This window comes from Amborella trichopoda, chromosome 9 (genome assembly GCF_054954075.1).
Source record: "Amborella trichopoda isolate Santa Cruz 75 chromosome 9, AtrichopodaSantaCruz75HAP2 v2.0, whole genome shotgun sequence".
Lineage (NCBI taxonomy): Eukaryota > Viridiplantae > Streptophyta > Magnoliopsida > Amborellales > Amborellaceae > Amborella > Amborella trichopoda.
The window spans coordinates 49,332,380-49,404,468 of record NC_142344.1 but is presented as its reverse complement, the minus strand read 5'-3'; the positions used below and the strand labels follow the sequence as shown (position 1 = coordinate 49,404,468).

General features: G+C 36.1%; 1 protein-coding gene and 1 pseudogene across 1 annotated transcript; both read left to right on the top strand.

Moving 5' to 3' along the window:
- Nucleotides 1-3,976: 3,976 nt before the first annotated feature.
- On the top strand, nt 3,977-25,917 carry LOC18441715 (putative amidase At4g34880; annotated as a pseudogene).
- A 3,602-nt stretch (nt 25,918-29,519) lies between these two features.
- LOC110007882 (putative amidase At4g34880) lies at nt 29,520-70,185 on the top strand. The gene is made up of 6 exons (XM_020671779.1): nt 29,520-29,750; nt 48,034-48,312; nt 66,451-66,665; nt 67,116-67,358; nt 68,209-68,395; nt 69,811-70,185. The coding sequence occupies exons 1-6, from the start codon at nt 29,520-29,522 to the stop codon at nt 70,183-70,185; spliced, it is 1,530 nt and encodes a 509-aa protein (XP_020527438.1).
- The last annotated feature ends 1,904 nt before the right edge of the window (nt 70,186-72,089 follow it).

Below are 72,089 nucleotides of genomic sequence, written 5' to 3'. Positions count from 1 at the left end.
CCACTAGTTAGGGTCTTAAGGCTATAAGTACATTGAGTCTCAATGTAAATAATTACAATGAGTCCCAATGTAAATACAAATATTCGAAAGAGAGAGAGTTGTTAGTGCATTAACAAATATTCGAAAGAGAGAGATAGAGAGTGAGTTGTTAGTGCACTGCAGTAAATGAGGAAGATAGGAAGTTACCAGAAGCCCAGTATCTCGAGTTATATAGGCAAGAAGGCTATAAATACATTGAGTCTAATGTAAATACAAATATTCGAAAGAGAGAGTTGTTAGTGCATTAGGAAGTTACCAGAAGCCCAGTATCTCGAGTTATAGAGAGAGTTGTTAGATAGGAAGTTACCAGAAGGCCAGTAGGGAAAAGCAAATGAGTGTAGAAAGACTCAGCATGCTAGCAAAACTTATCAACCAATGAACAATCACATAACTCTGACTGTTGTTGAAACTCAAGGTTAACGGCCATCTCTTTATATAGAGGATTAGGTACCATTATTATGAAATTTGTTTCCTATATTGTATAGAATCGAGGATCCAGATACTAATTATCGGTATTATTATGTTCTCTTTGTATGGAAAGGAATCTCTAACAATCCTGTGTTGTTTTCAAAACAAATACGAATATTTTCATTAAATCCATATTTCCTAAACCAAAATAGCAGGTTGAAAATTCCTATTTTGTTTATGGGTACATGTAATATATTCCTTCAAGGGCATTGTATATATTTATTCCCTTGGTTAGAAGAAGACCTACTTTCGAGGATTTTTTCAATTTGAAATTATGGGAACTATCTAATAATCACTAGATGATTACTCTAAAAAAAAATAAAAAAAATAAAAAAAAGAATAAATTGGGCTTTTTAACACACGATCTCACCCTCTAAAAACTGGACGGTCTCTATTAAATCTTGAGACATTATTTTTTTCAATTACGTAGAAGATGCAATCAGCAATTTTTTTTATTGAGGTTAATCTATCAGTTGAAGAAGTTACATGCTAAAATTTGGGATCTTTAAATTCATCCTAGTATAGATTTTATAAATCTATGAAAACTTGAAAATCTTGAAAATTGACGGTCTAAAAATGTTTTACAATATACACTATTTTCAAAACTTGAAATCCATTTTTTTTACATATCCATGCTTCTTGATGTTGAGATGATCAATTTAAAGATATTTCGACATCAAAACAACCTCTTCTAGTAAAATTTTTGAGGTAGGCTCAAATTTGATGGTTTAAAGCATCGACTCTATATAAACTTTTCCCATTATATATTCCCTAAAAATTAAATCAAATTACATTTTAAAAATAAATTATTAAGGGGCCCGCATTTCTATATATGAGTCCGTGGACTCGTAGAAACCGTGTCCTTGTTGAAAGTTTCAGACTCGTGAGTTGGTAGAACGTAACCATTCTCACACATCAGCTCCTGTTTCTTGTTATGCAGAGTTTCGTGAGGTTCCACAAGACCATAAGATAAATTTAGTCGGGCATGAAAAACACCTAGGTAGGGGCATCTTTATGACTTGAAACTTTTCAAATGGTCTTCGATTCCAATTTCTGAATAAAATTTAAAGAGTCAAAGTTTGAATATCTAATGAACGGCCACGAGTCAAAGAGAGAATGACTCCCAGCGTTTTTAATGCCCAAAATATATATCTTACAAAACTAACTTTGAAAAGAAAAAGGTTTATTTGAAGTTGACACTTTAAAATATAGAATTAAGGTGCACAACTAAAATCCTAATAAAAAAAAAAAATTTTGTTTTGATGTTAGAAGGGTGCGGTTTGTATAGAGCCCAGGCTCTCAACAATCAAATTAGAGCCTACCTTTAAATAATATCGAGAAATGCTATTTCAATACTGAAATTCTTTGTGATAGCCTTAGCATATAGTTTCATCTTAATTTATAAACTTTAAAGCTTAAAAAATGGTGTAGACTGACAGAACTATGAAAACTTGAAAATCTTGAAAATGATGGTCCAAAAAAGAATTTCAAAATACATTATTTCCAAAACTTGAAGTCCATGTTTTTCTCATGTCCATGCATCTTGATGTCCATATGATCAATTTGAGGATATTTGGGCATCAAAACAACCTCTTCTAGTGAATTTTTTGAAGTCGGGGCCAATTTGATTTTTTAGAACCTCGGCTCAATATAAACTTTTTCCATGTTAGAAAAGCATCTAATTGGTCATATGGACATTGAGATATATAGAAATGGAGGAAAAAAAAAAGGATTGCAAATCATAAAAATACTACATCTTAGTATATTATTGAAAAAGAACTTCAAGTTATAAAAATAGTGTACCTTAAAACACATTATTTCGACCATCCATTTTCAAGATTTTCATTTGTTTATAGATCTACTTGATTTGAGCTATTTTTGGAATTTAAGATTTTATAGTTAGAGGTAAATATTGTTGGGAAGCAATGCTCTTTCCTTCTATGTATGAATTAAAGGTAAAACATCCCACAATGTATGTTTGTGCAAATACCGAAAAAATGACAATTTGCTAAGGGCCAAGAAAATAGAAATCACAAATCGCAAAAAGGAAAGTTCCACCAAGCACAAACACGAGCACAATCACAACATAAGGTTTAACGTGGAAAGCCCTTCAATGTGAAGGGAAAACCACGGGGCAAATCCGAGAGAGGAATCCACTAAAATCAAAGGAGGGTTATAATATAGTTTATTCTCAAGTTTTTGCCCAAAACTTGAAGTTTACAATCAAATGAGAGAACAACAATAACTTGGAGAAAAGACAAAGTTGCCTCACAAGCACCAACAAGAACATCTCTTTCCCATTTCAAAAAAGCTCCAAAAACATGGTCTTCCAATAGCTTGGAGATACAACCGGAGAGCGCACCAGCGGTTCCGATTTTCTACCTAAGTGTTGAGCGTGAGAGATAGCATAAATGGCCTCTGGAATGGCCTAAAATGGTGTTGGAAAGCTTGCTACAAACTTGCACTTTCTTCTCTTCCAGAGCCTTCAAATAACCCTATCTTTGCTTGCAAATGGTGTCTCTAAAACACAACCCTTTTTGTTTTGTCTTTTAAAACACCATCTATATTCTCTCTCTAAAAACCTCTCTCTCTCTCTAACCTTTTTCTTATTTTGTTGGGTCCCCCTTTTTTTTTTTCACTCCACAAGGTAATCACCCAACAAATATAGCCTTACTTCAATTATTTAAGGTTGCAACTTTTTAAAAATAAATAGAAGATGAATGAGTGGGATGTGATTTTCTTTGAATTAAATAGATCCCATACCATGGTACTTTGGATCATTGCTAGAAAAACCGGACAATCTAGTCGGTAACCGGCTGGTTAGATCGGAACCGACCCCTTGCGGGTTTCGGTTTCGGGCGGTTTTGGTGATCAGCCGGTATTTAAAAAATAAAAATTAAAAACAAATGTATATAAAATATCAAAAATAAAAAATTTGATTTGTAATATATTTTTTATTATTTTTTACATTATGGCAAATATTAAAAATTCTTTTGGTCATTAATACTCACTTTTAAAAATCCTTTTTTTCCTTAATTTTCAACTTCATTTGAATGCGTTTTGTTTTAATCATTATTTATATGCTTTTCATATTTTAGTATATTTTTTTGCATCTCTTTTATTTTTTTTAATAATTTTTTGGCTGTCGGGATTTGCCCGGTAAAAACAGTTGAATAGGCTGGTTTACAGGTTAAGTCGGTTAAACCGCTTCCGGCCCCATGTCCGGTTAACCCTCCGGTTCGATTTTGCAAACGCTTCTTTGGACAAAGCATCAAGTCTCATGCCGGACCACCAAAAATTATCTAACTGAAAATGCGCCTTAAAAAACCTTGAAATTTAGTTGGCATATCAGTAGTTTATAACCTTTAAAAATGATTCATTTTCATGGAATTGCACCCCATTCTACTTCCTGAAATTTGAGTAATATTAGCATACCAATTTCCCTTAATAATATTCCACACACCAAACAATGGGTCCATCCCCACGCCTGGTTGCATTGCTCATCTTCTCTCTTCTTCGTCTTCTATCGCTCTCTTTTTGCTTTGAGATTAAGGAAGCCACAGTTAGCCAGATTCAACAGGCCTTCAAACGCAAGGAGCTCACATTGAGAGACCTCGTCGAGTTCTATCTCCGATAAATTAACAGGCTCAATTTGCTTCTACGTGCAGTGCTCGAAGTGAACCCGGACGCGTTGGACCAGGCCGACAAAGAGAGAGAGGCCACATATGGAGAATGCGCCGAAGGGTTACATGGGATACCGGTGCTGCTAAAGGGTAACATAGCGACGTGAGACCGGCTCAACACCACGGCTGGATCACTCGTGTTGCTTGGCTCGGTGGTGCCACGAGATGCTGGGGTGGTTCGGAGGCTGAGGGCGGCAGGGGCTATCATTTTGGGGAAGGCGAGCATGAGCGAGTGGGCGGAGTTTAGGTCCCATGAGGTGCCTATGGGGTGGAATGCAATTGGTGGCCAGCCTAAGGTAACAAATCTGCAGAGTACATTATTAGTAAGTTCGTCCTTTAAGTTTCTTTACATTTCACAGACTTAAATTATCATTACCATCCGATTCTTGTCTCAACTATTTAGGGTCGGCTATATGAATCTTGCTCCGGCCTTTTACTCTATCAAGGGTGTAATAGTCTCAATTATACCATATCTCTTCTCACTATTTTTATCCATGCTTTTTTGGACTTTTTTCTTTTTTTTTTCAGAGCATTTTACTTGAATCTTTCTTCTTATTTTTTTAGAGTGTTTTACTTAAATCAAATCACATCTCCTAACCGATGTTGTTCTAGGGCGATGTTGCATGTGGCCAAACTACTCAAGTCAACTTTATCTTATTTTATCACCTATTGAAGCTACCACCAAGTTCCTTCAGGATGCATTTATTTTGAATTCTGTCCTTTTTGGTCTTGCCACTCATCCATCTCAACACACTCATTTTATGATATGTTATTTCTTGACCACCAGTATTCCATCTCATAAAGCATGACTTACTTTACAACCATCCTATAGAATTTTTCCCTTAGTTTCACTCGTATGTAATGCTAACAAAGAACAAGAGAAGCACATCTCCACTTCGTCTACCTAGCTCTGTGTGCAATATCTTTCTCAAATTCTCAATTCTCATAGATTATCGACCTAAAATATTGATAATATTCTCTTGCACGCTCTTTTTGGCTATCATCTCAGCTAATTCCTCATTTCTATTCCTATTATTGCCAAACTCTTTTGGGTACTACTTGTTTTCGTAAAATGGTTTGGTATTGTGGCCACATGTTGTGGACACTCAAAAGGTGCATAAGCACCTTTTAATGGTTCAGATTGAACCATCCTCATTCAAGGGCTAAAAATAATTTCTTTTAATTTTTTATTTAAAATAAAATTGATAAGAAATTTGGGTTTTAGCCTCATTTTTAAAATAAAATTAAATAATATTGATCAAAATAAATTTAGAGGTAATTTGTTTACTTTTATAATTAATATTTTAATATTCTATATTTTATGTTCATGTCTTTTATTTGATATTTTTTATTTTTCCCAATCTACAAATAATTTGGGACTTCTTTTCTGTTGATATATTTTTCAGTCAAAGACCGGTCAGAATTTTTTGAGTCAAAGAGCTTGAACCAATTTTCTTGTAGCCGCCCCAAGTAAACCAAAAATCATGCCTAATCTTAACAGTGGCAATGGGCATGGCCCGCCCAGACACGACCCTTGTCCTTATAGGGTTGGCCAATGCCTAGCCCTGGCATGCTTAGAGCCCGGGCCGGCCAGGCCAAAAACAAGATCGAGCCAGTCCGAACTGGGCTCGCACCAGCCCCAAAGAAAAGATGAACGTTCAAAAATTGGAGGTGGTCTCAATGAAAGAAAAGGTCCATCCACCGCCGATTTTTGCGCACTTGGTCTTACTTTAGGGTTCCCATCGTTTGTTCTTGGATTGATTCAAGGGCTCTATACGACGTGCTCTCCACGCCCCGCTAGTGACAAGTCACACTGATTTGACTTTAGAAACCAAAGCTTCTTACTTAGCCCTTTGTACCTTTGGTTTCGTGTGATTCCCTGGGACATATAAATATATGTAAATCGCATATTGATTTGTATAAATGGATATGCAAATAAAATATTAGGATAAAAGCTTTTAGTTTATTTAATTCATGATAAAATAAAACAACACCTATTGTCGTGTGGAACATATTTTAAATAATATAATATAGAGAAGTGATCCTATTGGACCCTTCTCCACCCATGTGTGTAAGATCCTAAATGATCACCATTAAATTTGACACAGATTTTTACAAAAGTCAAGTCCTACACCTATGTGATAATATTTCTAGAGATCTGTGCCAACTTTAATAGTGTTCCTTTGAGGTCTAACATACATGGGCGGGGGAGGGTCCTATAAGATCATTACTCTTTTTATTTATAAAAAGAGTAATGATCTTATAAGACCCTCCCCCGCCCATGTGTATAGGACTCTAAAAGTTCACCATTAAGTTAGTACGGATCTCTAGAAAAGTTATCACATGGGTGTAGGATTTGACTTTTCTATAATTCCGTGTCAAATTTAATGGTGATCCTTTGGGGTCCTACACACATAAGTTAGGGAGGATCCTATAGGTTCATTTCTCTTATAAAAAGGAGTAATGATCCTATGAGACCCTCCCACTCCCATGTGTGAAAGACCCCAAAGGATCAACAGCACAAATCTCTAGAAAAGTCAAGTCTCACACCCATGTGATAACTTTTCTAGAGATCTGTGCTAAATTTAATAGTGATCATTTGGGGTCCTACATATATGGATGTGGGAGGGTCTCATAGGATCATTACTCTTATAAAATTTATAATAATATATCTGACTTACGGCCTTTACCCTACTACTACTGTGATGTGAGTGGTTCAAATTGTTTTGTCCCAACCACCTTGGCAGGAACTTATACGCATCACTTGTACAAGAATAATCTATATTATATATTATTTTATAAATAATAATAATTCTTATTATATATTATTTTATAAATAATAGTATATATTATTATATATTTTATCAATATATTATATTAATTAAGTATATATAATATTTAACTATATTTATATTATTTTATATATGATATATTGTTTATATTAAATAGTATACATTTATTATATTTTATATAATATATATATCTATTAAAGGTTTTATGTAAATATTCTCATACCAACCAAGCACTACCAAATATATGAATTGTTTACACAATACTTTTTAAATATGCTACCAAACATGGTAAAAAGAATACATATACAAATTTATGCAAATATTTACACGTGTAAAGTATTTACTTATGTAAATATTTCTCGAGGAATATTTACGTGCTAACCAAACATGCCCTAAAGGTGTGGTCTCTATGAGGCTGAGGTCTTAAACAATCAAAGGCCAAAGAGTCTTGAAAGATGATTTCTAAACAACAAAAATCTTTGTGATGACCTGAGTATATATTTCTATTTCTAATTATAAAACTTAAAACTTTAAAAATAGCATAGATCGAACGGATTTATAAACACTTGAAATATTGAAAATTGATGGTTCAAATAGTGTATTACAAGAACTATTTTCCATACTTGAAATCCCATTTTTTTTACAAGTCTATATATCTCGAGGTCGACATCTTAGGTTTGAGATTTTTCTACATCAAAATAACCCCTTATTTTTGACCCATCAAAAAAAAAAAAAAAAAGAGTTGGGTATTGAGAATCAGATTATATTTTTGACAAATAGCATAAAAACCTCAGTTTGGAACTCGAAGTGCCCAGCAGGGTTATTTGGGAAAGCATAAAAATTCTCGTACCAAAGACATGAGCATAAATATAATGGGTGTGGTTTGTATAGAACTGAGGCTCTAAACAAAGTAAAACGCGCTTTCAAATAGTATCGAGAAATGTGGTTTTCACATATTGAAAATCTTTGTGATAGCCTTAAAAAATATTTTTACCTTTAATTATAAAATTTAAAGCTTAAAAAATAGTGTAGATCGAGTTGATCTATGAAAACTTGATAATCTTGAAAATTGATGGTACAAAAATGCTTTACAAGATGCACTATTTTTAAAACTTGAAATCTACTTTTTGCTTATATCGATTCATCTTGAGGTCGAGATGATCAATTTGAGGATATTTGGGCATCAAAACAACTTCTTCTAGTGAAATTTTTGAGGTGAGCTCTAATTGGATTGTTTAGAGCCTCGGCTCTAGAAAAACTTTTTCAAAATGTAAAATAGCAACAAATTTTTTCTAATACCTCAGTAGATGGAGGGTATTTATTAAAGGGCGAGGTTTGTATAAGGTGAGGTCCTAAACAATCAAAGTATGGTGCACTTCTAAATAGTATCCAAAGATGATTTTCAATAGTAAAAATCTTTGTGATGGATTGAAAATTACTTTCATATCTATTTATAAAATGCGAATGTATACTATGACAAGCAAATGAAATCTTTTTTTTTTTTTTTTCCTAATTTCAATTTTCAATTTTGCGATACAAAAATCTTATCATATTGGTAAGTGGGTTTCTGATTGCTTGTTAGGATTAAAGGTAGAATAATATATCTATCTGATTCATACTACAATTAGAAATTAGAACTTATGTCAAGAAAAAAACTCCTTTTTCGTTACTTCTATTCCGATCTGCTAAATACTCGTTGGTTACAAATAATTGAACCTAGCGCTCCACTTTATTTGATTTAAGGAAATGGAAAGTAGAAGAAAAGAAATTTTGGAGCTGAAATAACTCACTTGGAATACCTTTTGAAGGATTATGTGGTACGATTGAATTGAATAAAGCCCTTATATAATGAATACTTAGCTACTTGCTAACCATCAAGTAGACCATTTATTTTTGGTACAAAAAGGTCACAACTTTTCTTAACCTTTGGACATAAAATCTAACATATTAAAATAAATCACAGCTTTTGAGAAAATCTGTTTTGAAATTGGTATTCAATTAGTGATATATCACCACCCATCCGATTTTACATCTAATTGTTTACAATTATTGTGACCTTCATGTATAAAAAATAAATGGTCTCATCCTATGCATCCTTATAAAATTTAAGCTTAAAAAATAGTGTAGATTGAACAAATCGATAAACACTTGAAATTATTGAATATTGACGCCTTAGATATGCATTACAAAATGCACTATTTTCCAAACTTGAAATCTTTTTTTTTCACATCTATACCTCTCAATATGGAGATAATCAATTTGAGGGCTTTTCATCATCGAAACAATCTCTGCTAGTGAATTTTTTAGGTGTACCTTAATTTGATTGTTTAGAGACTCAACATTATATAAACTTTATTTTTTCTCTATTGAAACCCTCCCTCAAAATATAGAGGATATTTATAAAAACCCTATCTTTATATTTTTGATATTCACATTTCATGGGAAATATGAATTGCAAAGATAAATAAGATCAAAACAGTAAAAAAATTGGACCAATGGGTAGAATCGGTAAAACTAGTGACCAAATATTCCCCATTGGTTCCGTGAGTCTGTCCATGTGGACCACAAAACAAGAATAAAATAAAAAAGTAAAAGAACAGAAGAAAATATTTGAAAATTTATGCTCAAATTGTGTTTTAAATCATGCATTAACTATTTTAGATTGAGGATAATACTCCCCACAACAAAACCCCTAACAAAATTAAGCCAAATATATGTACAATTTTTTTTTTTGAAAATCCTGGTGTTTTCTTAGGAAAGAAACTTGACTAAAAAATTGAAAACTACAAAAATATTATTTAAATTATGCAACATCAGTGTCGATTGAAGCTAAATATATGGTTTTCTTGAAAGCCAGAGGTTATCTTAAATATTGCCAACATTTTTTATGCTAGCTCTCTTCGCATATGGTTTTTTATGGGAGAACTTGTTACATATATGTTAGAGGGCTACAATGTGACCATTGCCCTCTTTATGTAATAAAGTGCCAAGCAACAATGTTTGCAAAGGCTGTCAGCTTTTCAAACATCATAAATTACTTTTTTTTAATGACAATAAATGTACTTTTTCTTTTTTTTTGAACTCATTCATATTGATTTCTAATGAGGATTTGATATTACATCTCTCTTTGGTTCTCGCTATTATATTAGTTTTGTTGATGATTTCACCCGCTTTACATGGATATATTTTCTAAAATCCAAATCTGAAGCGCTTCAAGTTTTCCAGTCCTTCAAAGAATTCACCGAAAAACATTATCCAGTACAAATTAAAGTCCTTTGTAGTGATAATGGTGATGAATTTACTTCTCATGATTTTAGATCCTTCTGTCAAACTTATAGTATCAAACAACAGATCTTTTGTCCATGTTGACCTACTCAGAATGGTATTGTAGAGCAAAAAAATATACACATCAGTGAATTGGGGACGTCTGTAATATTTATTAGTGGGATACCGATGCATTTTTGAAGTGAGGCATTTCATACAACTGTGTTTGTAATTAATCGGTTACCGACCTCTGCCAATCCAAACAATATGTCCCCATATCAAATGCTCACAGCAAAAGTTCCCGATTATTCAGTTTTACACGCTTTTGGTAGCATGTGTTATGTTTATATTGATAAACTTTTAAAGCGAAAACTCTTTACAAAGACAGAAGAATGTGTGTTTGTTTGGTATAGTGATGACATAAAGTATATCGATGTTACTCTCCTGCTAGCAGAAAGATACATATTTCTTGTTATGTGACCTTCGATGTAGGACAATTATTTAAGGAAGCACAGAAAATTTGTCAGAATGATGACTCACAACCTTTACCTTCTTTTATTAAACCACCTGCAGGGGACACATTACCAGCTAGATCTCAATCATTGCTACATAGTAGTTCTGAGTCCTTGATAGATATAGTTACTGGCTAAGTACCGAGTGATGGTGGCAATGTTAATCCCTCCATAGAAAGTATTTCAAGTACGCCAACCATAATAATCAACCAGGTCGGTCATCTAGAGATGTTCAACCACGAAGGTTCTTTCTGATATAAGATTGGGCTTCCTATGGTGAACACTCCCCTGAACATTATTCATTTCTCATTGCACTCACTAAACATACATAGCCAAATACCTACAGATAAGCTATACAAAACCCCAAGTGGATTGAAGCTATGAATGAGGAATTACTTGCTGTTCATCAAAATCACACTTGGGATCTTGTACCTAGACCAAAACATAAGAATGTTGTTATATGTAGGTGGGTATCAAGTACAAGGCTGGTGGCACTACTGAAAGATACAAAGTGAGATTGGTGGCTAAAGGTTATAATCAAAAGTATAGGTTAGACTATGAAGAAACGTTTAGTCTTGTTGTGCAGATTGAAACTATAAGACTAGCATTAGCATTGGCTAATCTTTGTGGTTGGAGATTACATCAGTTAGATGTCAAAAATGCTTTTTTGCGTGATGATCTCCAAGACAAGGTCTAAATGGAGCAACCACTAGGGTATGGAGAATCCAAAGAGTCTGATCTTGTGTGTAGATTAAGGAGGGCAATATATGGCCTCAAACAAGCCCGGCGAGCTTGGTTTGAAAGCTTCTGCGAAGCCAATCTTACATGGGGTCATTCTCGAAGTGTTGTAGGCAAAAGGATTCTCCTATACGTGAAGGGTACCCTGGGTGCTAGTATTTTCTTTCCTACTGGTGAAAGACAGGTTAACCTAATCGCCTATTCTGATGCAGATTGGGCTGGAGATCCCTATACAAGAAGATCGTTATCTGGATTATGTATTTTCTTTGCAGGATCTCTAGTGTTTTGGAGTAATAAAAAGCAATTGACTATTTCACACTCAAGTTCAGAAGCAGAATCCCGAGCAATGTCTTCTACAGCTGCTAAACTCACTTGGTATCACCACATTCTATCAGAATTGGGGATAGAAATTCAACATGCAATTCTACGTAGTAATTCGCCATTGAACTGGACTATCATTTTATTCAAAAAAGGTTGAAAGTGAAGAGATTACTCTTGATTATGTTTCAAGTATAGAACAACTTGCTAATATTTTTACAATAGGTCTTCCTACTTCACAACATCTTCGATAACAAACAAGTTGTACATGTTTCACATTGATAATAGTTTGATGGGGCCTAATAAAAATGATGATAATGATCTAGAGAATGATATATCTAATGAATGATAAATGATAAAAAAAGATACGATCATGATAAGGATTAACATAATATATTGTAATATATGTCTTCTATGTACAAATTTGTTGTTGTAATCACATCTTTGATTGAGCCATTCAAGGATGAATATACAATAATTATAAATAGAACTCACATCCCTCTCTATGGGTGTAAAGAATTTTACAGAAATATTGCTCTCTAAATGTCTTCAAGCTTTTGATAGCTTGATCTCATCAAAAATATTTTTTTGATCCAATTCTTTAATCTTTTAGAACTATTGTACATCAAGGAGAGATGAACACTAAGCGACATATTCAAGAGGATTATGTGAATAAGCAAGAGAAAAAATGATTAAGTGAGTCTGCATCATACTATGATTTGATTTCTGATTTCTTCTCTTTTTTCATTATCATTACAATTACATTCATTATTTACAATTACATTGATTATTAAGAATAAGAATTCATTTTATCATTAATTAATGAAATATATTCATTCTAACATTCTATCATTCTAATCTAATTATTTATATATATATATATATATATATAGGTGAATGTCTTTAGGTGAATGTACACAAGACGTGCACATTCAAAGGAGAAAAGAGAAGAAATGATGAGATGAGGGTTGGGAGAAGGATGAAGAGAGAAAGATACATTTGATCGGGTGACTAGCTTAGCACAGTGGCAAGATTGGTATGATGATTGACCTGACATGGTAGCAAGACGGGCACAGTAACGAGATCGGCACGGCAGCAGTACTACTCGACAATAGAACATCAACATCAACTAGCATTGCACATTAGCAAGTTCGACGTGGAAGCAAGACGAGCACGGTAACTTAAGCCGGCACAATGGTAGTACTGCTCGATGACGAGACTACCGTGACAGTGCTAGACTTGTCCCTTGGTCAAATGAGAGAGGAAAAAGAAGAAGAAAGAGGGATATAAAGAATAAAAAAAGCAAAGAGAGAAAGAGAGAGAAGAAGAGAGAAATAAGAGAAGAGAAAAGAGGGAATGGAGAGAGAAGAGAAAGAGAAAGGAGAGAGAAGAAAAGGAAAGAGAGAGAAAGAAATGAAAGAAAGAAGAGAGAGAAACCATGGACGGTGATGGAATTCTGCCATCTATGACAGATAAAGAACATGGATGACGATCGACTTTCGCCATCGATGGCCGAAAGAGAGAGAGACAGGAATAAAAAAGGAATATCATGCGCAGCGATGATCATCGCCGTGCACCACATTGGAAAGGGCAAATTTGGATAGGGGCCCGACCCGCCACTCGGGTTAAGGCCCGGCTCGCTGCGCATATTTCCATAAAATAAGGAAAGACTAAGAACATCATACTCGGCGATGAGCATCATCGTGCACGACTGGAAAGGAGAGAGAGAAGGAATATCAAGGTGAGGGAAAGAAAGACAAAGAGAGAGAGTTTTAGGAAAGAGAAAAAAAAAAAAAGTAGAGAGAGAAGGAAGGTGAACAATGAGACATAAAAAAGAAAGAAACAAGAAAGAGAAAAGGAAAGTGAAGAAAGAGATTATGAAAGAGTAAGAGGAAAAAGAAAGAAAGAGAGAGAAAGAGATTAAGAAAAAGAGAAGAAGAATAGGGAAAGAAGAGAGAAAGAAACACGCATGGTGTTGCCACTACCGTGTGTGTCAGAGAGAGAAGAAAACAGAAAGAGAAATTCGTGCATGGTGTTGCCATCGCCATGCATGTTAGAGGAAAGAAAGAAACATGCACAACGTTGCCACCACCATGTGTGTCAGAGAAAGAAGAAAACAAAAAGAGGGATTTGTGCACGGCGTTGCCATCGCAGTGCATGTTCAGACGGAGAGAGGCAGAGAGAAAGACAGAGCAGAGAGAGAAGGGAGAAGAAAGGGATTCGTGCATGGCGTTGCCATCGCCGTGCATGTTCCGATAAAGCAGAAAGAGAAGGGAGAAGAAAGGAGAAGAAGAGAGCAAGAAACACGCACGACGCTGCCACTATCATGTGTTAGAGAGAGAAGAAAGTAGGGAGAGAGATTCATGCACGGCGTTGCCAACGCCATGCATGTTCAGATAGAGAGAGACAGAGAGAAGGTTAGAGCAGAGAGACAATAAAGAAAGAAGAAGAAGAGGAAGAAGAAGAAAAGCAAGAAGAAAACACACACGGTGTTGTCGTCGTCGTGTATGTGAGATAGAGGTTCAAGCATGGCGGTGCTATCACCATGCACATTCAGTTAGAGAGAAATAGAGAGAAAGATCGACAAGAAGAAGAAAGAAAGAGAATGGGACACACACAGTGCTGTCATCGCCGTGTGGGTTAGAGAAAGAGAAGGCAGAATATGACATGCACTGCTCTGTCATAGCCATGCGTGTCTATAGAGAAGAAGAGAGAGAAGCCGAAAAAAAAAGAAGAAAGAAAAGAGAGAGGAAGCAAGAGAGAAAAAAAATGGAGGAAAGAAGAAGATAGAGATGAGTGGAGAGAGAAATAAAGAGATGAGAGGAGGAGAGAGAAAATTACCTTACAGAAGGATACCAGCCCCTTTCTTCTCTCTCTTCTCTGTCTCTCTCCAAGACGCACCCCCGAATTCAAAGAAGAAAACCGAACTTTATTGATCAATTGAAAGTCTGAAGGGGAATCAGGGAAGAGCCAGGGAAGCCTTTTACAATTAGGTTTAGCATGTATTTATAGAATTGGGCCCAAACATGGGTGGATGCCCAAAACTATCTCAATTGATGATAATTACAATTATTTTGAATTAAAATAAAATCTAAAAGTGGTGCAAAAGGACTGCTTTTCCCCTGCCTCACAATTCATGGAATTCCAATACAGTCTCTGCTACTGCCCTAAAACATACGTGATCTTCTGTGGATGATCCAGGATTGCTCTGATGCTCGTTTGTCAAAAAGATGATTGTTTTCTTGTAGGGCTCGGCATGGCGATCGATACCAACTTCGAGCCATGGATCATGTTTTTAAGCCACGATCATGCGACTTGAAATTTGGATGGATCTTGAAAACTTTGGATTGATAGTGCGCTTGTTCCTTGATGTTTCTTCGTGATTTCTTCACTGGATCACACTAAGCATGCTGTGAGGATCGTGTGGCAACAAATGCAGCTTGATTTCATGCCCGGACGAAGATTTCACAACTTTTGAGTTTTTACCGGAATATGAAATTTCGACGCCGAAAGTTACAGTCACTTTATTGGCTTTGTGTGCGAAATCTTACCGTTCATCAGGGTTCGAAGTAGAGATAGCCCTAGACCTTACACACACGATGGAACTAGTCTCAAGTCAATCTGACGTACGAGAGTTGTGCTTTGGCCACTCCCGCGAGGCATGTTGCTGCTCATTTTCCTGCAACTTTCTTCACGGATCAGCAATTTCTCTCTAGCTTTTCTTCTTGTTCAGGTGTCGTCACGGGGCGTGCCTCATATCAAAATGCTCGTCATGACGAGATGAACATGCTCACATGATTGAGCACGATCCGACTTGAGATGAATGAGATATGGCATCCGAAAGTCTCTGCCCAAGACTGTAAAAATAGCCACATTTATTGGTGATTTGATGCAGGGAGGGCGCATGGAAATAGTGTGTGGCATACTCCTTTTTTGTCTTTTACCCATACCTTTGTCCTGGAGTGCCCTATTAAGATGAAACTTTACCCATAGGGGTTTTCTACTGTTTCGGATTCAATGGCGGTGGTCTCATAGCAATTTGACGCACCAAAAATAGAGCTCTAGTTACGAGGTCCATTTCAGGGTGCAAGAGATTAAGTTTTTCGAAATTGTTTCTTTGTCTGCATTGCCTTAGACATGTCAGATTGCAACGAAACATGGCAGGTGTCCTTTTGAAGTGCTTGAGAACATTCTGACTCGTTATGGGGTAATTCTTAGACTATCGAGAATTCCATTGTATGTTACCGGCTTCCTCTTTATTCAACATCAGGGACCAAGGTGCTGAAAAATGTCTTCAAACAGCTTGCCCCGCCGAATGTTGTGCTTAGGGAGAAGCGAGAAGGACAACATTCAAAAAATTTCCTTCGGCTTTATTACTATTTTCTTCCTAGCCACAGGACCACATGAATGCCAAGGAGATCCATACAATGTTGTAACTAGGATGCTCAGACGTTTGAATGCAATGTACAGGTCCATCCATGGAGACTTTAGGGGGAGAAGAGACTTTTCAGATGGATCCTGTTGACGTCCTCACCATCAAGGGACTAATTGTGATTCTGACAGCTGAGGATTTTGTACAGATCTCGTTGATCAGAATCATGCCCGTCTGGCGGTCGAGTGCCATACTGAAGGGCATTTTTCCCACTTTGGTTTAGTTTTGTTTGTTTTGTTGTTGGTGGTCTGCTGAAGGGCCTTTGGTTGGCGACCATCTGCGTGGTGCACCAGATTGTATTTGGTGGGTAGGGTACCTTAGTTTATCGAGGTGACCAGCTGTGGGTATAACCCATGCCTACTGCTTGCAATTTTGTTTGCATAATGGGTCCAAGTTCTGGCTGACTTTGGTCTTCTTGGGGCATCTCTTGGAGTGTGTTTGTGACCTCGTGGGAATAGTGCTTTTCCTCATGAGACTTGTCTTACCTCCTTGGCGAGTCTTCTGTCTTTCGAGCCCTTTTTGGAAATTGACTCAGGCTGTCGGAATCTTACTTGATGCTCGTAGTTTTGGGTCCTGGTATTATGACACCCAGGATTTTTATTTTGAATGTAGGCTTAAGCCGCTTGTTGAGGTGACTGTTGCATCAACCTGTTTATTGGTCCACGAGTCCTTTGCAGATTTTCACTTGGACTTGGGAAGCGACATCGTAGAGACAGTTTTCACCGACTTCTTTTTATTCGGGCTTTTTTACCCATGACCTTTCGGCCATGTCCACCCTTATTTTTTCATTTTTACTCACGATGCCCTTTTGGGTTTTTACCGTGCCCGGGTTTCTATTTATGAAACACTTTTACTCATGGTTTTGTGACCATGCACGTCCGTCATTTACTCATGGCGTTCCCTTGTCCAGGTATACACCATGCCCATTTTTTTTGTGAAGGCATGTTTAAGGTCATGCCTTCGAGACATCATGCAGCCAGGACGTGCACTATAGTTTAAGGTCATATGGCTATATCATAGTGGAGATAGATGGCAGTCTGTTGAGGCCATGGAGTGAGTATGGTAGTGGTCTTCACTCACTTTTGGAAGATGCCACGAGGCTATCTATGAAGGATGGATGATGTATGAATGGAAGGTGGAAAGTGGTGACCCACTAGCTGATGATGAGTATGGATGGTAGGATGGTTTACCGTTTTGTGAACTTAGGTGAGACTCACTGGGGAATGATGAATGCTAATGAAGGAATTCACTGGGGAGTTGATGAAGGTGATGTACGCACACAGACGGGTCAGTTTGGGAAGACGTGTGTGAATATGCACGTAAAGGGCATGTTCGCATGTGTGGGGGTGAGTTTAAGGTCATGCGACCAGAACGTGCACTATGGTTTAAGGATATATTGCTTGGACTGTGGTTATGCAATTTAGAGTCATGCAACTAGGACCATGCAGTTTAAGGTCGTGCAACTAGACCTCCGCTACAGTATAAGGTCATATAGTTTGGACCATGGTGTGAAGCCTTTTAACATCATGCTGTCAGGACGTGCATTCCAGTTTAGAATCATACAGCTGGACCGTGGCTACGTATTTTTAGGTCATGGAGCATGGACCATGCAGTTTATGGACGTGCAACTAAACCTCCGTTATAGTTTAAGGTCATATAGTTTGGACCATGTTGTTTAAGGTCGTGCATCTAGACCAAGGTTGTGTAATTTAAGGTCATGCAGCTCAAACCAAGGCTGTGCAGTTCAAGGTCATGCAGCTTAGACCATGGTATGGGTCTCCCAGTAGGTAAAGCTTTATGGGGGATTGGTCTGTGGATAGCTATCTGACTCCCTAGGGATAGAATGATTAAAGCTAGCAAGGGTTTAGATGTAGAAGCATACTTCACTAGGGATTAGGGGACAAATATGACTCCCTAAGGTGAACGATGGAATTCCATGGGGAATAGGGTCATGGAAGGTAACCCGACTCCTAGGGATAAGACAGCTCGGTGAGAGATTAACCCATAGGGGATTAAAGGGGTAAGCATGACCGTAACTCCGCTGGGGATAAATGGGCTGTAGTACGGGTGTAGTTCCTACTGGGGATGAGGGACAGTGGATTGCTCCTGACTCCATTGAGGATGACCAATCATGGCCTGGGTCAAACGGCTTGGATGCAACTCCACTGGGGATGACAGAGGCTACGACTTTGATGCAACTCCACTAAGAATAGTGGTAGAATACTCACAGTGATGATCAAGTTTAGACATGCGCGACGCTAGCCACAGACAGCAGCAACATACACGACGATAGTCATTGCCGCACATAACGCTAGCACGAGCTATCTGGCGTGCATGGGAGTGGCCACGGGCAGCAGTAGTACTGGCACGCGCAACGTTGGTTGCACGCAGCGTTAGCCATGCTCGGCGGTGCGGAACACATCTATCTTTTAGCCTGCGTTCGGGCCTTGGGCTTGAGCCCGATCCGGTCCGTCTGAAGGTCGGTGCTCGACGTTGCACAGAAGGCGGTAAGCCTCTATTCGAGCCTCAGGTCAGAACCCGACCTGGTCCATCCCATCTAATGGTTGGTCCTCGGCATTATGTGGTCGGCAGTAGGCCTCAGTTTGTGCCTCGGGTCTAAGCTTGACTCAGTCCTGCCCATCGCCGATTGGCCTTCAGGGACCTATCAAGTATTCTTGCTTTGTGAGGGGTACATTGGTGAAACTTTTCCTATAGAAGGGGATTAACCCCATTTTTCACTGTTTTTATCTCAAATAAAACCGTAACCGTGAGAGAGAGGAAAGGACTTCCAATGAGAACTCCGGTGTCAGGAAAGTACTCGGGTGAGGGTTTGCAAGCAGTCTGGCGAGCGGGAGAAGTTTTCGACTGTGAGGCTAGAGCACCAGAAGGGAAGACAGGCATAGTCGCAGTGGTTGTCGTCGCTGGAATTGAGGAGCAGGCAGGTTGCCGAGGTGAACAAAGGTTCCTACAATGATTCTTGAGTTACCGGAGTGGTGGGAAAGAGGCAAGTGAGGGGCCAGGGCATTCCGTGGATTCCCGATTGTTTCCCGATGGCATTCCATCATCAGGGAGTAGTGGAAGAGTAGCAGCGGTGAGCAAAAGTGTTTTCTGGTGTTGGGATGTAGTGGAATAGTGTCACAGTTGGTTTCCAGCGAGCGGGAAAACAGTTTCCTGGTGGACAATCGAAGGTCGCAGGGAAAGTAAACAGCCGCAAGCAGCCGGACAGTCGTGGGGAGACAAAAAGTTGCCACGGATTTTTGTCGTCACAGGAAAACGAGGAGTCTGGGGAAAGTGCACAATCGTCGGGGAGACAAAGGGTCGTGGGAAGGTGAAAGGTCACCGTCACTAGCGAACACGTGCGGCGACAGTGAACACAGTTGGCGTTACACCCTTTGTCCAACACAGTCGGTGTTACCCCTCTTAGTCACAGCCGGCGTTAGTCCTCAAGAAGCGCAATCGGTGTTGGGCTTTAGAGACACAAGCGGCGTTAGCTCACGCGGCACTTATCAGTGCCTCAGTCGCGCATGGTCAACGACATGACGCATACGGCGTTTATCACGTGCGGTGGTGGCTGTTCACTTGAAGATCCTTTCATGAACGGCAGTAAGTTGCTTCTGACTATGGTTATGCTCGGTGAAGAGTTGCGCTAGGCGATTGTCATACACAGCGATGACTTGGATAAGCAAAGGGTGATGGCCAATGGTAAGGCCGTGTTTATGATGCCTAATGGAAGCTAAGTCCTCCAGCACAACAGTAAAGTCTATCTTGTTCTGTGGAAGGGCCCTCACTGTGAACAGGGTAGGCTCTCCATCATAGGCCAGTTCCTTGCGAGAGAAGTCTGCTTCGTATTTTTGGTATACCCCATCAAAGCGCTTCCACCTTCTCCTATTATGAGAGCCACTTTTGGCCAGTAACCGTCCTCTTCTCCTCAGATGCAAGAGCAACGCTTCTGACATGAGAGCAATTTTTGGCCTGTAACTATCCTCTCCTCATATGCAAGAGCAACGCTGGGGGTAGCCGTTCTCTTTTCCTCAGATGCAAGAGCAACGCTTGGGGACAACCATTTTCTTTTACTTATATGCAAGAGCGACATTCCTATAATGCAGCTGAACTTTATTGATCAATTGAAAGTCTGAAGGGGAATCAAGGAAGAGCCAGGGAAGCCCTTTCCAATTAGGTTTAGCATGTATTTATAGAATTGGGCCGAAACATAGGTGGATGTCCAATCTCAATTGATGATAATTACAATTATTTCAATTAAAATAAATTTTAAAAATAGTGCAAAATGATTGTTTTACCTCTGCCTCACAATTCATGGAATTCCAATATTGTCCCTACTGCTGCCTCAAAACGTACATGATCTTCTGTGGATGATCCAAGATTGCTCTGGTGCTTGTTTGTCAAAAAGATGACTAGGTAAGGCGATCGATTTGATACCAACTTCGAGCCAAGGAACATGTTTTTAAGCCACGATCATGCGACTTGAAATTTGGATGGATCTTGAAAACTTCGGATCGATAGTGCGCTCGTTCCTTGATGTTTCTTCATGATTTCTTCACTGGATCACACTAAGCATGCAGTGAGGATCGCATGGCAACAAATGCAGCTCGACTTCATGCCTGGACAAAGATTTCGCAACTTTTGAGTTTTGACCGGAATCTGAAATTTTGGCACCAAAATTTACAGTCACTTGATTAGCTTTGTGTGCAAAATCCGACCGTTCATCATGTACAGAGTTCGGACCAGAGATAGCCCTAGACCTTACACACATGATGGAAATAGTCTCGCATCAATCTAACAGCGAGGGCCGTGATTTGGCCGCTCGAGTGAGGTGTGTAGCTGTTGATTTTTCTGCAACTTTCTTTACGGATCAGCAACTTCTCTCTAGCTTTTCTCCTTGTTCGAGCGTCGTCACAAGGCGTGCCATATATCGAAACGCTCATCTTGATGAGACGAACATGCTCACAAAATTTGAATGCGATCCGAATCAGGACGAATGAGATATGGACACTACCCAAGACTGTAAAAACCACCACCTTTAATGGTGATTTGGTGCAGGGAGGGTGCACAGGAATAGTGGGCGGCCGACCCCTTTTTGGTCCTTGACCCCCATAACTTTGTCCTGGAACAATTTGATGCTCCAAAAATAGCTCTAGTTATGAGGTCCGTTTCAAGGTGCTAGAGACTGATTTTTCTAAAATTGTTTCTTTGTCTGCAATTCCTTAGATATGTCGGATTGCAACGAACTTGGCAGGTGGCCTTTTGAAGTACTTGAGAAAATTCTTACTCGTTTTGGAAAAATTCTAAGACTGTTGAGAATTCCACTGTATGTCAAGGCTTTATTGACCGGCGTCCTCTTTATTACGCATCAGGGACCAAGAAGCTGAAAAATGTCTTCAAACAGTCCGCTTTTGGGAGTCATTGAAAAACATCCACATATTTTCGAATATTTCAAGACTCGACCTGGTTGGCAAGGTAACTCAGCCTCGGCTAGGCCGAGGTGATTTCTAATCTGCTTTCTTCATTTTTAAGTCTACTTCCGAGCTATTTGATCTCCAATAGACAATTGAGCTAGTGCATAGTTAATAAGTTTCATTTTTTTTTCCAAATAACTTGATAGAGCAAAATGGTGGACCATGATTTGTGTAGTTGATCTCAATTAGTTGAGAAAAAACTCTAATGATGATGACAATAATTTTTATTTCAAAGAGCAAATTAAATTGGGCTAAAATTTTGAATGCAGCCCCACTTGGGTGTACCTGAAAAAAATATAATTCAAAATTAGAAAATGGTGAACTTACATGCGCATAGATATTGGTTATTTCAAAATTTTCTAATATTTTAGGTGTGAGACGGTGACAAATACACATGCCCAAAATTGTAAATCTCTCAATTTTACAATTTATTATTAAATACAATAGCTTTGGCATTTTTTTCACAAAATTATGCAATGAACTATCTTTACTTACCCCTTATAATGTTAAACAATGAATACTATGCTTTAGAGTTGAACCTATATGGCATGAGCATTATTTTCTTCTTCTTCTCCTTCTTCTTCTTCTTCTTCTTATTGCTTTCTGGTTTTTTTTCAAAGAACCCCAATGTCCTGTCGGCTGACCCATCTGAATCGTGCACTGGGTCAGTGATAAGTGCAGCAACAAATCTAGCAACTGTAACTTAGGCACCGAAACTGATGGCTCCATCATTAAGTGCTAACAGTGTAGTTGGGATCAAGCCCACTCCTGGCCTCACTAGTAGAGCTGGAGTTATTCTTATATCTCCTCGACAAGACACTGTTGGGTAAGCTTTCTGTACATAAATATAAGAAGCAATTATGTAGCACAAACCCCCAATATTCCTTAAAGGACAGCATGCTTCACTCACTGTGAAAGTATATATACAGAATAGGATCATCCCCACCGTTTGCTTCAATGATAGGTTGATTAATAATGATCTTTTATTTTCTTTTTAGGAAATTGTTCTTATTTATATTGGTCTTTCTATTTGAACAATAATCGTGAAATTATGGCGGGACAGTTTACGATTCTATGTCATACCCACCATACAAAGTGCGTATGGCATAGTTTCCCTTTCATCAGTTTTGTGTGCTATTGCAAGAACAACAAAGGATTGATTACCTCCTTCCAATCCACTCAGTATATTCAGATTCAATAATTTTTATTTAGAATGCTACATATTGACTTTGAAAAATTTCGTATACATTTTGGATTAACATGTAGAAAATGGCAGGCCAATTTGTCTGACTGTATTGGATGCAGTGTTTGTTTTGGATGAAATTGTTGGTTTTGATCAAAGGGACAAGAAAGCTACAATAGCAGCATCCAAGTTCATACCTGTTGGGGGTTACAAGCAATTTCTCAAGGCAAAGGGTCTTAGAGGGAAAAGATTTGGGATCCTATGAGAGCCTTTCTTCAATTTCTCAGGAACATCTGTGTTAGCACAGACATTCGAAACCCATTTTAAAACATTAAGGTACTAATTAGAGAAGCCACTTGAAATTTATTATGATGTATTATGATCGAAACACTGAGAAAGGGTTAGAAGAGAAACTGATTACTTCAAATCTTGAGTATCAGTTTTGATATCGTTCAGAAGAAAAAATATCATGTAAGCCAACATTGTTATACTGTCATATAAGTCACTTTCAAACCAAGGGATCCGTTAGGCCCAAATTGTATTCAAAATTTGAACCAGGAAAGATCCCTTTGGCAATGTTTTGGAGCTCAGCCTATACTCTAGCTATAAGCCTGTTGGAGTGTAGAAGTTATTCCCTCTGACTAAATTTTCATAAGGATGTATTTTTCTTTGTTATCCTAACACTGCACTTATTTTATTTGGATTTTTGTCTTCTTTAAAATAAAACTCATCTAAAAGTTGAATATTGATTGAAAATAACACTTATAAAGAAAATATGAGTTGCAGATAGTATGAGAAAAACTAGATTGTAAAAACTCAAAATTCAAACACCATTGAAAACTAAAGTTCCATTTTTCTTCTGTTTTTACTTGTTTCCTTTAAATTTCTTCTATCTTATGTTCTTTTAAAAAAAATTCCTAATAGTTTTCAAATTATTATGAGGAATTATCAAATTTTGACAATATGCTATGGAATAACCGCATCAGAAAATTCTCAAATAGATTTATGATACGCTTTTGGTTGTGTCGCAGGCAAAAGGGAGCCATTCTGGTAGATAACATAGAAATATCAAACATTAATGTCATTTTGGATGTTCGAGAGAGTGGAGCAAGGTTGGCTTTGCTCTATGAGTCCAAAAAGGCATTGAATGCTTACTTGTCTGTGCTACTGGTTTCTCCTGTTAGGACATTGGCAGATGTGATTGCTTTCAATATAAAGCATTCAAAAGAAGTGTCTCTTGCCCTCTCCCCCATCCCCTTCCCCTTCTCTTCTTTAATTATAGAACTTGATGATGTTCTATCCTCATTTAATCTCTTTTGAATGTTAGCACTGGATCAAATTGACTTCTACTTTTATTTTAACATACTAGGGTGTTCACTCTTTTCTTTAGCAAGCAGAAATCTATCAAACGGGTAAACGATTCCCTACCCATTTCCATTAATTCAAAAAGAAGAAGAAAAATTAGAAGTATATTAGATCACTCTTTGATGGGTAGTAATTGTTGCATCAAAAAAAGACCCCAACAAGAGCCGTTTTGGTAGTATTTTGGTATATCAGGGTGTTGGGATAAGGCTCTGATGAAGATTATGATATTACATCAGAGTGTTCACTCTTCTTCAACACATGTTCCATTTTTAGATCCTCCTTGTGTGAAGGATGCCTCAAATTACCAAAAATAAATATCACAACAGATATTTTACTTTGCTTCATGATTTGCAGTAGACATGAATACACCTTTTTAGTTGGTTCAAACCGAGCTTAAGCATGATCTAGCAGGAATAATTCAATCCAAAAATAACTCTGAATTGTTAAGGACAATGTTAACCAAATTAGTGCGAAAGTATATTCCTTCATCTGACTTAAACCTCCAAAGTGGATGGTTGGCTTGTTACAAAACCATGTAAGTACACTATAATGGGTCAAAAAGTAATAGCGCAGGTTACATCCCTTGAACATACAATTGAAATTCCCAGTTAGGGGGAAAACATGAAATATGTTGGTTTGTTTTCTTGGAAATATGGAATAATATATTCTATAAAGAAAGATGATTTTGTATTATATCCATTATTTTCATGTTCCTTTTAGCACTAGTCAAAAAAATAAAAAAATGGGGCAGTGAGGACTTCTATGTAAATACTGAATATTTTGGAAGCAGACCATAATTACTGCAACAAATAATGGGATGGACATAAATTTCCCTTAAAAAATACAAAATTTATAAAAATCCAAAAATATAATAATTTATTTGTAATATGTTTCTCTATGTTTTTATCATTTTGGTAAAATATTGAAGTGTTTTGGCCGTGAATACTTATTTTTACATTTTCCCTTCTTTTCATATTATTTCTAGAATAACCCATATCACAAAATTTATTCTTTTAAAATCCATATTTTTTTACTACTTTTTAAACCTCATTTAGATGTGTTTTCTTTGATTTTACTTTAAACATGTTTTAGAACTTTTTTGGATATTTTGGGATTCTTTTGTGTTGTTTTATTTTTATCACTTTTTGCCCTAGCCGAACCCTGGCCAACTCGGACCAAGTAACTTGGAATTCAGCCGAGTTAACCTGGGCTCCACCCATGGCCGACTTCCATCCCCAAGTCGTGGTTTTCCAACAATGATCCTGATAAATGGTTATTTGGCACAAGAGAAGCTGAAAGAGTATGGACAAGACATTTTCATACTGGCAGAGTGCTTAAACAGGTCAAACCGTAGCCAAGTGAAAAGGGCCATTTCAAATCTCAAAGAGTTATCAAGAAATGGTATTGAGAAGGTGATGAGGGAGAAGAAATTAGATGCTATTCTGGCTCCTGCTAATACTCCAGTCTATACCATATTAGCAATTGGAGGTTATCCTGGGATCACTGTGCCTGCTGGCTATGATGAGGAAGGTGTGCCATTTGGGATTTGTTTTGGTGGACTCAGGGGCTCAGAGCCCAAGTTGATTGAGATCGCCTATTCTTTTGAGCAAGCAACACACATTAGAAGGCCTCTAACCTTCAAGTCTTGATACAAATGGTTGTGTTTTGCACTTAATAGTACGACCCACTTTTATTTGAAGATAAAGTGATATTTTGCTTCTTTTCTATCTATAAAATTTATGATACGAAAATTATATAAAGAGACCATTTACTTTTAGTACAAGGAAGTCATAATCGCTCTTGTCCGTCAGATTTCAAGTCGGGTAGTTGTAAATTGTTGTTGATTAAACTTAGAGTTATAAATAAAAAATAAAAAATTCTCAAACTTTGTGAGACACCCCAAAGTATCCAATTTGACATGTAATAGCCAGTAGCATTATTGACGTCCTTGTACCAAAGATAACTGGCTCATTGTACACAATACCTTTATGATATGAATACTCTTAAGATACTTAACTGAATCTTTCTTTCATGGTAGATCGATGATTACTTGTTAATCCAAATCCATTAATATTTCCCGGCTAATAGGTTCCATAAACACTTGGTTTTATCTTAGTATAATTTCATTGTTAGTATAGTGCACCAGTATTTCTTTTATCCTATGGCATTGTATACTATGAAATCATTTATTTTTTGTATAAGGTCACAGTCACTTTTAGCTATTGGATGTGAAATTCAATAGATTAAAATATATCATAACATTTGACAAAATTTATTTTGGACTTTGTAACCAAATATCCTCAACTCTTAGATTTCAAATATAACAATCAATAATAATTGTGACTTCCTTGTATCAAAAGTCAATTCATACATTATGTCACCACAATGCACTATTTCAGGTTCCATGTTTACACTATGCAGGATGTCACTTTTAGTTTAATGATATAACTTCAAGAAAATCTCAAACCAATGAATAACCAAAAAAAGTCATATCCTAAATATAAAAATATAAGGGAATCATCCTATTAGAGAAAATAACAAAACTCTACATAGCTTTGTTTACGCGTGAAGCTTGGCCGAGAAAGAACTATTTTTCTTCCAGCTCAGTTTACGGGATACAAAATCAATAAAAATTAATAGAAAAGGATCATGTCATATTATCAATGTTATCAAACTCACTTCGCTTTGGTCAAAGAGGTCGAAGCCTTCAGATTTTAAGCATAAGCCGAAGTGAAGAGAAGCATGGTGTCGTCGCTTCGGTCAAATTTGGGCCACTTCAAGGCTAGTCGGCCTACTTTGGGTCTGCTTCGGCCGAACCTTCGGGCTGCTTCAGCCGAACCTTCGGGCTGCTTCGGTCAAAAATGAAATACCTATATAAGACTATTTTTTATTTTTTATTTTTATATATAAATATCTAATTTATTTGTATTAATTTTTTTTAAAAAAGTTCTAAATCTTCTTCTTATCGATCCAAATACCGAAATACTTCATTTTCTCACCAAACCAAAAAAAACTCTAAAACGAATCTGACAACATTGCATATTACATATGACAAAACGTTGGCCAAACAACTTTCCATCATAGTCCGACCATACTAGCAAGACATTCGCCACATAGCCAAGGAGAAGATTAGAGAAACTTTAGAAAAAAAAGGAAAAGGTATTAAAAAGCGTTTGAAAAAAAAAAAAAGGACTGTTATGCAAACAAATGAAAGAAAATGAAAAGAGAAAAAGGAAAAGATGTGAGAGTACTTGATAAGCTGCGCACACATGTCTAACACCAAGAGTTGAGGTTTAAATGGGGGCCATTGTTTTGGTCGTATAAGCTAGAGAAGATTGTGTTTGGAGTTGGAATAAGATTTAAAAGTACTAAGGCCAAGGTACGCTGGTCTGAGCTCCACCTAATGGTACAATGTACGTACAGTTTTGAGGGTTTTTTTTTTTTGTTTTTTTAAAAGTATATCATTTGGATAAGGGTCGTATACTCATATTAAGACTGAAATTAAAACATTCTGTTGTAACACCCAACACCTTGAACACTTAACACCCAACACCTTGAACACTTATGCCTTCTGTCCATTCCTAGGTTTTAAGGATTTTGGTGAATTTAAGGTCTTGGAAGAGTTGGGTCGAGGTTTACTAGAATTATAAGATATCATAGAAGATCTATAGTTAGGGTTATGGTTGCTTGGAAGGTTTGTCTAAAGGATTAGATCCCTACGTTCTCGAAACTTCATCCTTACATTCTTGGAACTTCCTAAAAGAAAATTTTTAAATAATATTAACTTTTAAAATAAAATAATTATATTTTAACCCAAATTTTCATACAAGTGGAATTCTACGATGGGAGCTCAGACTAATCATGCATGGAACGTGATCCTTCCTTGAATGATGCTCTATCCTTTCCAAATAGGAACATGGTTATTCATAGATGGGGGTGCTATAATGCTAAATAAAGATCTAGATTCCGATGTATTGGGAACACACTATCTGTTCATATGAGATCTCGATCTGCTACTTTTACCCTCACCGAAACTCTCTTTCCGAACTTTGTAGCTTTGGCCAGCCGTCAATCCGACGCTCCAGCTCCCTAAAGCAGGAGTTGTTCCCGCTCTCTAAACCGGGAGTTGTTCCCGCTCCCGGTAACTATGGTTCAAACTAGGAAGGGAGTTCTTGGAAGGGAACAAAACTACGTTTTAGGTCTCGGATAGTTCTGGGGAAGTGATTAGGACTGACTGGCCCTATGGTTTAGGTTTACGGGCTCCAAGCAAGCCCATTAGCCAATGTAGGATATCACGCTGGTAACTGTGTTTTCTACTAAAGTAAGCCGTAAACCAATAAATATATGAAAATTCCAACCCAAGTTATTAATAAGCATAAAAGAAATTTCCAATTGAATCTAAAGGGATAAAATAAAGGAATCAGCTAGTTTTGAGCTGTTCGGAAGTCCAAAAATGGCAAAACTCGCTTCAATACAAGAAAAAAGAAAGGAAAAAGAGGGGGATATTCTTTTAGTGGTAGTATACCCTATACCGCAATTATACGTTGTGGCTTTTATTCTGACATCTTCAAAAACTACTAACTAATTTAAGTCAATAGGGGTCGTCTTCCCTATTGAATTACAAAAAAAAAAAAAAGCCTTAATAGAGAATATCGTCTTAAACCATGGCATACAACATCCTCCAAGCTAAATATATGCATGCCATGGCAGTATAAGATTTCCACTCCCAAACCATGGCATAGAGCCGCGAGGAAGTCTTAGAGGAGGGAGAGGAGTTGAGTTCGTGGTGGTAGTACACCCCATATCTCAGTTGCACGTTGTGGCTTTTACTCATAGCTTCGAAAACCACTAACTATTTCAAAAACGACTAGGGGCCTAGTATCCCTACTTACTTACTTAAAAATAAAATAAATAATAATAATAATAATAATAATAATAATAATAATAATAATAATAATAATAATAATAATAATAATAATAATAATAATAATAATAATAATAATAATAATAATAAAAGCCTTTGAGGAAAATCTCGTTGTCAAACCCTCACGTATTGGCTAGTGTTTGTGATCTAGCCATTCATCCAATGGTCAATTGCAGATCAACAGTGAGAAACTCCCTCTCCAGTCGAATCTCCACCATCCATCTACAAAGAAGGCCATACCTGAAAATGACAGCACGCTGGACCACAGTAGGAGGACCATCCGCTAGTGTATAAAATATTGCAATGTACACTGACGGTCCACAAACAATGGGTACTTGCTCAAACCAGATTGCTTTGCTCCACTTGCTTGTTATCTCTCCCTCTTTTGCCTTTGAGATCAAGGAAGCCACAGTGAACCAAATTCAAGAAGCCTTCATGCGCAAGGAGCTCACATCAAGAGACCTTGTCGAGTTCTATCTTCGAGAAATTAACGCTCTCAACCTGCTTCTACGTGCAGTGCTCGAGGTGAACCCGGATGCGTTGGACCAGGCCGACAGGGTTGACAAAGAGAGAGAGGCCACACATGGAGAGTGCACCAAAGGGTTACATGGGATACCGGTTCTGTTAAAGGGTAACATAGCGACATGAGACCAGCTCAACACCACGGCTGGATCACTTGCGTTGCTTGGCTCGGTTCGGTGGTGCCACGAGATGCGGGCGTGGTCAGGAGGCTGAGGAGGGCGGGTGTTATCGTTCTGGGGAAGGCAAGCCCTAGTGAATGGGCACATTTTAGGACATTTAAGGCCCCTAATGGGTGGAGTGTTCTTGGGGGTGAACCTAAGGTAACACATGGATCCTTTATTTAGAGCAAATGGTTTGGAAATCCCCTCACGCATTAGACTCGCTAGGATCATTGACCCCACTGAGGGCTTGGATGGGGCGAGTCCGATTGCCTTACCCAGTCGAGTCCTAAGCTAAAAATACATGCAATTTACGCCTTCTTTTAGGAGTAAGCTTTGTAAAAATACGCTTATACTAAAAAATTCAAGTAAATGTTTTATTTAAATAAAAAAATAAAATGTGAGACTAACTTTTGGTCATTGGATATGACCATACGAGATCTTAACCATTGGAAGGGTCTGTCCACGTGATGTGGACGGCTACTTTCCCTTTTTAAGTTTGTTTTTAAATGGTTCCTTTGCATTTGCTAATGTTCCACCTTATTCAGGATTATTTTTCTCTTCTATGCTCACTTTGCCTTTCTAGCATGGTTTTTTTAGAACAAACAAGCAATCAGTTTTCCAATGATTTCTATTTACCTTTTTAATTTATCAAATTTTTAACTGTTTATTTGAATTTTAAACAGCACTGAAGGGCCATATGCTCCATGATGTGCCCAGCGGCCCTAACCCAATTAGGAACCACAATGGTGGGGGAAACCCACCCTCTGTCTCAGAGAACCATATGCTTCATGATGTACCCAGCGGCCCTAACCCAATCGGGAACCACAATGGTGGGGGAAGCCCGCCCTCTGTATTGAAGGGCCGTATGCTCCATGATGTGCCCAGCGGCCCTAACCCAATCGAGAACCACAATGGTGGGGGAAACCCGCCCTTAGCACTGAAGGGTTGTATGCTTCATGAAGTGCCCTGCGGCCCTAACCCAATCGGGAACCACAATGGTGGAGGAAGCCAGCCCTCTGTCCCAAAGGGCTGCATGCTCCATGATGTACCCAGCGGTCCTAACCCAATCAGGAACCACCATGGTTGAGGTAGCCCATCCTCTGCCTTGGAGGGCCGTAACCTCCATAATGTGCCCTGTGGTTGTAACCCAATTGGGAACCACCTTGGTGGGGGTAGCCCACCCTCTCCCTAGTCCCCAGAGCAACAGAGTTCTCAGATGTTTGCCCACCGGTCCCAACGCTTCGGACCATCACCGAATTACTCGTCTCATCGAACCCCATAAATCCCATAGTCCTTACAATATTGTAAAATGGTCTCACTATAATTATTGTTGACGGTTATGGAAATGAGATGATGAGTTTCCTATCTTGTATATTACACGATGTTCAGTTTCCGGTTTCTATAACTGCCAACAATTATATTAGCCTCAAAATTGCAATACTGGAAGTATTGAATTTCCTTCTCAAGAATATAGTCAAATGAAGATGAATTCGTAGCCTTATAAGTTTAATATAAATTGTCCCAAAAAAGCAAGCATATGATGAATCATACACAAAATAATACCGAGGAAGACTGCATACACAACATAATATGGAGGAAACTATATATTCTCGTAGCATAATAGGAAGACTACCGTCAGAGATAGAGAAGAAAATCAATCAGGGGCTCCAAAATTTTGCAGTATTGTAAGGGCTATGGGATTTCTAGGGTTCGATTATCAGAGGAGTTCAGTTATGGTGCAAAGGGTTGGGGCGCCAGGCACCTCATGGAGAATATGGCCGGCCCTCTGCGACAAAGGGCGGGCTGCCCCCACCATGGATTGGGTAAGGCTCATGGGGAACATCATGGAGCATGCGGCCCTATGGGAGGCAAGGCGGCCAGCCCCCAACATGGTGGCTCCCGATTGAGTTAGGACCGTTGGGCTCATCACCGAGTATGATTCCGTAGCCACCATGAAGCGTTGAACCAACTCCGCTGCCGTAACTCTCCGAAGATTATCTTTCGGTACTTCAACCACCGCTCACCATTGTCTAGGCTCTCCTTGCCTTTGAAAGCATTTTCGCTTGTTTGAGAATTGAGAAAACCCAAACAAACATATTACTGTTATGCTTGCTATTCATGGTACCTTATCCTAGGGTTTGCAGGTGAGACTCTCTCTCTCTACCATGCATGTACAACCATCCTTGTCGATACATAAACTAATGAACATAGTAAAGGGGTTGGAGTCATGGTGCTAGCATCCCCACACCCAGTTACCACATTATGGTATACATTGCTACAACTGACACCCCCAATTAACACATTAAGAAATGTAACTCTCTAATCTATTAAAAAAAACGTAAGGGTCTGTCTTCCCCATTGAATTACCTAAAAACAAAAAACTAATGAATGTAAGGATTGCAGTGCTAAGACTACTTGGGGATTTACATAGGGACTATAAAATTTTCCTAAAATACGATAAAGTTTTTCTAAAATACAAAATGCTCCAATTATAGGTAGAAATTACAACAAACGTTGGTCAACTTTTGTTTTTTTGGTTATTTTTCAAAATTGCCCCTCCATCCAAAATTTCTAAAATCAAAATTTAATTTTATTTTTAGTTTTTTCATTAGACCTCCCTAAAGCTTGGAGCATTGCCCTACTAACAAAAAAATTAAAAAAAAAAAATTAATGAAAATTTGGATCGAGGATTCCATCCTCGAGTCAAGGATAAATTATGAAAAAAAAGAAAAAAGAAAAATAAAACAGGTTTTGACTATACATGAAACATTTCATATTTTTTAAAAAAATTTAGGATCCATACATAAATCAGTCTAAGAGTTAAAAGGGCGAGTTTCTTGGAAAGAAGTGAGAGAGGGTAGAGAAAGGAAATGTCATTAACAATCTAGTAGATTCAAGACACATTCTCTATCTCTTCTCTTTCTCTATATTTCTATGTCATTGGTGCACAGACTTCAATATCATGAACAAGTAAGAAAACCAAAATCTCAAAAATAGGAGTCTCTTTCTTGCCACCAAGTGTTAAGAAAGAAAGACTATAAGTACATAGAGAGAGAGAGTCTCAATGTAAATAAAAATATCCGAGAGATCGAGAGAGAGAGATTGCATTGAATGAGGAAGATAGGAACTTACCAGAAGCCCAATAGAGAAAAGCAAAGGAATGCAGAAAGCTTCATCATGCTAGCAAAACTATCAATGTAGAAAGCTTCATCATGCTAGCAAAACTTTCAACCAATGGACAATCACAAAACTAACTTTACAAAGAAAAAAGTTCATATAAAGTTGACAAATATAGAATTAAGTTACACAACTAAAATCCTTGAAAAAAGAACGTTGTTTTGAAGTTAGAAAAACATTTAATTGGTCATATCAACATTGAGATATAAAGAAGTAAAGATTTCAAGTCATAAAAATAGTACATAAAGATTTCACGTTGTGAAGAGGGCCCAGGTTGTGAAAAAGATAAACAGTAGATATCAGCGTGGTGGGCCCATCACCTTCAGAGCACAAGTTGCCAAAGATAGGCATTGGAGAGCCAAGTTACCTAAGAGATAGGCATTGGTGGAGATTTATTACGTCGAGAGGAGAACAGAGACAAAACTCAAAGGAAGATGTCACAAATTTCTTTATTTTCATGCTTTTTTCCATATGGCAAAGAATAGCAACTCAAAGATTTCTCAACCATCAATTCCAATTTTTAGAGGAGATTTTTATGAGCATTGAAAATTTAAAATGAAAACAGTGTATGGGTCTTAATTAAAAAAAAAAGGGTGATTAAAAAAAAAAATGATTTGCAATTAAAAAAAAAAAAACGGAGAAAAAAATTTGTGATGTTCTTCGAAAAAGAAGATGAAGAATTAAAAAAAAGAAAAAAAAAAAAAAAAAAAAGGGAAACAAAGTTGGATAGCTCTTGATGTCATATTTTTGCATAAGTTTTCAGAAATGAGATTTAAAAAAGAAAAAAAAATTCTAAAAGACGAACATGAGTAGTCCTTATGGGAAATCCATACCTATGTAGGCATAGGAAAAATGAAAAATAAAAAATGATGTTTAGGAAAGAAGAAAAACAGGACACTGCAGTCCTGGTCTGTTTTTCCATGGAAAGGCATGATGGGAAATTCATGCCTAGTGTAGGCATAGGAAAAGCGATTGATTTTTTAAAAATGAAAACAAGACATCGAAGTCCTAGTTTGTCATATCATGAAAAGGCATGATGATGCCATGAAAATGCATGAGGGTGCCTACTAAGAAAGCATAAAAAAGAAATTGTGTTTAGAAAAACAGCACATTGAAGTTCTAGTTTGTCATGTCAGGAAAAGGCATGATAATGCCATAAGAAGATTAAAAATGGTGCCTAATAAAAAGGCATAAAATAAGAAATTGTGTTTAGAAAAACAGGACAGTCTTAGTTTGTCATGTCATGAAAAACCATGATGATGCCATGAGAAGACATGAAAAAAAACAAAAAACAAAAAACAAAAATGAAAAGTGTCTTTTTTTTTAAAAGAAAAAAAGAAGAAGAAATGAATAAGAAGAAGCAAGAAGCAAAAAGAAGAAGAAGAAGCAAGAAGCAGCAAGTAGAAGAAGAAGAAGCAAAAAAAAGAAAAAAGTAGAAAAAAAGGCAAGATGCAGAAGAAAAAATAAGAAGAAACAAGAAGAGATTTAAAAGAAAAAAAAAATGAAATTTGTACCAAGGGAAGTGTTAAAGATGATGCAAAAAAGTGGATGCAATGGGTAGTTATCTAGGTAATGGGTAGTTAACTAGATAGTGGGTAATTTGTTAAAGATGATGCATGGATGTAATGGGTAGTTATCTAGGTAGTGGGCAGTTTGTTAAAGATGATGCAAAAAAGTGGATGTAATAGGTAGTTATCTAGGTAATGGGTAGTTATCTATATAGTGGGCTGTGTGGTAATTGTGAGGGTGTGGTAAATTTGAGTAAAGTTGAGTTTTGTGTTTATCTCTCCATGAGTATGTGAGTATGTGACTTTTAAAATTTCATTAAAAGAGAGAGGCTACATATGGAGAGTGCACCAAAGGGTTACATGGGACAGTTGAAAGGCCATATTTGAGATAATTCTCAATTTTGTTGACACGGAACACCGGAGAGATATGCTTGTCAGATTTTGATTTCTGCTGCTTTGATGGAGATCTCAGAGCTGGCTCCTTGCTCTGGTTCACAAGAGAATTTTTGAGGTGATACCTGGTTCTTTATCTAATCGTAGTTTCTCTCTCTAGTTTGTTGGAGACATCTCAACCCATGCAATACTCTTGCTTAAGCGGAAAGAGAGACCAACACCCGTTGTGCAGTGGAGAGAAGAATTAGGGCCTTATTTCGTAGACGTTTTAGATGGAGGTTTTGGGATCTGGATACAAATGGTAGTTTTGGGATCAAATATTTGGTTTTCCAAACGGCAGTTTTGAGAGTAGGTGGTTTGGGAAGATGGCGGTTTTGGGCATACGGTTTCAGATCAAGATAACAGGGGTAGTTTCAAAAGGCGGTTTTGAGAGTCGGTGGTTTGGGCAGATGGTGGTTTTGAGCCGACGGCTTCAGATATACACGGCGGTATTCAGATACCAATATTAAGACTCCGGTAGGGTGGTATTTCTCGCGGTATTCAAGTACTCAGTTTTAGAAGGGTGGTATTGCAGGAACCGTCAAACCATGCTTTCATACCATGTGAGAAATATGTATTTTTGGTATTTCTATAATAATAAAATGTTTTTGTTATTTCTGTAATAATAAAATGTGTACAGTCAATTTATAGAGTTACTAAACAATATGTGATAATTAACATAGTAAATAACTTTCCTAATCTGAGTACAAAAAAAAGGAGAGACAATATTCATATCTTACTATAATTTCACATTATAGTATACAATCCCTTTTTTTTGTTCTTCTCATGCGAATTTGCATTGTTTTTTAGGCAACAAAATCATCAGATGGATTTTTTGGAGGGGACACATTGAAATGGACCTCATTTGTAATTTTCCCAAAAATGAATAAGAAATATTCGTTTTGAAGCCATGACTCAAATCTTGTCATAAATTGATACTCCAGGGCCAGAAAACTATTAAATTCATCATCTCGAGAGTTCCAACCATAGTTAGCAAGTCTTCGATTAAAACAAGATTTTTTCATAAAATCTCAAAGTTTTTGAAATATTTTTAGAACTTCAAATTTTTCAAAAAAACTTAAAAAAAATGTGACTTTTAAATGGAATCAATTTAAATACAAATTTTATCTTTTTTCAAAAAATAGTTTCAAAAAAATTTCTTCCCTATAACCTTACTTCTTCATTAACTTAATATTATTAAATTTTGAGTTAAAGATAAATACAATAACAATGGGAGTAAATTAAGAATCTTTATTTAACAAAAAATTCTATCAAAAATTTCATCAATAACATTTCTTAAAAAAAATATACAAAAAATACAAGCAACGTATTCCTCAAAAAAAAAAAATTAAAACAAGGGAAAAGTTTACTTAGAGCCGAGGCTCTAAACAATTAAATTAGAGCCTACCTCAAAATTTTCACTAGAAGAGGATGTTTTGATGCCCAAATATCCTCAAATTGATCATCTCGACATCAAGATGCATGGACATGGAAAAAAATGGATTTTAAGTTTTGGAAATTGTGTATTTTGTAATGCATTTTTTGATAGTCACTTTTCAATATTTTTAAGTTTTCATAGATTTGTCGATCTACACTATTTGAAGCTTTAAAATTTATAAATAAAGATGAAAATATCTTTTAAGGCTATCACAAAGATTTCAAGTATTGAAACCACATTTCTTGGCACTATTTGAAGGTAGGCTCTAATTTGATTGTTTAGAGCCTAGGCTCTATACAAACCGCACCCTTAAAACAATCTTATATCTTAAAATAATAGGAAAAATTACAAGAAGAGCAACCTTATGAAAAATCTATTTTTTTAAAAAAAAATTTATGGCATCCTTGTAAAGAGCAAGAGAGATATTAAATGATTCTAAAGATTTAGTTGGTAGTTATTCAGTGCGATATTTAAATTTTCTTGAGCATTTTGTGTAGTTTTTATGCATAAAAAATTTTGCTTAATTTCATAATTTATTTTTTGATTTTTTCATTTTATTGGTGTATGCAACATAGCATCTTGGACGGACAGCTATTTTTTTTGAGAAATAATCCTATAGCTTGGTTCACAATTATTGTGTTTAGTATTGTTGTTGTTGTTTCATGTTGTGCTCGCAATAGATCTACAATATGTTTTGTGTTGTGACAACCAAGTAAGTATTAGTGTTGGATTTTTTTAAAGTTTCAAGAAAAAATTGTTCAGCATTATTTTGAGGGATTATAAACAGTGAGACTTTTTACCTTTCATACATGGATGTCACAATTACTTACAGCCTTCTGATATTAAATGTGGTAGCCCGGATATGTCACAAAGTTCGAAAAAATTTCTTTTAGACTTTGAGTGTGATCAAGAAAATAATTACCGCCACCCAATATCACATCCAATTGTCAAGATCAATTGTTACCACCTTATATCAAAGGTAAATGGCCTCATTAAATATTTTTTCTTATTTTAATGATACTAGTAAAGCTATAAAATTATTGTTTAGTGGCTTAAGTATATATATAGTAGCTGCAAATCACAATCCTATGTTTTATCATCTTTATATATCCGATTTTTTCGCTACGTTTTTTTGAACTAAATCCGAAACCCTATTTTTTTAGCAATCTGTATTTTTTACCCGATTTTTTCTTCCGACTTTTTGAAATAAAATCAACATTGCCAATAATTTATTATCTCCCGACTTGCTAACTATGGTTGCCACTGCCCCAAACAAACATCGCCCTTTATAAGTATAAATGGCCGCAAAATTGCAGTATTATATGGATTGCATATTTGCATCTCCTTAACGAAAATACACCAAAATAAGCATGACTCAATAGCCATGTAATTAGGGGAAAATTTTATGTAGAGCCTTGGTTCTAAACAATCTAATTAGGGCCTACATCAAAAATTTCACTAGAAGAAGTTGTTTTGATACCCAAATATCATCAAATTGATCATCTCGACATCAAGATGGATGGGCATGAGAAAAAAAAGGAATTTCAGGTTTTGGAATTAGTGCATCTTGTAATGCATTTTTTTACCATTAATTCTCAAGTTTTCATAGATTTGCTCAATCTACACTATTTTTAAATCTTTAAATTTTATAATTAAAGATGAAAATATATTTTAATGCTATTACAAAAATTTTCAGTATTGAAACCATATTTCTCGACACTATTTGAAGGTGGGCTCTAATTTGATTGTTAGAGCCTCGAGCAGATATTAAGTTTCCTATCTTGTAAAGTTTCCGGTTTCTATAACTACCAACAATTATAATAGCCTCAAAATTGCAATACAGGAAGGATTGAATCTCCTTCTCGAGAATACAGTCAAATGAAGATGACTCCATAGCTTTATAAGTTTAATATAAATTGTCCCAAATAAAGAATACTGTCAAATGAAGATGACTCCATAGCTTTATAAGTTTAATATAAATTGTCCCAAAGAAGCAAGCATATGATGATTCATACACAACATAATCTGGAGGAAGGCTACATACACAACATAATATGGAGGAAACTATATATTCTCCAAGCATACTAGGAAGACTACCATAAGAGAGAGAGAGAAGAAAATCACTTAGGGGCTCCAAATTATTGCAGTATTGTAAGGGCTATGGGATTTCTGGGGTTCGATGATCGGAAGAGTTCACTTATGGTGCAAAGGGTTGGGGCCGCCGGGCACCTCACGGAGAATGGGGTCCTCTGGGAGGGAGGGTGGTCTGCCCCCACCATTGGTTGGGTAAGGACCATTGGGAACATCACTGAGCATGCGGCCCTCCAGGATTGAGACAGAAGGTGGGTTGCCCTCACCATGGTGGTTCCCTATTGGGCTAGGACCGCTGGGCACATCGCCGAGTTTGATTCTGTAGCCACCACCAAGCTTTGAACCCACTCTGCTGCCGTAACTCTCTGAAGAAATTATCTTCCGGTTCTTCAACCACAGCTCACCATTTTCCAGGCTCTCTTTGCCATTGAAAGCACTTTCGCCTGTCCGAGAACTGAGAAAAACCAAACAAACTGCTACTCATGGTACCTTAGCTTAGGGTTTGCAGGTCAAACTCTCTCTCTCTGGCATGCACGTACAACTATCTTTGTCGATACATAAACTAATGAATATAGGAAAGGGGCTGTAGTCATGGTCGTAGCATCCCCACATCAAGTTACCACATCATGGTATGCATTGCTAACTTTAAAAAAATGTAACTCTCTAATCTAGTAGGGGTATGTCTTCCCCACTAAATCACCCAAAAACAAATAAAACTAATGAATGTAAGGATTGTTGTGTTAAGACTTAGAGATTTACGTAGGGACCATAAAAAATTTTCCTTAAATACGATAAAGTTTTTTCTAAAATACAAAATGCGCCATTTATAGTGGAAATTACAACAAAGGTCGGGCAAATTGTGTTTTTTTGTTTTTTTTTTTCAAAATTGCCCCTCAATCCAAAATTCTAAAACTGAAATTTAATTTAATTTTTTTTTTAGCTTTTTCATTAGACTGCCCTAAAGCTTGGAGAATTGCCCATCTAACAAAAAAAAAAAAAAAAATACTGGAAATTTGGATCGAGGATTCCATCTACTAGTCAAGGAGAAATTTTGACAAAAAAAAGGTGTTTTGACTGACTTTCTTTGTAATTTCTGCCTATAAATGAAACATTTCACATTTTAGAAAAAAGTTTAAAATCTATACATAAATCACACTCTGAAACTTTAAAGAGCGAGTTTCTTGGAGAATTGAGAGAGGGTAGGGAAAGGATATGTCGTGTACTTTCTAGTAGATTCTACACACATTCTCTCTCCCTAACTTTATATCATTGGTGCACAAAATTCAAAATCATGAACAAGCAAGAAAATTAAAATATGAAAAATAGGTGTCTCTTCTTGCCACCAATTGTTAATCCTAGTTGTTTAAAAAATAGGATCGATGCCCCAAATCAGACATCCCCAAAACCCATTCGGATATATAAATTGGTGTTTTGGATTGAGAATCGGCCAAATTGGTAGGATTCAGTCTTAAAAAAGATTAAATTTTTTTATTAAAAATCATTATAAATGCTGTTTCTTAGGAATCAAATAAGAAATGAGAGTACTATATTAATAACTTTTGTTTTTTTGCATCAATATGAAAATATTGAGATGTTCCTTCCCTGTATGAAGAATCTCATCGAACATTTATCAAAATCTAACTAAATACACTATTATATATTGAATTTAGAATTATTGGTTTGTATTTTATTATTTTATCATTATTTTAATATACAAGTAAGAATAAATTTGAAATTTGTCTTATAACATCATCTAATTTACAATTATAATAAAAAATAATACATTGCATAATTTATAGATCCTTTTTTATTGTTCAAAAATAAAATATTTGAGATCCATAAATACTCTATAAGTACATTATGATCCTACAGGTACACACTCTTTATCACAACTTATGTGGTGCCTTTATGCCCTTTAATATGCCATACGGTAGTTTTCGTCTTTAAAGAAGCAAAACAATCCCACATCGAAGATATAGGATTGAGCAAGTACATATAAATAAAACCCTACGCGCATGCGGTGCGGGTTGGTGCATGAGCCGGTGGGTGACTGGTGAAGAGCAGGCAGAACATGAATTAGTTGGTAGTTGATTTTTGGTTGGATGGATCCGGAACGGTATCATCTATTTTCGAATCAGATCACCCGATTTTGAATCGCTATGTGTACAATGTAAAAGTCTCAATTTTAACTAAACCACTAGATTTTGAATCGCTATAAGTACAATGTAAGTCTCAATTTTAATTAAACCACTAGTTAAGGTGTTAAGGCTATAAGTACATTGAGTTTCATTGTACAAGTCTCAATTTTAATTAAACCACTAGTTAAGGACGTACAATGTAAAAGTCTCAATTTTAATTAAACCACTAGTTAAGGTGTTAAGGCTATAAGTACATTGAGTTTCATTGTACAAGTCTCAATTTTAATTAAACCACTAGTTAAGGACGTAAGGCTATAAGTACATTGAGTCCCAATGTAAATACAAATATTCGAAAGAGAGAGAGTTGTTAGTGCATTAACAAATATTCGAAAGAGAGAGATAGAGACAGTGAGTTGTTAGTGCATTGCAGTAAATAGGAAGTTACTAGAAGCCCAGTATCTCGAGTTATAGGCAAGAAGGCTATAAATACATTGAGTCTAATGTAAATACAAATATTCGAAAGAGAGAGTTGTCAGTTCATTTAGGAAGTTACCAGAAGCCCAGTATCTCGAGTTATAGAGAGTTGTTAGATAGGAAGTTACCAGAAGGCCAGTAGGGAAAAGCAAATGAGTGTAGAAAGACTCAGCATGCTAGCAAAACTTATCAACCAATGAACAATCACATAACTCTGACTCTTGTTGAAACTCAAGGTTAACGGCCATCTCTTTATATAGAGGATTAGGTACCATTATTACGAAATTTGTTTCCTATATTGCATAGAATCGAGGATCCAGATACTAATTATCGGTATTATTATGTTCTCTTTGTATGGAAAGGAATCTCTAACAATCTTGTGTTGTTTTCAAAACAAATACGAATATTTTCATTAAATCCATATTTCCTAACCCAAAATAGCAGGTTGAAAATTCCTATTTTGTTTATGGGTACATGTAATATACTCTTTCAAGGGCATTGTATATATTTATTCCCTTGTTTAGAAGACCTACTTTCGAGGATTTTTTCAATTTGAAATTATGGGAACTATCTAATAATCACTAGATGATTATTCTCAAAAAATAAAAATGAAAAATAAAATAAAAAAATAAAAAAAATTGGGCTTTTTAACACTCGATCTCACCCTCTAAAAACTGGATGGTCTCTATTAAATCTTGAGACATTATTTTTTTCAATTACGTAGAAAGTGCAATCAACAATTTTTCTTATTGAGGTTAATCTATCAGCTAAAGAGGTTATATGCTAAAGTTTGGGATCGTTAAATTAATCCTAGTAAAGAGTTTACTCGAGGGAGTAAATAGATAGTATCCTAGCCACCACGTTGTGGTTATCGTTCCCATCAATAACACTACCCAACTAACACCTTCAAAAAAGCTAATTCCTAGTTTATTAGAAAAAAAAGGGGTAGAAGTTTGTCTTTCCAACTGAATTACCCAAAAAAATAAAAATACTATTTTTAAAAAATTTATTTAATTAATTTTTTTTTTTTAATTCAAGTCATTATTTTCTTTATAACAAATTAATATGGGAAATTATAGAAAGAGACGATTTACTTTTGGTACAAGGTGGTCACTTCAATCTTGACTTTTGGATGTGAAATTGGGTCGTTGCAATTATTCAATTGACTAAGCTCAAATTTCAAAAGAAATTTTCTCGAACTTTGTAACATATCCAAGCCATCAAATTTCACATCAAATGGTTTTAAGTAATTGTGACCACTTTGTATAAAAGATAAATGATCTCATCGTATACAATCTCATTTAATATTTCCTATTACTTTTTTGAATTCTTTTCTAAGTTCCAAAATCTCTAAAAGAAGGTCGTACTTTTGGATAATTTTTCTAAGTTCCAAATTCTCCAAATTCACGCATATAAAAGCCTTTCTTAAATTTTTCATAATTTTTTTCTGGCTCCTATTAATTATAATTAATAAAAAACATATTAGAGATTTCTAAGACAAATGAACAAAGAAGGAAGTAAACACATAATACGTGAATTATCCATGAAAACATTGAAATAAATTCTATAGAATCATAAAAGACTCGGACCGTATTACAAGAAGCGATGGTTTAAACTAATGGATTTGCATTTCAAGTACAACACTTTGTTAGGAGCAGTGGTTTAAAAAATGGATTGGTGCTTCAGATCAGGCACCCTAAACACCCATCCGGATCGATGAATCAGTGGTTCGTATCGGGAATCGGCCGAATCGGTCGGATTCGGTAATAAAAAAATCCAAAAAAATTTATTCAAAATCATTATAAATATTTTTTTTAGGAATCCAATAAAAAATGGGGTACTAAGTTATTAACTATCATTTCTTTTTATCAATATATGAATATTGAGATATTCTTTCTATGTATGAATTTACGTTAACAATTAAATTTACATCACAAAAAAAAAAGAATCATAGAATTATCTTGGATGAAGTATCTTATAATATCATCTAATTTAAAATATATTATTGACAACTGTAAAAAAAAATAGTACATTACATCACGGATTGTTGATTTTTTAAACACTGGGTGTGACTGAATTTAAAAAATAAGACATTATTTAAAAATAAGAACAAATCTACAATGTCTTATAATATCATTGAATTCAAAAAATCTTATTTACAACAATGAAAAAAATAATACATTACAAAATTTATAATACAAATAAATTAATAAATAAAATATAAAATTCGTTTATCAATATATAATTATTAATTATAATATTATAATAAAAATAAAAATAAAACCCCCTATAAATTTTAATATTATGATATTAAAATATTTCAAAGAAAAATTTACCCTAAAAAATGTAAAATAAAGATATCAAAATTAAAAAAGAAAAAAGAAAAAACTTTAAACCTCTTTTAATATATTTATGTATTTTTTTAGACAATGATGATTAAGTATCAATCATTTTCTCTTTCTAGATCCTCTCTATCTAACCACGCCTTTTCCCTCTCTAGCTCATTCTTTCTAACCACGCCTTTTCCCTCTCTAACTCTTTTTCCTCTCGAACTCCATTCTTTTTAACCACGCCTTTTCTCTCTCTAACTCATTTCCCTCTCTAACTAAAGTGACTATTTAGCTCCAGAAGCAAAACTCCAAGTTAGGGACAATTTTAAGTTTTTTTTGCGGGGAAGTATATAAAGATATCATTTACTTTTTGTGTAAAGAGATCACAATCATTTTTGTCCTTTAGATTTTAAAAAAAATTTCTCAAAAAACAAGTTTCGAACTTTGTGATTCACTCAAAGCCCTCCAATTTGACATCTAATGACTAACAATAGTAGTGATCTCCTTAAAGATAAAGATAAATTATCTCTTTATAGGTAATTTCTTAAGGGAAAAGTTTATATAAGGTTGTTACCTTAAAATGTAGAATCACGTATGCACCTCAAAAATCTATCGGAAATGTTGTTTTAATGTTGAAAAAATCCTCTAATCGATCATCTCGACATTGAGATGTATAAATATTAAATAAATAAATAAATAAATAAAATTGAGTATCAGAAATAATACATCTAGCAACAGATTATCTAGACCGTCTATTTTCAAGATTTTCATATATTTATAGATCTACTTGATTTTAACTATTTTTTAAATTTAAATTTTTTTAATTATGTATGAAAATAGATTTTAAGATGCGTCTTAATTGAATTGTTTAATATTGCAGCCTTATGAAAACCGCACCCATTTTTTAATTTAATTATAAATAATTAAGTAAAAAAGGCTTTTTTTTAGTTCTTAAAAACCTAATCTAATTGTCTGTCAAATAAAGCCGGTCACGAGTCAAACATGGAGGCGGAGTAGGTACAAATCCTCGTTTGATGTCCAAATGGAATTGAAATCACTTAACCCTTAAGTTTCTACCATGTAGGGTCCAATACTAGTTCTACGTTTTGTCCCAGTTTTCTGAGTCATTGTTTAAAGGAAAATTGTTTGGTGCTCCCAAGCCCGCAACTGTTGCTATGCGCACTCGAAGATCTACACCGTCCACCAAAACTTGGTCCTGTAAATAATAGTCCTCCAAAGAAAAGATAAAAATCAATGGTTCTAACATTTTCTCTACAAAATATCATTTCTAATTTTTTAAAATTATTTAGTTTTATAGATTAATAATATCCCTGATTATATATGGGTGCAGTTTGTATAGAGCCTAGATTCTAAACAATCAAATTAGAGGCTACCTTCAAATAGTTTGGAGAAATGTAGTTTCAATAATGGAAATCTTTGTAATAGTCTTAAAATATATTTTTATGCTTATTTATAAAATTTAAAGCTTCAAAAATAGTGTAGATCAACAAATCTATGAAAACTTGAAAATCTTGAAAATTGACGGGGCTCAAAATGTGTTACAGAATACACAATTTTCAAAATTTGAAATCCATTTTTTTCACATGTCCATGCTTCTTGATGTCGAGATGATCAATTTGAAGATATTTCGGCATCAACCAACCTCTTTTAGTAATATTTTTGAGGTAGGGTCAAATTTGATTGTTTAAAGCTATATAAACTTTTCCCATTATGCATTCCTTAAAAATTAAATCAAATTACATTTTAAAAATAAATTATAAAGGGGCCTGCATTTCTACCTATGTGTCCGTGGACTCGTAGAAACCGTGATCTGGTTGAAAGTTTCAGACTCGTGAGTTGGTAGAACGTAACCATTCTCACACGTCAGAGTTTCGTGAGGTCCCACAAGACCATAATATACATTTAGTCGGGCATGAAAAACACCTAGGTAGGGGCATCTTTATGACTTGAAACTTTTCAAATGGTCTTCGATTCCATTTTTTAAATAAAATTTAAAGAGACAAAGTTTGAATATCTAATGAATGGCCACGAGTCAAGGAGAGAATGACTCCCAGCGTTTGTAATGCTCAAAATATATATTTTACAAAACTAACTTTGAAAAGAAAAAGGTTTATATAAAGTTGGCACTTCAAAATATAGAATTAAGGTGTACAACTATTATCCAAATAAAAAAAAGAAAAAAAGTTGTTTTGATGTTAGAAGGGTGCGGTTTGTATAGAGCCTAGGCTCTAAACAATCCAATTAGAGCCTACCTTTAAATAATATCAAGAAATGCTATTTCAATACTGAAATTCTTTGTGATAGCCTGAACATATAGTTTCATCTTTATTTATAAAGTTTAAAGCTTCAAAAATGGTGTAGATTGACTCTACTATGAAAACTTGAAAATCTTCAAAATGATGGTCCAAAATAGAATTTCAAAATACATTGTTTCCAAAACTTGAAATCCATTTTTTTTCATATCCATGCATCTTGATTTCCAGATGATCAATTTGACGATATTTGGGCATCAAAACAACCTCTTCTAGTGAATTTTTTGAGTTCGAGGCCAATTTGATTGTTTAGAGCCTCGGCTCTATATAAACTTTTTCCTTAGAAAGGCATCTAATTGGTCATATGGACATTGAGATATATAGATATCGAGGAAAAAAAAAACGGATTTCAAATCATAAAAATAGTACATCTTAGAACATTATTGAAAAAGAAATTCAAGTCATAAAAATAGTGCACCTTAAAACACATTATTTCGACCATCCATTTTCAAGATTTTCATTTGTTTATAGATCTACTGGATTTGAGCTATTTTTGGAATTTAAGATTTTATAGATAGAGGTAAATATTGTTGGGAAGCAATGCTCTTTCCTTTTATGTGTGAATTAAAGGTAAAAGCATCCCACAATGTATGTGTGTGCAAATACCGAAAAAATGACAATTTGCCAAGTGCCAAGAAAATAGAAACCATAAATCACAAAAAGGAAAGTTCCACACACAAGCACAATCATAACATAAGGTTTAACGTGGAAAGCCCTTCAATGAGAAGAGAAAAACCACGGGGCAAATCCGAGAGAGGAATCCACTAAAATCAAATGAGGGTTATAATATAGTTTATTCTCAAGTTTTTGCCCAAAACTTGAAGCTTACAATCAAATGAGAGAACAACAATAACTTGGAGAAAAGAGAAAGTTGCCTCACAAGCACCAAGAAGATCATCTCGTTCCCACCTCAAAAAAGCTCAAAAAAAATGGTCTTCCAATGGCTTGGAGATACAACCGGAGAGCGCACCAACAGTTCTAGCTTTCTACCTGAGTGTTGAGCGTGAGAGATAGCATAAATGACCTCTGAAATGGCCTAAAATGGTGCTGGAAACCTTGCTACAAACTTGCACTTTCTTCTCTCCAAGAGCCTTCAAAAAACCATATTTTTGCTTGCAAATGGTGTCTCCAAAAAACAACCCTTTTTGTTTTGTCTTTTAAAACACCATCTATATTCTCTCTCTAAAAACCTCTCTCTCTCTCTAACTTTTTTCTTATTTTATTGGGTCCCTTTTTTTTTTTTTTCACTCCTTTTGGGGCTGGACCCCACAAGGTAATCACCCAACAAATATAGCCTTACTTCAATTATTTAAGGTCGCAACTTTTTAAAAATAAATAGAAGATGAATGAGTGAGATGTGATTGTCTTTGAATATAATAGACCCCATACCATGGTACTTTCGACCATTGTTAGAAAAACAGGACGATCTAATTGGTAACCGGCCTGTTAGATCGAAACCAGCCCCTTGCCGGTTTCGGTTTCGGGCAGTTTTGGTGATCGGCCGGTATTTAAATAATAAAAATTAAAAAATGTATAAAAAATCTCAAAAATAAAAAATTTGATTTGTAATATATTTTTTATATTATGGTAAATATTAAAAATTATTTTGGTCATTAATACTCACTTTTAAAATCCATTTTTTCACTAATTTTCAACTTCTTTTGAATGCGTTTTGTTTTAATCATTATTTATATGCTTTTCATATTTTAGAAATTTTTTTTGCATCTTTTTTAACAATTTTTTGGCTGCCGGAACTTGCCCGGTTAGAACGGTTGAAAAGGCCGGTTTATCGGTGAAGTCGGTTAAACCGCTTCCGGCCCCATGTTCGGTTAACGGCTAAGGTTCGATTTTGCAAACGCTGCTTTGGACAAAGCATCGAGTCTCATGCTGGACCACCAAAAATTGTCTAATGGAAAAAGGGCATGTAAAAACCTTGAAATTTAGTGGGCGTATCAGTGGTTTATAACCTTTAAAAATGAATCATTTTCATGGAATTGCACCCCATTATACTTCCTGAAATTTGAGTAATATTAGCATATCAATTTTCCTTAATAATATTCCACACACCAAACAATGAGTCCATCCCCACGCCTGGTTGCATCGCTCATCTTCTCTCTTCTTCAAATTCCATCTCTCTTTTGGCTTTTAGACTAAGGAAGCCACAGTTAGCCAGATTCAACGGGCTCAATCCGCTTCTACATGCAGTGCTCGAAGTGACCCTGGACACGTTGGACCAGGCCGACAAAGAGAGAGAGGCCACATATGGAGAATGCGCCGAAGGGTTACATGGGATACCGGTGCTGCTAAAGGGTAAGATAGCGACGCGAGACCGGCTCAACACCACGGCTGGATCACTCGCGTTGCTTGGCTCGGTGGTGCCACGAGATGCAGGGGTGGTTTGGAGGCTAAGGGCGGCAGAGGCTATCATTTTGGGGAAGGCGAGCATGAGCGAGTGGGCGGAGTTTAGGTCCCTTGAGGCGCCTATGGGGTGGATTGCAATTGGTGGTCAGCCTAAGGTAACAAATCGGCGGAGTACATTATTAGTAAGGTGGTCCTTTAAGTTTCTATTATTTTGCGGAATTAACGTATATATTTCTTTACATTTCGCGGACTTAAATTATCATTACCATCCAATTTTTATCTCAACTATTTAGGGTCGGCTATATGAATCTTGCTCCGGCCTTTTACTCTATAAAGGGTGTAATAGTCCCAATTATACCATATATCTTCTCACTATTTTTATCCATGCTTTTTTGGACATTTTTCTTGTTTTTTTCAGAGCATTTTACTTTAATCTTTCTTTTTATTTTTTTAGAGTGTTTTACTTAAATCAAATCACATCTTCTAACCGATGTTGTTTTAGGGCGATGTTGCATGTGGCCAAACTACTTAAGTTCACTTTCTCTTATTTTATCACCTATTGAAGCTACCACCAAGTTTCCTTAGGATGCATTTATTCTAAATTCTATCCTTTTTGGTCTTGCCACTCACCCATCTCAACATCCTCATTTCTACCACACTCATTTTATGATGTGTTATTTCTTGACCACCAGTATTCCATCTCTTAAAGCATGACTGACTTTACAACCATCGTATAGAATTTTTCCCTTAGTTTCACTCGTATGTAATGCTAACAAAGAAAAAGAGTAGCACATCTCCACTTCATCCACCCAACTCTATGTGCAATATCTTTCTCAAATTCTCAATTCTCATAGATTATCGACCTAAAAATTGATAATATTCTCTTTTACGATCTTTTTGGCTATCATCTCAGCTAATTCCTCATTTCTATTCCTATTATTGCCAAACTCTTTTGGGTACTACTTGTTTTCGTAAAATGGTTTGGTATTTTGGGCAGGGACACTCAAAAGGTGCATAAGCACCTTTTAATGGTTCAGATTGAACCATCCTCATTCAAGGGCTACAAATAATTTCTTTTTAATTTTAATTTAAAATAATATTGATATGAAATTTGGGTTTTAGCCTCTTTTTTAAAAGTAGAATTAAATAAAAAATATTGATCAAAATAAATTTAGAGGTATGTTTTTTACTTTTATAATAAATATTTTAATATTCTATATTTTATGCTCATGTCTTTTATTTAATATTTTATATTTTTCCCAATGTACAAATAACTTGGGACTTCTTTTTCTGCTGATATATTTTTCAGTCAAAGACCGGTCAGATTTTTTTGAGTCAAAGAGCTTGAACCAATTTCTTGTAACCGCCCCAAGTAAACCGCCCCAAATAAACCAAAAATCATGCCTTAATCTTAACAGTGGCAATGGGCAGGGCCAGCCCAAACATGGCCCTTGTCCTTATAGGGTTGGCCAATGCCTAGCCCTGACATACTTAAAACCCAGGCCGGCCAGGCCAAAAAAAAAGATCGGGCCAGTCCGAACTGGGCTCGCACCAGCCCCAAAGAAAAGATGAACGTTCAAAAAATTGGAGGTGGTTTCAATAAAGAAAAAGGTCCATCCACCGCCGATCTGTGTGCACATGGTCTTACTTTAGGGTTCCCATCGTTTGTTCTTGGATTGATTCAAGGGCTCGGTATGACGTGCTCTCCACGCCCCGCTAGAGACAAGTCACACTGATTTGACTTTAGAAACCAAAGCTTTTTACGCAGTCCTTTGCACCTTTGGTTTCGTGCGTAAATATTCCCTGGGACATATAAATATATGTAAATCGTATATTGATTCGCATAAATGCATATGCAAATAAAATATTACGGTAAAAGCTTTTAGTTTATTTAATTCATGATAAAATAAAACAACACCCATTGAATTGTGGAACATATTTTAAGTAATATAATATAGAGAAGTGATCCTATTCGACCCTCCCTCACTCATGTGTGTAAGACTTTAAATGATCACCATTAAATTTGGTACAGATCTATACAAAAATCAAGTCCTACATATGTGATAATTTTTCTAGAGGTCCGTGCCAACTTTAATAGTGATCTTTTGAGGTCCTACACACATGGGTGGGGGAGGGTCCGATGGGATCATTACTCTTTTTATAAATGTATAAAAAGAGTAATGATCCCATAGGACCTTCCCCCACCCATGTGTGTAGGACCCTATAAGATCACCATCAGAGTTAATACGGATCTCTAGAAAAGTTATCACATGGGTGTAGGACTTGACTTTTCTATAGTTTCGTGCCAACTTTAATGGTGATCCTTTGGGGTCCTACACACATGGGTTGGGGAGGGTCCTATATGATCATTTCTCTTATAAAAATGAGTAATGATCATATGAGACCCTCCCACACCCTTGTGTAGGACCCCAAAGGATTACCAGCACAGATCTCTAGAAAAGTCAAGTCTCACACCCATGTGATAACTTTTTTAGAGATCTGTGCGAAATTTAATAGTGACCCTTTGGAGTCTTCCATACATGGGTGTGGGAGGGTCTCATAGGATCATTACTCTTATAAACTTTATAATAATATATCTGACTTACGACCTTTACCCTACTACTACTGTGATGTGAGTGGTTCAAATTGTTTTGTCCCAACCACCCTGGCCGGAACTTATACGCATCACTTGTACAGGAATAATCTATATTATATATTATTTTATAAATAATAATAATACTTATTATATATCATTTTATAAAAAATAGTATATATTATTATATATTTTATCAATATATTATACTAATTATGTATATATAATATTTAACTATATTTATATTATTTTATATATGATATATTGTTTATATTAAATAATATATATTTATAATATTTTATGTAATATATATATCTATTAAAGGTTTTATGTAAATATTCTCACACCAACCAAGTGCTACCAATCATATGAAATTGTTTACACAATACTTTTTAAATATGCTACCAAACATGGTAAAAAGAATACATATACAAATTTATGCAAATATTTACACGGGTAAAGTATTTACTTAAGTAAATATTTCTCAAGGAATATTTACATGCTAACCAAACATGCCCTAATGGTGTGGTCTCTATGAGGCTAAGGTCTTAAACAATCAAAGGCTAAAGGGTCTTGAAAGATGATTTCTAAGCAGCAAAATCTTTGTGATGACTGAGTATATATTTCTATTTCTAATTATAAAATTGAAAACTTTAAAAATAGCGTAGATCGAAAGGATTTATAAACACTTGAAATATTGAAAATTGATGGTTCAGATAATGTATTACAAGATAAACTATTTTCCATACTTGAATTCCCATTTTTTTTACAGGTCTATATATCTAGAGGTCGAGATGATAGGTTTGAGATTTTTCTGCATCAAAATAACCCCTTATAATGATTTTTTATGTGCGCCTTCATTTGATTGTTTAGGGCCTCAACTTTATATAAATTTTTTCTTTTTTTTGAAGAAACAAAAATAGTGGTCAATTGAGATTAGGTTCAGAATTTGAAGGTCGAAACTAGTCTTTCTTTCGAATATGGATATAAAAAAAAAAATACTTGTGACTCAGTTTGGAAATTTAAGTTCCAAACAAGTGCAGTTACAGAAAAAAAAAAAAAAAGAGTTGGGTATTGAGAATCAGATTATATTTTTGACAAATAGCATAAAAACCTCAGTTTGGAGCTCGTAGTGCCCAGCAGGGTTATTTGGGAAAACATAAAATTTCTTGTACAAAAGACATGAGCATAAATTTAATGGTTGTGGTTTGTATAGAACTGAGGCTTTAAACAAAGTAAAACGCACTTTCAAATAGTGTCTAGAAATGTGGTTTTCACATTGAAAATTTTTGTGATAGCCTTAAAAAATATTTTTACCTTTAATTATAAAATTTAAAGCTTAAAAAATAGTGTAGAGCGAGTAGATCTATGAAAACTTGATAATCTTGAAAATTGACGGTACAAAAATGCATTACAAGATGCACTATTTTTAAAAGTTGAAATCCACTTTTTGCTCATGTCGATTCATCTTGATGTCAAGATGATCAATTTGAGGATATTTGGGCATCAAAACAATTTCTTCCAGTTAAATTTTTGAGGTGAGCTCTAATTTGATTGTTTAGAGTATCGGCTCTATAAAAACTTTTTCAAAATATAAAATAGCAACAAATTTTTTCTAATGCCTGTGGAGGGTATTTATTAAAGGGTGTGGTTTGTATAAGGTGAGGTCCTAAACAATCAAAGTAAGGTGCACCTCTAAATAGTGTCCATAGATGATTTTCAATAGTAAAAATCTTAGTGATGGCCTGAAAATTTACTTTCATATCTATCTATAAAATGGAATTGTATACTATGATGAGAAGATGGAATCTTTTTTTTTTTCTATTTTCAATTTTCAATTTTGCGATACGAAAATCTTATCATATTGATAAGAGGGTTCTTGATTGCTAGTCAGGAATAAAGGTTGAATAATATATCTATCTGATTCATACTACAATATACTACAATTAGAAATTAGAATTTATGTCAAAAAAAAAACTCCTTTTTGGTTACTTTGATTCCGATCAGCTAAATACCTGTTGGTTACAAATAATTGAACCTAGCGCTTTCCTTTATTTGATTTAAGGAAATGGAAAGTAGAAGAAAAGAAACTGTGGAGCTGAAATAACTCACTTGGATTACCTTTTGAAGGATTACGTGGTACGATTGAATCGAATAAAGCCCTTATATAATGAATACTTAGCTACTTGCGAACCATCAAGTAGACCATTTATTTTTTGTACAAAAAGGTCACAACTTTTCTTAACCCTTGGATAAGAAATCTAACATATTAAAATATATCACAGCTTTCGAGGAAATTTGTTTATAACTTTGTATTCAATTAGTGATATATCACCACCCATCCGATTTTACATCTGATGGTTTACAATAATTGTGACCTTCATGCATAAAGAATAAATGGTCTCATCATATGCATCCTTATAAAATTTAAGTTTAAAAAATAGTGTAGATTGAACAAATCGATAAACACTTGAAATTATTGAAAATTGATGCCTTAGATATGCATTACAAAATGCACTATTTTTCAAACTTGAAATCTTTTTTTTTCACATCTATACATCTCAATATTGAGATAATCAATTTGAGGGCTTTTCATCATCGAAACAATCTCTGCTAATTAATTTTTTAAGTGTACCTTAATTTGACTGTTTAGAGACTCAACCATATATAAACTTTATTTTTTCTTTATTGAAACCCTCCCTCAAAATATAGAGGACATTTATAAAAACCCTATATTTATATTTTTGATATTCACATTTCATGGGAAATACGAATTGCAATGATAAATAAGATCAAAACATTAAAAAATTGGACCAATGGGTAGAAGCGGTAAAACTAGTGACCAAATATTCCCCATTGGTTTCGTGAGTCTGTCCATGTGGACCACAAAACAAGAATAAAATAAAAAAGTAAAAGAACAAAAGACAATATTTGAAAATTTATGCTCAAATTGTGTTTCAAATCATGCATTAACTATTTTAGATTGAGGATAATACTCGCCACAACAAACCCGTAACAAAATTAAGCCAAATACATATACAATTTTTTTTTTCGAAAATTCTGGTGTTTTCTTAAAAAACTTGACTAAAATATTGAAAAGTACAAAACTATTGCTTAAATTTTGCAACATCATTGTAGATTGAAGCTAAATATATGGTTTTCGTGAAAGCCAGTGGTTAATTTAAATACTGCCAACATTTTTTATGCTAGCTCTCATCGCATATGGTTTTTTATGGGAAAACCCGTTACATATCAGTTGGAGGGCTACAATGTGGGCATTGCCCTCTTTATGTAATAAAGTGCCAAGCAACATTGAATGTAAAGGCTGTCAGCTTGGAAAACATCATAAATTACTTTTTTTTAACGCCAATAAATGTACTTTTTGTTTTTGGAACTCATTCATACTGAATTCGAATGACCATTTGATAATACATCTCTCTCTGGTTCTCGCTATTATATTAGTTTTGTTGATGATTTCACAAACGTTACATGGATATATTTTCTAAATTATTGAAAATTGACGCCTTAGATATGCATTACAAAATTCACTATTTTTCAAACTTGAAATCTTTTTTTTTCACATCTATACATCTCAATATTGAGATAATCAATTTGAGGGCTTTTCATCATCGAAACAGTCTCTGCTAATTAATTTTTTTAGTGTACCTTAATTTGACTGTTTAGAGACTCAACCATATATAAACTTTATTGTTTCTTTATTGCAACCCTCCCTCAAAATATAGAGGATATTTATAAAAACCCTATATTTATATTTTTGATATTTACATTTCATGGGAAATATGAATTGCAATGATAAATAAGATCAAAACATTAAAAAATTGGACTAATGGGTAGAAGCGGTAAAACTAGTGACCAAATATTCCCCATTGGTTTCGTGAGTCTGTCCATGTGGACCACAAAACAAGAATAAAATAAAAAAGTAAAAGAACAAAAGACAATATTTGAAAATTTATGCTCAAATTGTGTTTTAAATCATGCATTAACTATTTTAGATTGAGGATAATACTCGCCACAACAAAACCCCGAACAAAATTAAGCCAAATATATATACAATTTTTTTTTCTTGAAAATCCTGGTGTTTTCTTAAAAAACTTGACTAAAATATTGAAAACTACAAAAATATTGTTTAAATTATGCAACATCGTTGTAGACTGAAGCTAAATATATGGTTTTCGTGAAAGCCAGTGGTTAATTTAAATACTGCCAACATTGTTTATGCTAGCTCCCATCGCATATGGTTTTTTATGGGAAAACTTGTTACATATCTGTTGGAGGGCTACAATGTGGGCATTGCCCTCTTTATGTAATAAAATGCCAATCAACATTGATTGTAAAGGCTGTCAGCTTGGAAAACATCATAAATTACTTTTTTTTATTGCCAATAAATGTACTTTTTGTTTTTTGAACTCATTCATACTAATTTCTAATGACCATTTGATATTACATCTCTCTCTGGTTCTCGCTATTATATTAGTTTTGTTGATGATTTCACCCGCTTTACATGGATATATTTTATAAAGTATTGAAAATTGACGCCTTGGATATGCATTACAAAATGCACTATTTTTCAAACTTGAAATCTTTGTTTTTCACATCTATGCATCTCAATATTGAGATAATCAATTTGAGGGCTTTTCATCATCGAAACATTCTCTGCTATTTATTTTTTTAAGTGTACCTTAATTTGACTGTTTAGAGACTCAACCATATATAAACTTTATTGTTTCTTTATTGAAACCCTCCCTAAAAATATAGAGGATATTTATAAAAACCCTATATTTATATTTTTGATATTCACATTTCATGGGAAATATGAATTGCAATGATAAATAAGATCAAAACATTAAAAAATTGGACCAATGGGTAGAAGCGGTAAAACTAGTGACCAAATATTCCCCATTGGTTTCGTGAGTCTGTCCATGTGGACTACAAAACAAGAATAAAATAAAAAAGTAAAAGAACAAAAGACAATATTTGAAAATTTATGCTCAAATTGTGTTTTAAATCATGCATTAACTATTTTAGATTGAGGATAATACTCGCCACAACAAAACCCTAACAAAATTATGCCAAATATTTGTAGAATTTTTTTTTCTGAAAATCCTGGTGTTTTCTTAAAAAACTTGACTAAAAAATTGAAAACTACAAAAGTATTGTTTAAATTATGTAACATCATTGTAGATTGAAGCTAAATGTATGGTTTTTGTGAAAGCCAGTGGTTAATTTAAATACTGCCAACATTTTTTATGCTAGCTCTCATCGTATATGGTTTTTTATGGGAAAACTTGTTACATATTCTTTGGAGGGCTACAATGTGGGCATTGCCCTCTTTATGTAATAAAGTGCCAAGCAACATTGATTGTAAAGGCTGTCAGCATGGAAAACATATTACTTTTTCTTAATGCCAATAAATGTACTTTTTGTTTTTTAAACTCATATATACGGATTTCGAATGACCATTTGATATTACATCTCTCTCTGGTTCTCGCTATTATATTAGTTTTGTTGATGATTTCACCCACTTTACATGGATATATTTTCTAAAATCCAAATCTAAAGCGCTTCAAGTTTTCCAGTCCTTCAAAGAATTCACCGGAAAACATTATCAAGTAAATTAAAGTCCTTTGTAGTGATAATGGTGATGAATTTACTTCCCATGATTTTAGATCCTTCTATCAAACTTATAGTATCAAACAACAGGTCTTTTGTCCACGTAGATCTGCTCAGAATGGTATTGTAGAGCAAAAACGCATACACATCAGTGAATTGGGATTAATAGTGGGATACCGATGCATTTTTGAAGTGAGGCATTTCCTACAACTGTGTTTGTAATTAATCAGTTACCGACCTCTGCCAATCCAAACAATATGTCCCCATATCAAATGCTCACAGGAAAAGTTCCCGATTATTCAATTTTACGTGCTTTTGGTAGCATGTGTTATGTTTATATTGATAAATTTTTAAAGTGAAAACTCTCTAAAAAGACAGAAGAATATGTGTTTGTTTGGTACAGTGATGAGCATAAAGGATATCGATGTTACTCTCCTGCAAGCAGAAAGATACATGTTTCTTGTTATGTGACATTTGATGTGGGACAATTATTTAAGGAAGCATAGAAAATTTGTCAGAATGATGACTCACAGCCTTTACCTTCTTTTATTATACCGCCTGCAGGGGACACATTATCAGCTAGATCTCATTCATTGCTACATAATAGTTTTGAGTCCTTGATAGATGTAGTAATTGGTTAAGTACCGAGTGATGGTGGCAATGTTAATCCCTCCATAGAACGTGTTTCAAGTACACCAACCCACAATAATCAGCTAGGTCGATCATCTAGAGATGTTCAACCACGAAGGTTCTTTCCGATATAAGATTGGGAATCCTATGGTGAACACTCCCCTGAACATTATTCATTTCTCATTGCACTCACTAAACATACATAGCCAAATAACTACAGATTAGCTATAAAAACCCCAAGTGGATTGAAGCTATGAATGAGGAATTACTTGCTCTTCATCAAAATCACACTTGGGATCTTGTACCTAGACAAAAACATAAGAATGTTGATATATGTAAGTGGGTTTAAAAGACCAAGTGCAAGGCTGATGGCACTATTGAAAGATACAAAACGAGATTGGTGGCTAAAGGTTATAATCAACAGTATAGGTTAGACTATGAAGAAACGTTTAGTCCTGTTGTGAAGATTAAGACTGTAACACTAGCATTAGTAATGGCTAATCTCTGTGGTTGGAGATTACATCAGTTAGATGTCAAAAATGCATTTTTGCATGATGATCTCCAAGACAAAGTCTACATGAGCTTAGTTTGAAAGCTTATGCAAAGCCCTTCTTACATGGGGTTATTATTGAAGTGTTGTAGATAAAAGGATTCTTCGATATGTGAAGGGTACCATGGGTGATAGTACTTTCTTTCCTATTTCTGGAAGACAGGTTAACCTAATCGCCTATTCTGATGCAGATCGGGCTGAAGATCCTGATACAAGAAGATCGATATCTGTATTTTGTATTTTCTTTGCAGGATCTCTAATGTTTTGGAGTAGTAAACAGCAAATGATTGTTTTATGCTCAAGTTCAGAAGCAAAATTCCGAGCAATGTCTTCTACAGCTGCTGAAATAACTTGGTATCGCCACATTCTATCAGAATTGGGGATAAAAATTCAACATGCAATTCTACGTTGTAATAATCAAAATGCAATTAAGCATTCATTTAATCCAGTTCTTCATGCATGGACCAAGCACATTGAACTGAACTAGCATTTTATTCAAAAAAAGGTTGAAAGTGAAGAGATTATTCCTGATTATGTTTCAAGTATAGAACAACTTGCTAATATTTTTACAAAAGGTCTTCCAACTTCACAACATCTTCGATAACAAACAAGTTGTCCATGTTTCACATTGATAATATTTTGATGGGGACTAATAAGAATGATGATAATGATCTAGAGAATGATATATCTAATGGATGATAAATGATAAAAAAAGATACGATCATGATAAGGATTAACATAACATATTGTAATATATTTCTTATATGTACAAATTTGTTGTTGTAATCACATCTTCGATTGAGCCAATCAAGGATGAATATACAATAATTATAAATAGAACTCACATCCCTCTTTATGGGTGTAGATAATTTTACAGAAATATTGCTTTCTAAATGTCTTCAAGCTTTTGATATCTTGATCTCATCAAAAATTTGTTCTTGATCCAATTCTTTAATCTTTTAGAACTATTGTACATCTAGGAGAAATGAACACTAAGCGACATATTCAAGAGGATTAAGTGAATAAGCAAGAGAAAAAATGATTAAGTGAGTCTGCATCATACTATGATTTGATTTCTGATTTCTTCTATTTTTTCATTATCATTACAATTACATTCATTATTTACAAATACATTGATTATTAAGAATAAGAATTGATTCTATCATTAATTAATGAAATCTATTCATTCTAATATTCTATCATTCTAATCTAATTTTATATATATATATATATATATATATATATATATATATATATATATATATATATATATATATATATATAGAGAGAGAGAGAGAGAGGAAAAGTCTTCCCAATGCTTATAGGCGAAAATGAACAGTGATTTTGCCTATGCTCATCACCGTCCAAACTTCATCGTACGGTCATGATTGTCCGATAGTGTTTCAATTTTCAGTTTTTTTATAAATCTGAATTATCTTAAATTTGGAGCGTGTGCGCTCTAGAACATACGCGAACTTATGTGGATGATCCAGGATTGCTCTGGTGCTAGTTTGTCAAAAAGATGATTGTTTTCTTGTAAGGCTCGGCATGGCGATCGATTTGATACCAACTTTTAGCCATGCATCATGTTTTTAAACCACGATCATGCGAATTGAAATTTGGATGGATCTTGAATACTTTGAATCGATAGTGCTCTCGTTCCTTGATGTTCGTTCGTGATTTCTTCACTAGATCACACTAAGCATGTCGTGAGGATCGTGTGGCAACAATGCATCTCGATTTCGCACTCGGACGAAGATTTCGCAACTTTTGAGTTTTGACCGGAATCTGAAATTTCGGCGCCAGAATTTACAATCATTTTATTGGCTTTGTGAGTGAAATCTGACCGTTCATCATGTAAAGGGTTCAAAACAGAGCTAGCTCTAGACCTTACGCACACAATGGGACTAGTCTCACGTCAATCTGACCTACGCGAGCCATGATTTGGCCACTGGAGCGAGGCGTGTCGTTGCTCATTTTCCTGCAACTTTCTTCACGGATCAACAATTTCTCTCAAGATTTTCTCCTTGTTCGGGGGTCGTCACGGGGCGTGCCACATCTCAAAATGCTCGTCTTGACGATACGAACATGCTCAAAAATTGAACATGATCCGACTTGGGATGAATGAGATATGGCATCCAAAAGTCACTTCCCGAGACTGTAAAAACTGCCACATTTAATGGTGATTTGGTGCAGGGAGGGTGCATGGGAATAGTATGCGGCCTAGCCCTTTTTGGACCTTTACCGATAACTTTGTCCTAGAGTACCCGATTAAGCTGAAACATTACCCATAGGAGTGTTCTGGATCCAATGGCGGTGGTCCCATAGCAATTTGACGCACCAAAAATAAAGCTCTAGTTACGGAGTCCATTTTAGGGTGCAAGATATTAATGTTTTCGTAATTGTTGTTTGCACTGCCTTAGACATGTCGGATTGCAACGAAACTTGACAGGTGCCCTTTTGAAGTGCTTGAGAACATTCTGACTCGTTATGGGGCAATTCTTAGACTATCGAGAATTCCATTGCATGTCAACGACTTCCTCTTTATTCAGCATCAGGGACCAAGGTGCTTAAAAATGTCTTCAAACTGCTTGCCCCGCCGACTGTTGTGCTTAGGGAGAAGTGAGAAGGACAACATTCGAAAAATTTCCTTCGTCTTTATTTCTTTTTTCTTGCTAGTCATAGGACCAGGTTAACGCCAAGGAGATCCATGCAATGTTGTAACTAGTATGCTCAGACGTTTGGATGCAATGTACAGGTCCATCCATGGAGACTTTAGGGGGAGAAGAGACTTTTCTGATAGATCCTGTCAAAGTCCCCATCCTCAAGGGACTAATTGTGATTCTGACAGCTGAGGATTTTGTATGGACCTCGTTGATCAGAATCAAGCCCGACTGGCGGTCGAGTGCCATGCGGAAGGGCATTTTTCCCATTTTGGTTTGGTTTTGTTTGTTTTGTTGTTGGTGGTCTGCTGAAGGGCCTTTGGTTAGCGACCATCTGTGTGGTGCACCAGATTGTACTCGGTGAGTAGGGTACCTTAGTTTATCGAGGTGACCAACTGAGGGTATAACCCTTGCCTATTGCTCGCAGTCTTGTTTGCATAACAGGTCCAAGTTCTAGCTGACTTTTGTCTTTTTGGGCCATCTCTTAGAGTGTGTTTGTGACCTCGTGGGAATAGTGCTCTTTCTCATGAGACTTGTCTTACCTTCTTGGCGAGTCTTTTGTCTTTCGAGTCCGTTTTGGAAATGGACTCAGGCTGTCGGAATCTTGCTTGATGCTCGTAGTTTTGGGTCCTGGTACAATGACACCAAGGATTTTTATTTTGAATGTAGGTTGAAGCCGCCTGTTAGGTGAGTGTTGCATCAACCTGTTTATTGGTCCAAGCGTCCTTTGTGGATTTTCACTTGGACTTGGGAAGCAGTGCCATAGAGACAGTTTTCACCAACTTCTTTTTGTTCGAGGTTTTTTACCAATGACCTTTCGGCCATGTCCACCCTTATTTTTTCATTTTACTCACGGTGCCCTTTTGGGTTTTCACCGTGCCCGGGTTTTTATTCACGGAACACTATTACTCATGGTTTCGTGACCATGCCCGTCCATCATTTACTCATGGTGTTCCCTTGTCCAGGTATACACCATGCCTGTTTTTATGTGAATGACTGTTTAAGGTCATGCCTTCGGGACCTGTGCGAAGCCTTTTAATGTCATGCAGCCAGGACATGCACTACAGTTTAAGGTCATAAAGCTATATCATAGTGGAGATAGATGGCAATCTGTTGAGGCCATGGAGTAAGTATGGTAGTGGTCTTGACTTACTTTGGGGAGATGGCACGAGGCTACCTATAAAGGATGGATGATATATGAATGGAAGGTAGAAAGTGGTGACCCACTAGCTGACGATGAGTATGGATGGTTGGCCGTTTTGTGAACTCGGGTGAGACTCACTGGGGAAAGATGAATGGTAATGAAGGAATTCACTAGGGAGTTGATGAAGGTGATGTACACACTCGGACAGGTCGGTTTGGGTAGACGTGTGTGAAAATGCACGTAAAGGGCATGTTCGCGTGTGTGGGGGTGAGTATAAGGTCATGCCTCTGGGACCTGTACAAAGTAGTTTAACGTCATGCGGCCAGGACATGCACTATGGTTTAAAGTCATATTGCTTGGACTGTGGTTATACAGTTTAGAGTCATGCAACTAGGACCATGCAGTTTAAGGTCGTGCAACAAGACCTCTGCTACAGTATAAGGTCATATAGTTTGGACCATGGTGCAAAGCCTTTTAACGTCATGCTGTCAGGACGTGCACTTCAGTTTAGGGTCATACAGTTGGACCGTGGCTATGCATTTTAAGGTCATGGAGCATGGACCATGCAGTGTATGGTCGTGCAACTAGACCTCTGCTATAATTTAAGGTCATATAGTTTAGACCATGTTGTTTAAGGTCGTGTATCTGGACCAAGGTTGTGCAATTTAAGGTCATGCAGCTCAAACCAAGACTGTGTAGTTTAAGGTCATGCAGCTCAGACCATGGTGTGGGTCGCCCAGTAGGTGAAGCTTTATGGGAATAGGTCTGTGGATTGCTATCTGACTCCCTGAGGATATAATGATTAAGGCCCTCAGGGGTTTAGATGGAGAAGCAAACTTCACTAGGGATTAGGGGACAAGTATGACTCCCTAAGGTGAAGGATGGAATTCTATAGAGAATAGGTTCATGGAAGGTAACCCGACTCTTGGGGATAAGATAGCTTGGTGTGAGACTGATCCACAGGGGATTAAAGGGGTAAACATGACCTTAACTCTGCTGGGGATCAATGGGCTGTAGTACGGGAGTAGTTCCTACCGGGGATGAGGGACAGTGGATTGCTCCTGACTCCATTGAGGATGACCAGTCGTGGCTTGGGTCGAACGGCTTGGATGCAACTCGACTGGGGATGATAGAGGCTACGACTTTGATGCAACTCCACTAAGGATAGTGGTAGAATACTCACAATGATGATCAAGTTTAGACATGCGTGGTGCTAGCCATAGACAACAGTAACATACTCAACGATAGTCATTGCCGCACATAGCGGTAGCACGAGCGTCCTGGCATGCATGGGAGTGGCCACAGGCAGCAGTAGTACTGGCGCGCGTAGCGTTGGTTGCACGCAGTGTTAGTCATGCTCGGGCTTGGGCTCGATCCGGTCCTTCTGAAGGTCGATGCTCGATGTTGCATAGGTAGCAGTAAGCCTCTATTCGAGCGTCGGGTTTGAACCCGTCTTGGTCCATTCCATCTGAAGGTTGGTGCTCGGCATTGCATGGTCAGCAGTAGGCCTCTGTTCGGGCCTCGGGTTTAAGCCTGACCTAGTCCGGCCCATCGCCGATTGGCCTTCAGGGACCTGTCAGGTATTCTTGCTTTGTGACGGGTACATTGGTGAAGCTTTTCCTATATAAGGGGATTAACCCCATTTTTCATTGTTTTTATCTCAAGTAAAACAGTAACCGTGAGAGAGAGGAAAGGACTTCGAGTGAGAACTACGGTGTCAACAAAGTACTCGAGTGAGGGTTTGCAAGCTATCTGGCGAGCAGGAGAAGTTTCCGACTGCGAGGCGAGAGCACCGGAAGGGAAGACAGGGATAGTCGCAGTGGTTGTTGTCGCTGGAATTGAGGAACGGGAAGGTTGCCGAGGCAAACTGAGGTTCCTACAGTAATTCTTGAGATATTGGAGAGGTGGGAAAGAGGCAAGTGAGGGTCGCCGGGGAATTCCGTTGATTCCCGATTGTTTCTCGATTGCTTTCCGTCACCGGGGAGTAGTGGAAGAGTAGCAGCAGTGAGAAGAAGTGTTTTCCTGTGTCGGGAAGTAGTGGAACAAGTGTCATAGTTGGTTTCCAACGAGCGGGAAAACGGTTTCCAGGTGGGCAACCGAAGGACGCAGGTAAAGTAAACGACGGCAAGCAGCAGGACAGATATGGGGAGGCGAAAGGTTGCCATGGATTCGAGCCGTTGCAGCAAAACAAGGAGTCTGGGGAAAGTGCACAATCTTCGGGGAGACGAACGGTCATGGGAAGGTGAAAGGTCAACGTCAGGAGCGAACACATGTGACGACAGTGAACACAGCCCGCGTTACACCCTTTGTCCAACACAGTCAGTGTTACCCCTCTTAGTCACAGCCGGCGTTAGTCCTCAAGATGCGCAACCGGTGCTGGGCTTTAGAGACACAAGCGGCGCTAGCCTCACGCTGTGCTTATCAGTGCCTCACTCGCGCATGGCCAACGACATGATGCGTACGACGTTTATCACAAGCGGTGGTGGCTGTTCAGTTGACGATCCTTTCATGAACGGCAGTAAGTTCCTTCTGACTATGGTTATGCTCGGTGAAGAGTTGCGCGCGGCGATTGTCATACACAGCGATGACTTGGGTAAGCAAAGGGTATCGCTTGTCGTGTTTATAATGCCTGTTGGAAGCTAAGTCGTCCAGCACAATAGTAAAGTCTATGTTGTTTTGTGGAAGGGCCCTCACTGTGAACACGGTAGGCTCTCCATCATAGGCCAATTCCTTGCCAGAGAAGTATGCTTCGTATGTCTGGTATATCCCATCAAAGCGCTTCCACCTTCTCCTATTGTGAGAGCCACTTTTGGCCTGTAACCATCCTCTTCTCCTCAGATGCAAGAGCAACGCTTCTGACATGAGAGCAATTTTTGGCTTGTAACCATCCTCTCCTCATATGCAAGAGTAACGCTGGGGGTAGCCGTTCTCTTTTCCTCAGATGCAAGAGCAACGCTTGGGGTCAACCGTCTTCTTTTTCTTATATGCAAGAGCGACATTCCTATACTGCAGCTGAACTTTATTGATCAATTGAAAGTCTGAAGGGGAATCAAGGAAGAGCCAGGGAAGCCCTTTACAATTAAGTTTGGCATTTATTTATAGATTTGGGCTCAAACATGGGTGGATGTCCAAAGCCTATCTCAATTAATGATAATTACAATTATTTTGAATTAAAATAAATTCTAAAAATAGTGCAAAATGATTGTTTTACCCCTGCCTCACAATTCATGAAATTCCAATACAGTCTCTGCTGTTGCCCCGAAACGTACATGATCTTCCGTGGATGATCTGAGATTGCTCTGGTGCTCGTTAGTCAAAAACATGATTGTTTTCTTATAGGGCTCGGCAAGGCGATCGATTTGATACCAACTTCTAGCCATGGATCATGTTTTTAAGCCACGATCATGGGACTTCGGATCGATAGTGTGCTTGTTCCTTGATGTTTCTTCGTGATTTCTTCACTGGATCACACTAAGCATGCCGTCACGATCGTGTGGCAACAAATACAGCTCGATTTCGTGCATGGACGAAGATTTCGCAACTTTTGAGTATCAACCGGAATCTGAAATTTTGGCACCGAAATTTACAGTCACTCTATTGGCTTTGTGTGCGAAATTCGACTGTTCATCATGTACGGAGTTTGGACCACTGATAGCCCTAAACCTTACGCACACGATGGAACTGGTCTCGCATCAATCTAACTGCGAGAGTCATGATTTGGCCGCTCGAGCAAGGCATGTCGCTGTTGATTTTCCTGCAACTTTCTTCACGGATCAGTAACTTCTCTCTACCTTTTCTCCTTGTTCTGGCGTCGTCACGGGGCTTGCCATATATCAAAACGCTTGATGAGACGAACACACTCACAAAATTTGAACGCGATCCGACTCAGGGCGAATGAGATATAGACACTTAAAAACAACCACCTTTAATGATGATTTGGTGCAGGGATGGTGCATGGGAATAGTGGGCGGCCGACGCTTTTTTTGTCTTTTACCCATAACTTTGTCCTAGAGTGGCTGATTAAGCCGAAACTTGACCCATAGGGGTTTTCGACTGTGTCGAATTCAATGGCGATGGTCCCATAGCAATTTGATGCTCCAAAAATCGAGCTCTAGTTATGAGGTCCGTTTCAGGGTGTTAGAGACTTATTTTTCTGAAATTGTTTCTTTGTCTGCAATTCCTTAGACATGTCAGATTGCAACGAAACTTGGCAGGTGGTCTTTTGAAGTACTTGAAAAAAATTTTACTCTTTCAGGGAAAATTTTGAGACTGTCGAGAATTCTACTGTATGTCAAGGCTTTATTGATCGGCGTCCTCTTTATTACGCATCAGGGACCAAGGAGCTGAAAAATGTCTTCAAACAGTCCACTTTTGGGAGCCATTGAAAAATATCCACATATTTTCGAGTATTTCAAGACTCGACCTGGTTGGCAAGGTAACTCAACCTCGGCCTGGCAGAGGCGAATTCTATTGTACTTTCTACATTTTTAAGTCTACTTCTGAGCTATTTGATCTCCAATAGACAATTGAGCTGGTGCATAGTTAATAAATTTCACTTTTTTTTCCAAATAACTTGATAGGGCAAAATGGTGGACCATGATTTGTGTAGTCGATCTCAATTACTTGAGAAAAAACTCTAATGATGATGACAATAATTTTTATTTCAAATAACAAATAAACTTGGGCTAAAAATTTTGAGTGCAGCCCCACTTGGGTGCGCCTGAAAAAATATAATTAAAAATTAGAAAATGGTGAACTTACCTGCGCAGCATAGATATTGGTTTTTTCAAAGTTTTCTATTATTTTAGGTGTGAGACGGTGATAAATACACATGCCCAAAATTTCAAATCTCTCATATATAGAAAGTAATTAAAATTCAAATAATAGCATACGTTATCAACTGTTTGATCAAGATCAATCTGCCAGAAGGTGGACCAAAATTATTAAATAAAATAGCTTTGGCATTTTTTTCACAAAATTATGCAATGAACTATCTTTACTTACCCCTTATAATGTTAAACCATGAATACAATTTTCTTCTTCTTCTCCTTCTTCTTATTGTTTTCTGGTTTTTTTGAAAAGAACCCCTATGTCCTGTCAGCTAACCCATCTGGATCGAGCACTGGGTCAGCGATAAGTGCTGCAACATATCTAGCAACTGTAACTTTAAGCACCGAAACTGATGGCTCCATCATTACTCCATCAAGTGCTAACAGCGTAGTTGGGATCAAGCCCACTCTTGGCCTCACTAGTAGGGCTGGAGTTATTCTTATATCTCCTCGACAAGACACTGTTGGGTAAGCTTTCTGTACATAAATATGAGAAGCAATTATGTAGCACAAACCCCCAATATTCCTTAAAGGACAACATGCTTCACTCACTGTGAAAGTATATATACAGAATAGGATCATCACCACCGTTTGCTTCAATGATAGGTGGAGTAATATTGATCTTTTATTTTCGTTTTAGGAAATTGTTCTTATTTATATTGGTCTTTCTATTTGAACAATAATCATGAAATTATGGCGGAACAGTTTGCGATTCTATGTCTTACCCACCATGCAAAGTGCGTATGGCATAGTTTCCCTTTCATCAGTTATGTGTGCTATTGCAAGAACAATATAGGATTGATTACCTCCTTCCAATCCACTCAGTATATTCAGATTCAATAATTGTTATTTAGAATGCTACATATTGACTTTGAACATTTTCTTATAAATTTTGGATTAACATGTAGAAAATGGCAGGCCAATTTGTCGAACTGTATTGGATGCAGTGTTTGTTTTGGATGAAATTGTTGGTTTTGATCAAAGGGACAAGAAAGCTACAATAGGAGCATCCAAGTTCATACCTGCTGGGGGTTACAAGCAATTTCTCAAGGCAGAGGGTCTTAGAGGAAAAAGATTGGGGATCCTAAGAGAGCCTTTCTTCAATTTCTCAGGGATATTTGTGTTAGCACAGACATTCGAAACCCATTTTAAAACATTAAGGTACTAATTAGAGAAGCCACTGGAAATTTTCTATGATGTATTATGATCATTGAAACACTGAGAAAGGGTTAGAAGAAACAATGAATATTTCAAAACTTGAGTATCAGTTTTGATATCGTTCAGAAGAAAAAATATCATGAAAGCCAACATCGTTATACTGTCATATAAGTCACTTTCAAACTAAGGGATCCGTTAGGTCCAAATTTTGCACACACGTAGGCCTCATCTGAAATATCAAAATTTATGAAAAATGAAAATTATCAACTATATAAATTTGATACAAAATAGAAGACAATGAGGCTCTCATTTGGTGTATAAGAGATCTAGGACTTCATCAACTTAAAACAATTTTTTTTTAAATTGTTTAGTTTTCATATCCAAGTTGTATTCAAAATTTGAACCAGAAAAGATCCCTTTGGCTATGTTTTGGAGCTCAGCCTATACTATAGCTATAAGCCTGTTGGAGTGTAGAAGTTATTCCCTCTAACTAAATTTTCATAAGGATGTATTTTTCTTTGTTATCCTAACACTGCCCTTATTTTATTTTGATTTATTTCTTCTTTAAAATAAACTCATTTAAAAGATGAATATTGATAGAAAATAACACTTATAAAGAAAATATGAGTTGCAGATAGTATGAGAAAAACTAGATTGTAAAAACTCAAAATTCAAACACCATTGAATGCTAAAGTTCCATTTTTCTTATTTTTTTACTTGTTTCCTTTAACTTTCTTCTATCTTATGTTATGTTAAAAACATTTCTAATAGTTTTCAGAAAATTGTTCCTATGGGATAACCGCATCAGAAAATTCTCAAATAGATTTATGATATGCTTTTGGTTGTGTCGCAGGCAAAAGGGAGCCATTCTAGTAGATAACATAGAAATATCAAATATTAATGTCATTTTGGATGTTCGAGAGAGCGGAGAAGGGTTGGCATTGCTCTATGAGTTCAAAGAGGCATTGAATGCTTACTTGTCTGAGCTACTAGTTTCTCCTGTTAGGACATTGGCATATGTGATTGCTTTCAAAATAAAGCATTAAAAAGAGGTATCTCTTGCCCTCTCCCCCATCCCCTTCCCCTTCTTTACTTTAAATATAGAACTTGATGATGTTCTATCCTCATTTAATCTCTTTTGAATGTTAGCCCTGGATCAAATTGACTTCTACTTTTATTTTAACATACTAGGGTGTTCACTCTTTTCTTTTAGCCGGCTGAAATCTATCAAACGGGTAAACGATTCCCTACCCAATTTCATTAATTCAAAAAGAAGAATAAAAATTAGAAGTATATTAGATCACTCTTTGATGGGTAGTAATTGTTGCATCAAAAAAAGACCCCAACGAGAGCCATTTTGGTAGTATTTTGGTATATTAGGGTGTTGGGATAAGGCTCTGATGAAGATGATGATATTACATCAGAGTGTTCACTTTTCTTCAACACATGTTCCATTTTTAGATCCTCCTTATGTGAAGGATGCCTCAAATTACCAAAAATAAATATCACAACCGATATTTTACTTTTGTTCATGATTTGCAGTAGACATGAATATACCTTTTCAGTTGGTTCAAACCGAGCTTAAGAATGATCTAGCAGGAGTAAGTCATTCCAAAAATAACTCTGAATTGTTAAGGACAATTTTAACCAAACTAGTGCGAAAGTATATTCCTTCATCTGACTTAAACCTCCAGAGTGGATGGTTAGCTTGTTACAAAACTATGTAATTACACTCTAATGGGTCAAAAAGTAATAGCGCAGGTTACATCCCTTGAACATACAATTGAAATTCCCAGTTAGGGGGAAAACATGAAATATGTTGGTTTGTTTTCTTGGAAATATGGAATAATATATTCTATTAAGAAAGATGATTTTGTATTATATCCATTATTTTCATGTTCCTTTTAGCACTAGTCAAAAAAATAAAAAAATGGGGGAGTGAGGACTTCTATGTAAATACTGAATATTTTTGGAAGCAGACCATAATTACTGCAACAAATAATGGGATGGATATAAATTTCCCCGAAAAAATAAAAAATTTATAAAAATCCAAAACTATAATAATTTAGTTGTAATATGTTTCTTTATGTTTTTACCATTTTGGTAAAATACTGAAGTGTTTTGGCCGTGAATACTTATTTTTACATTTTCCCTTCTTTTCGTATCATAACTAAAATAAGCCCGATGACAAAAATTATTCTTTTAAAATCCATTTTTTTCTTTACTACTTATTAAACCTCATTTAGATGTGTTTTCTTTAATTTTACTTTAAACATGTTTTAGAACTTTTTTGGATATTTTGGGATTTTTTTGTATTGTTTTATTTTTAACACTTTTTGCCCTGGTCGGACCCTGTCCAACTCGGGCCAAGTAACTTGGAATTCACCTGGGCTCGACCCATAGCCGACTTCCATCCCCAAGTCGTGGTTTTCCAGCACTGATCCTGATAAATGGTTATTTGGCACTGGAGAAGCTGAAAGAGTATGGACAAGACATTTTCATACTGGCAGAGAGCTTAAACAGGTCAAACAGTAGCCAAGTGAGAAGGGCCATATCAAATCTCAAAGAGTTATCAAGAAATGGTATTGAGAAGGTGATGAGGGAGAAGAAATTAGATGCTATTCTGGCTCCTGCTAATACTCCAGTCTATACCATATTAGCAATTGGAGGTTATCCTGGGATCACTGTGCTTGCTGGCTATGACGAGGAAGGTGTGCCATTTGGGATTTGTTTTGGTGGACTCAGGGGCTCAGAGCCCAATTTGATTGAGATCGCCTATTCTTTTGAGCAAGCAACACACATTAGAAGGCCTCCAACCTTCAAGTCTTGATACAAATGGTTGTGTTTTGCACTTAATAGTACGACCCACTTTTATTTGAAGAAAAATACAATGCATCCTGATGATTGGTATTAATGCATCTAAATTGGTCACTTGTCTGAATATTAATTATGCGGGGTTTTTTTTTTTCCTTTGTTTTTGGAGTAGTTCAGTGTTAGGAATAGAACTTGGGATGTAGCATTGCTTGATATCAACTAATAACCACTCAAGCCCAAGCCCAAGCCTAAGCCTATTCCCATTGTACTTTTAATGTTTGAATACACAAGAAAATGAGTTCAAGTGATATTTTGCTTCTTTTCTATCTATAAAATTTATGATACGAAAACCATACAAAGAGACCATTTACTTTTAGTACAAGGAAATCATAATCGCTCTTGTCCGTCCAATTTCAATTCGGGTAGTTGTAAAGTGTTGTTGATTAAACTTAGAGTTATAAATAAAAAATAAAAAATTCTCAAACTTTGTGAGACACCCCAAAGTATCCAATTTGACATGTAATAGCCAGTAGCATTATTGACGTCCTTGTACCAAAGATAACTGGCTCAATGTACACAATACCTTTATGATATGAATACTCTTAAGATACTTAACTGAATCTTTCTTTCGTGGTAGATCGATGATTACTTGAACTTTGTTAATCCGAATCCATTAATATTTCCTGGCTAATAGGTTCCATAAACACTTGGTTTTATCTTAGTATAATTTGATTGTTAGTATAGTGCACTAGTATTACTTTTATCCTATGGCATTGTATACTATGAAATCATTTTTTTTTTTATACAAGTTCACAGTCACTTCTAGCTATTGGATGTGAAATTCAATAGATTAAAGTATATCATAACATTTGAGAAATTTTATTTTGGACTCTGTGCCCAAATATCCTCTACTTTTAGATTTCAAATATAACAATCAATAATAATTGTGATTTCCATGTATCAAAAATCAATTCATACATTACGTCACTACAATGCACTATTTCATGTTCCATGTTTACACTATGCAGGATGTCACTTTTAGTTTAACGATATAACTTCAAGAATATCTCAAACCCATGAATAACCAAAAAAATTCATATCCTAAATATAAAAATATAAGGGAATCATCCTATTAGAGAAAATTACAAAACACTACATAGCTTCTTTTACGCATGAACCTCGGGCGAGAAAGAACTATGTTTCTTCCAGCTCAGTTTACGGGATACAAAATCATTGAAAATTAATAGAAAAGGTTCATGTCATATTATCAATGTTATGAAACTCACTTCACTTCGGTCGAAGACGTCGAAGCCTTCAGATTTTAAGCATAAGCCGAAGCGAAGAGAAGCATGATGCCGTCGCTTCGGTCAAATTCGGGCCACTTCAGGCTAGTTGCCCTACTTTGGGTCTGCTTCGGCCGAACCTTCGGGCTGCTTCTGTCAAAAAAGAAATAGCTATATAGAAAATATTTTTTATTTTTTATTTTTATATATAAATATCTAATTTATTTATATTAATTTTTTTAGAAAAGGTTCTAAGTCTTCCCCTAATCGGTCCAAATATCGAAATACTTCATTTTCTCACCAAACCAAAAAAAACTCTAAAACGAATCTGACAACATTGCATATTACATATGACAAAACGTTGGCCTAACAACTTTCCATCATAGTCCGACCATACTAACAAGCCATTCGCCACATAGCAAAGGAGAAGATTAGAGAAACTTTAGAAAATAAAGAAAAACGTTTTAGAAAGCATTTGAAAAAAAAAAGACTGTTATGTAAACAAATGAAAGAAAAGGAAAAGAGAAAAAGGAAAAGATGTGAGAGTCCTTGATAAGCTGGGCACACAGGTCTAACACCAAGAGTTGAGGTTCGAATGGGGGCCATTGTTTTCGTCGTATAAGCTAGAGAAGATTGT

Bases quoted from the DNA above. Each gene is read 5' to 3' on its own strand.
- LOC110007882 (XM_020671779.1), top strand. From the start codon at position 29,520: ATGGGTACTTGCTCAAACCAGATTGCTTTGCTCCACTTGCTTGTTATC. The intron at 66,666-67,115 runs GTAAGCTTTCTG...AGAAAATGGCAG, and splicing joins CCTCGACAAGACACTGTTGG to GCCAATTTGTCGAACTGTAT. The intron at 68,396-69,810 runs CATTAAAAAGAG...CTGATAAATGGT, and splicing joins TGATTGCTTTCAAAATAAAG to TATTTGGCACTGGAGAAGCT.